Source organism: Pseudopodoces humilis, chromosome 19 (assembly GCF_049639895.1).
Source record: "Pseudopodoces humilis isolate 2021_Gansu_Grassland_sample_001 chromosome 19, ASM4963989v1, whole genome shotgun sequence".
Taxonomy (NCBI): Eukaryota; Metazoa; Chordata; class Aves; order Passeriformes; family Paridae; genus Pseudopodoces; species Pseudopodoces humilis.
Genome location: NC_142218.1, coordinates 12,332,464 through 12,404,006, shown reverse-complemented (window position 1 = coordinate 12,404,006; position 71,543 = coordinate 12,332,464). Strand labels below are relative to the sequence as shown.

The 71,543-nt window shown below is 45.6% G+C and overlaps 1 protein-coding gene across 1 annotated transcript; it reads right to left on the bottom strand.

Moving 5' to 3' along the window:
• Positions 1–29,674: 29,674 nt before the first annotated feature.
• On the bottom strand, positions 29,675–70,379 carry BMP7 (bone morphogenetic protein 7). The gene is made up of 7 exons (XM_005524961.2): positions 69,866–70,379; positions 46,291–46,483; positions 36,358–36,506; positions 34,968–35,165; positions 33,634–33,710; positions 32,951–33,061; positions 29,675–32,450 (listed from the first exon to the last, which is right to left on the bottom strand). The coding sequence occupies exons 1-7, from the start codon at positions 70,377–70,379 to the stop codon at positions 32,301–32,303; spliced, it is 1,392 nt and encodes a 463-aa protein (XP_005525018.1). The 3' UTR covers positions 29,675–32,300.
• Between the last annotated feature and the right edge of the window lie 1,164 nt (positions 70,380–71,543).

Below are 71,543 nucleotides of genomic sequence, written 5' to 3'. Positions count from 1 at the left end.
TGTTGAGCTCCTAGGGAAATGTAATGAACAGGATTTTCAAGAGACTATTTCACAAGCTTGTTCTGAGACTTATGGAACCCTTTTTATTTTCAGAGCTCCTGAAAACAACAAGCTTGCTATTAAAAAAAAATTTCTGGGCACTATTTTTAGTGCTGCAATGTCTAAAATAACAGCACATTGACAGGAACTCCATCAGTTGCAATAGGAAGCCACAGTGCTTGGTGGTTTATGGTCCCACTCCTGTTCCCAGCTGGCTGAGCTCAGAAAGATGAGTCCAGGGCATCCTGGGTGGGCAGGACCAGCAATCCTTCCCCCCTGCTGGAATGCAGCCTCCTCTGTGGTAAAACCTGGTCTCTTTGACAACCATCAGATCTTCAGGTCCAGCTTTCTGGTGTGAAGCCTGTGCTTGAAAAAAAGAGTGTTTTCAGCAGGAACACTTTTCCCATTTTACTCATTTTTTATCCTCTCTTTGACTTTCCAGTGAAATCTCTCTGATTTCTTTCTCCCTGAATTATTTTCCCAGAATTTTGTGGCAGAGAGCAGAGGCTCTCTCCACTAGAGATATAAAGATGTCTGCACAGGGAGTAGGACTGACACACCATTCCCATCCCGTGGCTCCCGAGCTGCCATCCGAGCTGCCTCTGGGCAGCGTATCCATTCTCACTGTAACCCTGGTGTTTCTCCCAAAATGTAACATGAATCCAGGAGCAGCTTTGTTGAACTATGATCTGGGTCAGCAGTGTCTGGTAGGTTGAAAGGTCATGCTGAAACCCCATCTGTTTTAGCTCTCCGTTGGAACCATGAAAGTACTTTAAACTTGAGATGTTCTGTAGCATTCCTAAATTATCAGTAATGTGTAGTGACACCAAGAACTGTGGTCTAGAAATGCCATGTTTCTCTCTTGTTTTTTTGATCTAACTGGGTGAAGCATCAGATTTAGGAAGTAAATTTAAATCAGCTGGCCATAGGTCAGTGGCTGTGTGTGGAAAGGACGGTATAGTAGGTGCCTCTGGCCCATAAAAAGCCTGTCCTACTGAGATCTGGCTCCAGGGCTTATTAAATACCAGCCATTTTTGACTAGTAAAAGACCAAACAAAATGTGCTTTTTCTCCTTTGATGATTAAAATCAGCCTGAAGTGAGTGGCATCATTTATGTAAACACTTGCTTTTATGCAAGTGCTGTCCCAAGAGATTAGAGCGTTGCGTGCTTCCTTGTAAGACTTTTTTTGCTTTCAGGTGAAAGCAAACATAACCTACAGACTGAGGGACAGCTTCACTAGGCCAGGTTGCTGAAAGCCCTGTCCAACCTGACCCTGAAAACTTCCAGGGATGGGACAGCTGAGTTCCCTGGGCAGCTCTTCCTCGGGATGTCTCTGACAGCCGCTGGCCCAGCCTCGGTGCGGGGCAGCTCTCTGTGCCCGTGCTGCCGGCGCCTCCCTGACAGCAAGGGTTCAGAGCCAGCCTGTAAACCAAAGACCACACTGGTTCCTATTATTTATGGCTCACTCAGAGACAGTGACACCCTTGGTGACCTCCTCCTGCCACCTTTAACCTCTCAGCCCTGTCTGCTGCCTCCCCATCCTCACGTAACACAAAGATGAGAACCAAACCCCTCGCGCTGGACCAGGGCGCCGTAATTGAGCGGAGTCACGCTAACGATGCAGAGACGAGTCTGCAACTGATTATGAGGTTTTCTTCTCAATTAATTGTCAGAAGCAAAGGGATGTTTGATGTTTAATGACGTCTTCTTGTTAAATGCATTTCCTTTGCCACCCATCCTCCGACAGAGCTGAAAGAGGCAAAGCTGCAGAGTTTTTGCTGTGTTGATGTAAAATCCATCTCCAACATCCCTCTGTAACACACAGGTCTGTGGGGGACCTTTGCTTGAGGTTTGTTGATAAAATAACCCTGACATCTTACTCAGAGGCACTGAATGAATCCTAAGGCTGAGTTCAGGGTGGGAGATTGAGATGCTGTGTGTGTTCTCTGGGCCGGGAGAGCGAGGATGCGCCTCTTGGGATGGTGAACGTGTCCTCACAGATCTGTCTTTGGACACAGGAAGGCAATTCCTCTGTCTGAAAATCTTCCTTGGAGCTGATGTTTCCTCATGTGGTCTGAGCCCAGGAGCAGCCCTTCAGCTGTCAGGAGTTTAATCAGGGAAAATGAAAACAAAAAAAAGGGAAACAGCAGTGGCAAGGAGATTAGTGAGAATTTTAAAAGGGACAGGAGTCAAGATGTGCCCTGTGTGACCAAATGGCAGGGACATAATTTAAAGAGGACCGAAAGGACAGTCAGTCTGTGAAATCTGCTTTTTGGACTTAATTAATTTTATTTATTAAAACAGAGAAAACATCAGCAGTTTGTGCACTTTTTTCTGTCTTACAAAACGACAAAATTCCTCCAGTGTTTTAAAAATTCAGTGGCTTTACAAAGTGCAGGGGATTGGATGTTCATTTTGGAGACAGGAGGAAGAAGCTCAGCATCCTGGGGTCCCTCAGTGCTCCTGGGGTCATTGCAGGAGCATCTTTCTTTTGTCCAAAACTACACATCTCCAGGCCAGTCCTGTGAGGAGAAACCCTGAACCCAGTCAGGTCAGTAGCAAATCTGTGTTTGTTCCTCCAGGGCTTGTTTTCAGCCTTGGTGTCTTCCAAAAGGCTGCTCAGGGCTTGTTGGGACTCAAAGTTAAGCACAGATTGAAAGATTTAAACCAATTGTAGTTCAGCAAATTATGGGCAGAGTTTAAGATTAAGACTTTGGGTATTAATGACTCCCAGCCCTCTGCTGTGTCCACAGGTGGAAATGAAGTGATTACAAAAGATCTTTGGAAGGTTCATTATTTAGATCCAGTATTTTGAACTTTTAGGAAAATCTAATGTAGATCAGGAAGTAATGAATAATTTTATGAAAAGGTAAAATACAGATTGGGGTCCTATAACATGGAAATTGCCAGAGATAAAAAATAGATAATTCTGCACTAGGCTGTATTTTTAGTTACCAATTACACCAATTATGTAAAACAAATCTCTTAAAATATTCTGATTTGGAAACAACTGGGATGCAGTATTTCACTCAAAAAACCTAATAAAAATATATTTGATGTACTATATCCATCCTTTTCCAGGTTTTTATAGAGAATCTCATGTTATGCTAATGACAGTTTATATTCTGTTTAACCATTTTATTGCAGCTAGAGGGGAGGTTTCTATATGTATGTTAATAGATATATATATATAAAGTGAATAATTTGGCAATTTTTGATGTGCTGAGTGAATGGATGTGCTGAATGGGATGGGGAGCAGGGCTGATCCAGAGGAAAAGCCAGCCCTGCACATGAGATTGCCTCACTGATGTTTTTGGTGCAGTCAATCCTTTTCCTTGGCTGCAGAAATTGGGTCAGTAATGGTTTGTTCAGCCCAGGTGCACAAGGCAGTGATGCCCCATGTTCCATCCAGAGGGCAGAGCCCCTGACTGCTCCGTGATTTTCACAAGTGCACAGATCCCTGACTGATAGAGGTGAAGGTTTAACCATCACACAGCTCAACCTCAGCTTTGGTGCAAGGGTTTGGTTCTCCCTCGTGCCCAGGGAGAAGATCACACTAATGTGGATTTTCATTTTGCCTTTTTTCCCTCTTCTAAATTAACAGAATGTTTAAATGTGCTGTCAGGTTTGATTTCAGTTGCCATGAAAGTTGAAGTCACTTCTTGTCTTATCCAAAAGAGTGCATCCTGTTTTTACCTTATTGCACACTCAGCCTCCTTTGGGTGTGTCAGATCCAGCACCCAAAACCATGAGTGACTTTTGTTAAAACTGGGCAGCATGAACACCCTGTGCCTCATTCAAGCAACCTCCCTCTGCTTTCCTAAAATCTCTCCCTGTCCTTCAAGCGCAGAAATTGCCAGGCAGCAGCAGCAAAAAGCAGGGAAGAATTTCACATGGAAAGAACACGATTGCAAGAGGTGTGCAGAGCAATCCCCCCAGAATGCTGGATGAATTTGCCTGTTCCTCTTTCAGGTTTATCAGACAGACCATCACTTCCTGGATCCCAGGGTTAGAAGGACAAGTTCAACTTGCATCATCCTTCTCAGTTTCCTTAGCTGGCATTTAACTTCCAGTTGGATGCATCATGTAAGTAGACACAAAACTGCACAAGAGACTTCATACAAAGTCCTTCTTTAAATTTCTGTGTGTATTGTAAGATGTATAAGGAATTATTGCTTCAGTTTTATCATCTTTTATTCAGGTTAGAAGCAGCACTTAAAATGTGGAGGGAAAGGAGGGAGGAAGAAGGGATTTTCATATAAAACCAGGGTAAATATATTTATTTCCTCTCTGGAAGCAGGAATTTTGTATTTCTGTTCTTGCTGAGATCTGTTAGTTCTTTGAGACAAGATTTTTCATGAAGAATCTTCTATAAGAATAGAAATGGCCAAAATGTAAGCCCAGCATCAGGAATGGCTGACCCACAGCTGGAGGTGCCAATGTGTTCTTGTCTGCTCCAAAATTCAGGGCAAGAGAGATGTTGGAAAACTGCATTCAGCTCTATCTCTGCTGTTCTCTCTGGGAAAGAAATTAATGAGCAAACAAAATGCTGGACTCAGAAACCACCTCTATCATCAGATTATTTCTGTCTTTTCCAGGAGTCCAAACAGCTCCTGTTGGAACTGTTCCACTAAATCATTTCCTTAAATGGTCACTGAATCAGGGGGAGATGATAAAAGGTGGATTTCAACATCCCCCCCAGCACTCTGAAGCTGGATCTGCCCCTGCCTTGTGCCTGCTCTAATCACTGACCTGCAGGAACAGGGAATCATCTCCCTGGGTGGGGGACACCCATCTTGGCAAGACTTCTTTTGTATGAAATTGCAGAAATGGCATTTTTAGTGAAAAAGGAGAGGTTGCCTGGATCTAGTTCTTAGCACATCAAATCAGGTTTGGTGTCAGGGTGGAAGAAAAGTCCTGACCACACTTGCAATGCAGACAGACTCCCCCACTGGAGCTCTCCCACCACCACCAGATGGTGAGGGTGGGACACGTTTTGCCCACCTTCTCTGCTCTCAGGACATGGTTCTGGGTCAGATTTTCTGTCTTTGCCCTTCATGCTGGTCCAGCTGTGGCTGTGGAAGTTCAGTCTGGCTGTGCTGCCACACTCACACCATCACTTTGACTCCTGAGGCTGTCAGAGAGGCTGACAAGGTTTGTTGGGCTCTGTTATCTCTGTTATCTCTCAGCCTAGGCAGGGAGCACTGCAGGCTACCACTGAGGGGCTTCCAAAACCAAGCCTCAAATCAAACACAGCAAATTAAGCCATGGCATATGCAACACATCATTTCAGTATTTATGTTTGCAGCCTGCAGCTCGGGTATCAGAAAGCCTTGGAGATGAGTGCAATAAATAGCCAGTCCACGGAGGAGTTGGCAAGATTTATTATGTTTATGATTCTGCACAAACAGTGTTGACAGAGTTCTTTTGATACACAGATAGTTTGTGTGCTCAGATGGCTGAGGAGAGAGCTGAACTTGGGAGGATTTGCCTCCAGCTGAGTCTGGATCTTTAGGTGCCTCCAACTCCTTGTGTGTTGTGTTTTAAACTCTGCCATGTGAAGGGGTTTATATAAATCACTTTACAGTGATTTTCTGCTGCCCTTCTGGGATGGCAAACCCAGCCTCACCTGTTTGCCTGGTGTTTTATCACTACAGTTAAGTGACAACCACTGCATTCAGAATCCTGAACGTGCCTGGTGTGCTGCAGTAACTTAAACACGAGGAAAGTTTCCCATGAAATTTCCAACCTGAGGTTTTGGTACAAGAGCCATGGAATCAATAGGAATTTTTTCCTGAATTTCATTGGATCTTGCCTAAATCACACAAAGCAACTTCCCACACTCCAGAATAAATCCAGAGGCATATGGTTACTGTCAGGGGAACAGGTGGATGCTCATACAGTTTGTAAAGGAGCTGAAGACAGCTCGTTGCATTTTGATAAGGTTATTCCAGACAACTGGAATAGTGTAAAAACAGGGAGAGGTGCAGCAGAGGCAGCAGCAGCAGGCAGGGATAAGACTGAGATATGAAGGAGAAGGGAAGCCTGGCACAAAATTATGCAGAGCTTAGGAAATGAGCTAAATATGCACAAGATTTGGAGGGAAAACTGAACATACTTGAGAGTTTTGTGGTCTATTTTGCCAGGGATGGAGGTGTTTGTGGGGCATGGAGAGACCAGGGTGGTCCACAGGTGAGGGCAAGCTGTCATGCAGTAGATCAGAGATCTGCTGGATCTCAAAGTGATCTATCCAAAGACTATCACAAAATATTGCAAAATGTAGCAAAAATTGTATTTTTGCCATTTTCAAAATTAAGGCAATAAAATACAATTTCAAAAATTAAGAATCCTGTGAGTATGGGAGTATTTTGTAACTGGAACTCCTTGTTTGTACATGCTCAGCAATTAAGCTTCTGTGATGCTAAAATAGAAATGTTAATGTTTTGGGAATGCTAAATCAGCACCATAGCACATAAAGGATGTGTTTGGGAAGATATCTGGAGACATAACCAAGCCTTGTTGCTATTGTTTCATTAACTCAGAACTGAGTCCTGTGAAGTATTTACCTGATAAAATTGCCCACCCCAAGGAATTTCTGTGTGAGCAAGGCTGTGTTCCTGCCAGAGAAGGTGCTAGCCAGTCACTCTTGTGAAAATCTCAAAGAGAAAACCCAGAAAAGAACCCTTTCACAGCCATGAGAGACTGCTGGCCTCGGAGATGGCTCAGAGGTCACTGTGAGGATTCTCTTGGATGCTCCAAGAAAAGTTTGAGATGCTTGTCCTTGAAACTGCATTTTCATTTGAAACGTAAACCTTTGAGCCGGGTGTAAAAGCGGATCATCCTCGGGAGTTCTCTCTGGAAGGGAATCCTTGCTGAGATCCGCTGGCAGCGCTGGGATCCCGGCTGGAGCTGGGGAAGGACCTGGGCTCCAAATGAACAGCAATTAACTGTACAGGGCCTGAGCGGGCTGGGCTGTGGGTGTTTGCGTGTCCTGCTCGCTGGGGTTCGCACACGGGGCAGGGATCCGCATTCCCACTCCCGCCTCCCGGCCCCATTCCCGATTCCCGATTCCCCATTCCCGATTGCCGATTCCCGATTCCCGGCTCCATTCCCGGTCCCCAGCCCCATTCCCGATTCCCCATTCCCGATTCCCCATCCCCGATTCCCCATTCCCGATTCCCCATCCCGGATTCCCCATCCCCGACTCCCCATCCCCGATTCCCCATCCCCGGTTCCCCATCCCCGGTTCCCGGCGCGGCTCCAGCGCCGCCTCCCGGCATCCCTCCGCACTCCCGCACGGCAGAGCTCCGCTCTTCGGGACATCTCCCCGTGCAGGGAGGGCAGGTGGCTCTGAGGAGGGGACAGGCGGCTGGGGACAATCCTGTCCGAGTGCCCACGGCACAGCCGTGCCCCCCGAAAGCGCCCCTGGACCCTCCCAGCAGTGCCCCAGAAAGGCAGCTCCGCATCTGGAGCATCTTCACCACACACACGGGGAAATGCCCAGGAAAGTGAGGGGATTTCATTTCATTTCAGTGAGGGGAGAGGGTTGTGGGTTCCCACTGGAAGGTGCGTGAGGACAAAGGCACAGCTCAGGATCGGGGATCCTCTTGCTGGGTGGAGAGAAGAGGGCTGACAGCATATTCTCAGCAGAAAATTCATACATATAAATATTGAGATAAACACGAATATAGATCAATCTAGCTGTCTATCTATAAATAGCTGTATGTGTAAATGGAAACACCATGTCTGGAATGACAAGCAGCCTAAAGGAGAGGACCTTTGGACCACATTGGTGCCCTGAGTGATGTCAGATACTGTGTTGGATGGAAAGGCAAAAATAATCCACCACCCACACAAAATGTGATCCAGTATGTATTTTTAAGTTAAAGCAGGGCCATTTATGGTGAGGCTAGGTAAGCTTTTGGTTCTGGAATTGTTTCTGGCTATCCTCTGCCAATGCAGGAGCATTTCCATGGGATACAACTGGCACATGCAGCTCCCATCCCGTGCAGGAGCACAGTCACAGTTTGCACTCCAGTGCTGTGTGCAGTATAGAAATGTCACAGGAGTTGCAAAGCGGAGTAGGTGGAAAGAGTTCTGATAAGGAAAGAAACAGTCTCGGCTCAAAGCTGCCCGTGGGGCGGTGCTGGTGCTGGTCCCTGCCGGCAGTGCGGGTGTTGCTTTGCCTTGTGCCGAGCCCAAAGCTCCGGGCCGGTGCAGGGGTGTGCAGAGGCCCCGGTCAGTGCTCTGTTCATGGGGTTTTGCCTTCCAGGAGCAGGGCTGACCCTGCACAGCTGGTTCACACCCGGCCGTGGAGCTGAGTGTGCCCCCCAGCCCTCATCTCCTCAGGTGGCCTCAGCCCGCTCCACAGAGAGCGTGGTTTGGGGTGGCTTTGTTTTGTGGGGTGACTTACAGAGCCCTGCTGACTTACAGAGCCCCAGCCTGACGTTCTGAGGAGCTCAGTGAGCACCTGTGGCAGGAACACAGACCTTTTTATTTTTCACATTCAGAGAGCAGCGGCTGTGGGCTGAGGGATGGGATGGGATGGGATGGGATGGGATGGGATGGGATGGGATGGGATGGGATGGGATGGGATGGGATGGGATGGGATGGGATGGGATGGAGCCCAGAGCCAGGCAGTGCCACAGGAGGGGCTGGCATGGCAGGGACCCCTGAGGTGTCTCCATTCGGTGTTTCTGAGCCCCGCACTCTCCATTTTAACACTTGTTCCTGCTCCTCGCTTGAGCTCTTGGCTTTCCAGCTGCTCCTGCAGTGCAGAACAAGGAGCCAAGCAGCCCCAGCCTGTCCCTTTCGGAGCCGTGTCCCTCTGTCCGTGTCACCGGCTCTGAGGAAGGGATTTTCCATCCCGGGGATGCTGCGGTGCTGCCGTTCCGCTGCTCTGCCGCCAGAGAGCGGACGGGCATTTCCATCGCCGGTACCCAGGGACATCCCGAGACATCCCGATAGCTCCGGGATCCCCGAAACCCTTCCCGGGACATCCCGATAGCGCCAGAACCCCCTGAATCCTTCCCAGGGACATCCCGATAGCGCCGGGACCCCTCCAGGACATCTCCGGTTCTGTCGGGATCGCTCCGCTACCGTTCTCTCTAGAGCACATTTAATTCTCTCTTCCTTCTGCTCTTCTTTTTAAGTTATTGCTTTTACCCAATGTAAAATTTTCATCCATTCCAAGGGACTTTACTCCTGTCCATGGGCAACAAATTCTTCTGGCGAAGACTTCAGTTATTAATTCATATATATAATTCTAAGGCTATTTAAGTTTGATTGAATTCTGTATCTTCAGCTCCTGCAGTCTCACTCTGTGAGCAATGTGAAATGATTCCATTCCAGTCACATCTCCAGGTGGTAAGAACAGTTTGGCTCAATCCAATTTAAGTCAATCAGTAAAAACATCCTAACGGGTGAGATGATTTTACCTCAGCAGAAAAACTTCTGGTGTTATCCAGTGAGATGGCCCATGTGAGTGGCAGAAATGTCAGATTCCTCCTTTCACCCACAATGACTCCTCAGTGAAGAGTGGAATTCTGATGCCCCATATTTTCTCTGTCTCTAATTTGGGTCTAGCTCTGGCAATCAGAATAAGCAATTTTGGTTTGGAAAAGTTCAACACAGATAAAGATTTGTACTATGGGGAAGCAATTTAGATCACAACAACAAGAGGTCTGAACATTTATTCCTGCTTGATTTCTGAAATAAAAGGTGATGTCAGGAGGAACTGGAGTGGCAGCTGTGTGAGGTTCTCACTCAGCCCTCACCAGCCACTGCATTGGGAATAACAAATAACCATCCCTGCATTCTCCCCCTAAAGTTTTGGACTGATTGCAGCAGGATTACACATTGTGTCTGGGTTACAAACATCCCCACAGAAAAACAGGATTATGTGGTGCTCTCAGTTTAAACCACAGGGAAGGACTGGCCCATAAGATGAAAGAGACTTTTATTCCTGGAAATCAGGATTTCCTGAGGCCAGGGCTTAGCAGAGCTCTTGCAGTGGCGCTGGTGTAAGCTGTCCCCAGCCTGTCCCCTGGCACAGGGCTGTGCTGGGCCACGAGGACATTCCAGAGCCTGTTCTCAGCCACAAAGGACATCCACGGGTCCTTCCCTCATGTGCAGTGCCAGGGCTTTGCAGCAGACCCCAGCTGGTCCCACCTGCACAGGGATGTGGATGAGGCTGTGTATACTGGCACCTGTATGGAGGAGAGGCTGATCCCTCCAGGGAAACTGAATCCACACTTAAAAATTAATGATTTTTCTCTTCTCAGGTCAAGTGTACTGCCTTGCCCACCTCCACACAGTGAGGAAACATGGTGTGATGGATAAATCACAAAAGCAGCACTGAGCATCTTTTCCTGTTTCCTCCCTGTCCTGTAACATTGACCAAGTGTTTTAATCAATGCACATTCTCAGGGGATATAAATGAGCACAGCTCAGCTGCCTCCTGGGGAAGGAATTTATTTCCTGGGAATCTGGTACTGTGTCTTAGGTCCTTGTCTTTAGCGTGGGGATACAATTACTTTTTGTGGAAGGATATTGAAATGAGCTGGTTTTATTATTAATTTAAGATTATCCAATTATGTGATACTATAAAATTTGCAGATTCTGCCTTAAAGGCTTTAATCTCAGATTTGTGTATTACATTGATACATTTAGATAAACATTGTAAGAAAACACTAATTCACTCTCTCAGAAGCGCTTTTACAATGACTGTAGAGAGCTCTGTGTTGTGCGTTAATATTTTAAATTCTGTGTTAAAGAGTTGATCATAACTAAAGCAGGGAATATATTTTTCACTTGTAGCTTAGGTTCTTTTCGCTGCAAGGTACCAATTAGACTCAGCACACCAAAAATAGCACAGGCAAAAATGTTGGGCTACTTAAAAAATGCCATGAGAGATTAGCAAAGCATACCTAGATGTAAGCCATATGCAGGCAAGAAAGAACCAGGACAAATCTTTAGAGAGTTTTAGCAGGTAAGGAGCCACCCAGCAGCTTGTGTCAGATATCAAAGGGGCACAGACTGTAAACCAGCATCCTGCAGCTGGCAGCGGGTAAAAAGTCTCCCAATAAAAGCTGGATCATCCCTCTTTGGTTTCACAAGCTGTCCTGGGTAGTGATCCCAAAGTTGAGTTGTAAGCATCAGGAGGAGACTGGAGTCATCCTGAAACACACCTGGGAGTGTCCCTGGGATGCAGGAGCTGAGAGTGCTGAGGGATTCCTGCGCTGTGAGGTAAAGCCAGACAGCATCAGGGCACTTCTGCTTTCTTCTCAGCATCCTTAGTATGGGGGATACTCCTAATTCCCCTAATAATACTAATTCCCAAAATAATACCAAAAATTATGCCTATTGCTAACTGATTAACACATGAAGTGAAAAAAAACCTATAAACCCCATTTTTGTTTACGTACCCACACTGTAGTAATTGTAATATTGTAGTATTGTAGTAATACAATAGGAGAGAAAAAGTCTACTTATTGTTTATGTATTTATCTAGCTTTCAACTATTTTAGCTTGTTTTCAGGATCCTTCACATTTTAATTCCTGTGTTGGGAGACAATTCCATGCAGGCAGGAAGAATATGCAGTGTATCTTTTCTGGAGATATCCCTTGTCTGGTGAAACTGGAATGGAGGTCACTGACCTCCCATGGGCAGCATGGTCTCTATTTAGGGAAGGCAAGGGTTTTTGTTACTATGTGAAATTCAGTAGTGCTTACAGAATTATTTTTTAAGGTTAAAATTATTCCTCTGCCTCCCAATACCTGTGGGAACCCATTGGTGCCTGAGGGCAGCATTTCTGTGTTCAGGAAAGGCACAGCAGGGAAAATGTCAGGTGACTTTCCAGGTTCTTGGAATAACTCCCCTGACCCTGGTGGAAAGACCAGGGCCAAAAGGTGGAAGGACCTGATGTACCTCAGTCTACTCTGACAAAGAATTGGATCACAGCCTGTATAAATTAAGGTCAGTACAGCTCGAAATTTGCAAAATTTGAGCAGCTTGGGCAGATGTTGCTCCAGCTCTGAGAAAGGAGCAGATCCCCAAAGCCTGGGGAGTCTGGGACAGCCAGGACCACTCAGCTTCCCAAGGAATATCCAAACCCAGCACCTCCCCAGAGACAAAAAGAGCTCTTTAAATGCAATTAGGACTTGGGTTACAGGCTGGCTTTGCTGTGTAATTATCAGCATTACCTCAGCATTATCAGCACGGGATTTCACTGCTGATCCCCAGGATAATCCTTACCTGTGTGACAGCAAAGGCTCCTCCCTGAGCTCAGCCATCCCCTGCCACCCCTCTGCTGTTTGCTGAATTATCTGCTTTGCTGTGAGAATGGGCAAAACAGGAGCAAAACAGGAGCCTCTTAGCTCAGCCCCAAACCAGGTAGTAGAAGAATAGCAGCAAAAAATAGCCCAAAATATTTGTCTTTCCCACCAATCCCTCTCAGTGATTTCCTTCTTGTTTCTTCCTTTTTTTACCTCCAAGTTTCACACAAAGCTCCATCTTTAGGATTTGCTGTCTACAGGCAGCTCTTTGTATTCAGCTGAATTTAAGATTATGGCTGAGCCATAAAAAGTGAGAAAGGTGACACTGGAGAGTTTCTGCAGCTGTAAATCCTGAAATATTCAAGCCCATGACATTTTTGTAGCTGGCAAACACTGAGTGAGGCATATCTGGTCAACACCGGGGCCCAAAACTGGTTGGATTTCACAGAAGAACCTGCTGTGAGCTTCAGCTTTGGGTGGCATCAGATGCATTTAAGGAGATCTTTCAGGTCAGATGCTGAAATGCTGGTTTTGTTTGCTGCTGTCTGCAGTGATTGCCAAGAGGTTTCACACTGCTCTGCAAACAGCCCTGAGCTGCTGATGGCTCTGGAGTACTCGGATGTGCTTTGACTGAGGTGAAGGGACGTGTGTGAAGAGTTAAATCTGTCTGAAAAGGTTAAATGGGCTGGGGCTGTGCAAACCAGCCTGATTCAAGTTCCAGTTTCTCACTGGATTGGTACTAAATCAATCATTATTTACAGACACATGTATAAATCCCTGGGTTTTGATTAACAGATCTTGAGGTGACGGGGATCTTGGGGATTATTACCCTACCACAGGCCTCCCCCCTGGAATTTTTGTGCTGGAAATCATATTTATGCAAGTGAGTCTCATCTAGGCCATGAATTTTAACTCCAAAGTTCATGTCTTTAGTGTTCAGAGACAGGAAGGCAGCTTGAGATGTGGTTTCTCCCATATCTAATGAGTGTTATTATGGGGAAATCTTCTACTGGATCAGATGCTTCCAATGAGTCTTGAAAAGGCTTTGGATGCATTTAACAGGGTACCAGAGCTCACCACAAACAGGAAGAGGAAAAAATTTATGAAGTCTGAGGCTTTGTCACCATGGTGACATCTATTTGAGTTTGGAAGTTGCATTAGTTTGAGCTCACAGATTTTTCTTTTCCTGTCATTAAAGGCACGCCTCTTATCCTCTCTCAGTTCCCTCCTCCTTCTCTTCTTACACCACAATGACTGCATTTAAAAACTAAATTTCCTTTCAGCGAAAAAAAAATACACAGGATAAATTACCTCCATCCATTATTGCCTCCAGCAATCTGCAGCTGCTGAGGTCCATTTCCAAGTGGACTTCATGTATAAAATGAGAGGGGAAAAAAATAAAAATCTCTTTTCTGTGCCACGCAGTTGAATAGCTATGATCAGATATGTCCAAGTGTGAGAGGCCTTTAAGGATCACAGGGCTGACCACAGTCACTCCCCAGGGTTAGGTGGAGTTCACAGCAGAGATGGATTTGACCCAGGAAAGAACATCAGTGGTCTTCTGGGTCTGCTTGGCAGAGCACACAAGAAAGCTCTTCAAAGTTTTGTGGCACAACACAACCTTGACTTCAGCTCTGGCTTTAATGGCTACTTGGAAGATGACAACGACCACACTCTTTGGGAATCTGTCATGGGGTGAGAAGCCTCAAAACCACAGAGCCAAATCTAAGCAGAGCTGAAGTCTGTGCAGCCCACACAACTGCAGTGGCAGCTGTCAGGAGGGTGCCAGAGCAAGCCCTGCTCCTGGCTGACAACTGCAGGGCAGAGAGGCTGAAGCACAGCTTAAAGAGAAATATTTCTTTGGTGGATACCCAGAATGGGTGACTTGTTTCCTCTCAGGACGAGCATGCTGTGTCTGGGAGATCTGATCTGATCAGCCCTGCAGTCAGTGTGGATGGATGGCGTGGCAGGATCCTGATCCATGGGCAGTGGCCTTAGAGAACTTGGAACTGATGGATCTGGGCGTTTGTTTGACTTGTCAGAGGGAGAAGCTGAGCTCTGGTTGATGGGTAGAGGTGGACTGGGCTTATTCATTTGCTAATGGTTTTCTGGCCACTGGGAATCTTGGTGTTAAACAGCAGGAATTCTGTCCTAGCAGTTGGTTTGTAGCAGTTTTCTCCCCTGCACTGAGCAGCATCACACATCATCCCTCCCCCCTCTGTCTGTGCTCACAGTCTAGTTCACTCTCTGCAACACTTACTTTATTAAATTTGGCTGTGAGAATGTCACCAATTATGAAGGGGAAAGCAAGAGTGAAGGTTAGGGGGGAAAGGTGAAGGTTAAATTCAGACATTCATGGGTTTATGGGGCAGTTTGTCCTCAAATCAAAGCCAGGCATTCATGTTGAGCTACGTAAACAGGAATAAACACTCATGTGAAAGTCACTTAAGAAGCAAAAACCCATAAGAATGTTTGCTGCAAAATACATGCTTTCTTCTCTCTCCCTTCCCCTCCTCTTGGCCCCACTAGGAGGTTGCTCAGAGTGTGTTTCCAGCCTGGACAATGTGATACCTCCAAAGATGAAGACAAAACCATCCCTGCCACAGACACATTTCATGCTCTGAAGGCTGAGCCACTGCTGCCAGCACAGCCTCAAAAAACAGCATAGGATTCCAGAGCCCTGGGGTTAGGACACATCCCAGTCCTTCTTGAGGTGCCCAGTAATGTTTTTCCTCAATACCACACTCTGTAAAGATTTAGCTCAAAGTGCAGTTTTGGGAAGAAATGAGAAAACGGGTGAGAAAAGTTTTTTAAAAAGCAAATTAACCTCAGATCCTCAGGTACCTTTTATTTACCAAACAGAAGAAGTTTCTCTGTGTGATCCATTTCTTAAATTATAGGTTTCCCATTTCCTGGCATCCTAATAAAGTCTAGATGAATGATGAGAGAGTCTGCTGGGAGAATGAGTAAACATCTCCTACTGTCTGGAATGCAAGACGACTACTGTCTTATCCTTTGTTACAGGTTGTTAAGATAAAATTGCCCTATATATCAACAGCACTGTCAATGAAATTAGAAAGGGCATTCTACCTCCACACTGCCCCCGAGGGTTTGAGGAGGGAGGAGAGAAGGCAGTTGTTTCTTTGTTTATTTTGGTTTTTCTTTTTCAGTGAAAGAAAGGAAGAAAAGGGGTTTGTTTGGGGTTGGGGGGAGAAGCTTTGTTTTGTTTCTTTTTAATGCAACTGAAAAAGGAGAAAAGCCAAGGAGGATGTGCGAGGCAGGTTTGGGTATTCCACAAGCTGTGCATGCAGGAGAGGGGAAAAATTATGGTTTGATGAAAAATGCCCCAGGATTTGCTGCAGTGGCAGCAAAGCTTGGGTTCAGGACACCCTGAAGCTGCAGATGTTGGCTCCAAGTAGGGCTGAGTCCCTGAGCCAAGGACACCCCAGGGCTTTTGTTCCCATCAAATGTGTGCCCTGAGCAAGGGCTGCTCTTTATCTGCTGCTGCAAAATCTGTCAGCTGCAGTTTGGGAAGAGCCCTCTTGTACATCCCTATAATCCACTAACCCTTCTTGGGTGAGTCTTTAACCAAATCTTGTTGCTGTGGCAGTTTTCCTGGTTTTTATAGAGATCTTCTTCTCCTGGAAGGTATTTTCTGGACATGTGAGTCTCATGAGTGTGCACTTGATTGCCAGAAAAGTAGAAAACACTGCATATGATTTCCCTGTGCTCAGGGAAATCCAGTGTTGGCCTGTTTTCCTTGCAGTTAGGCTGTACCACCAAATTACCTGGTTTGGACTTGTTACATTAACTGTCTTCAGCTGTCACTGCCCTTGAACCCTGGATCCATGAGAGTGGGATCCAAAACTTGAATCCCATTGCCTCTTTTCCACAAAAAAATGGATTCTCTGTTCCAGACACCTCTCCCAGATGATCCCTAAGCTGCAGGAGGTGCTGGGCTGTGGTGGAGCTCAAGGGTTTCTTGTGGAGGAACAGGGTTCCAGTGCAAGTCAAAGCCCCATCACTTCCATGTCCTCTCTTGTATCCATGTCAGTTTCTGTTACAATCTCATTCCATTGCCTTTTCATTCTCTCTTTCCTGGGCATTTTGGTTTGCTTCTGTTTTTTGTAAATTTTTAAGCAAAGTTGTTTATTCATTTTTGAAACACAAACATTTCACACTTCAAATATTTTCATTTTGAAATCAGGAAAAAGAAAAAAAAAAACTTAACTGAAAACAATACCTGGCATAAAATGCTGAACTTGGGTGAGAAACGCTCTTGGATTCACAGAGCATTCCTGAGTTCCCCCATCCCATCTTGCAGCACATCAGAAATTTTACATGACACTCTCCTGTGTCTCCTGCACACACACATACTCAGGAGAGTTTCCTCTGACAAGCTGGAGGGCTTTGCTACAGATTTTCCATCCCTTACCATGTCAAGAAGAAAATATCTTAATGCTCTATTCACAAAACACTTTTGGCCTGTTTCCATTTGAATGTTATGCTTGTTTGCATAGGCAGTTCAGAGGGGAGTTCATAAAACCTGAATTTTGCCTGAATTTGTGAATGTCTGCCCACTGCACGGTCTTAAAATGAAATTACGTTGGAAAAGGGGCTGTTTGGGGATTCATACATTTTGCACTCATCCTTTAAATAACTCAGATATGTTTTCTGAGGGGAATGTTTTTCCTGTGCGCTGAAGACCACGTTTGTACCACCTACAAATTTCTTCAGCTTCAAAACAGCACTGAGTAAACAGCTGAGGGTTTTGCCAACTCAGTGTTTCCAGCACTTGGATCTGCCCATTGGAGAGATCCCTCAGCAAAGAACAACCTCTTGCTTTAGTTCTTGCTGCTTAGCTCCAGCAGAAAATCCTTCTCCTGCCTCAATTCCTAGCCTAAACCTGTGATAATGGGGACAAAGCCTCTTCTCTGCCCAGCCCTGCCAGGAGCAGCCAGCCCAAAACGGATGTTTGTCTGTATTCATCAAACACACAAAATGTGCAACCTGAACTGTGTACAGAAATGAGTGGAAAAAGTGCAACCTGACCGCAGAAGTATTATTTTATAAATAAGGTCCTTTAGTAGTAGTTAATTGGATACAGATTTTGCTGGATCCATGGAACATTAAAAACTATCATATCCAAATTGACTGACTGAGTTCATGTTACATCTCCAAATTGCCAGTGACCACTCTGCCTCGCAACATCAGGCCTTGGGTTCAGCAATCTCGCTCAAGGGCCTTTTTTAAGTACATTTTTTTTTCCCCTAATAGAGATTGATTTAGTGTATGTTTAATGGCCCCATAAATCACTCAACATGCCCAACTCACATACAAATTCTGCCAAAAAAAAAAAGGTTTTCAAGGCAGCAGATGCCTTGTTGGTGGAACCAATCTGCCTTGCTCTCTGCTGTGCACGAACCCACCATTTCAGGAACCTCCTCATAAAAATGTTCTGCTCTCCCAAACCTTCACATGGGTCATTGTCTCTGGGGCTGCTTTCTTACCACGCCAAGTTAAACTCGGGCGATTCCCCCGCCGTGCCCGTTCTGTTCGAGTGCCTTTTGGATCAGCAATAAATAAATTCATTGTGCATTTCAACAAGGAGAAAGAGCCCGAGCTGGAGCGGGGTTTTGCCTGCCCTTGTGAAGATCTATTGTGTGCAAAGCAGAGCGCTATCGGATGGCGTGGGTCATTTTTCATTACCCCACCGAGGATGCAGCTCAAAGCAGAGGATTATAGAAACTCATTTCCTTTGGTTAGGGGGGGAAAAAGAAAAAAAAAAAAAAGAGTTAACATTCAATAAACTGGAGGGCTATGACGCAACGTGGCCCTCAGAACCTTCCGAGCAGAGCTGTTAATAGCTTCCTTTCCCAGGACGAGGGTTTGCCCCGCTCACTTATCGACTTTGATGCATTAGTAAAAGAAAATATCAACCCCTCATAACTCTCAGAAATGATACAATACATCACTTAAAAGTAAGCTAGGATCAACACGTTGTTAACTGTTTGATCTCTCGAGTCAAAATTAATGATAGGTGTTTTGCACACAAAAAAATGAATGTTAAAAGCCGATTTAAGCTAACTAAAGACATCCCTACAACATCAGGGTTGAATTGGAGGTGATTTCCTGCAATGCAGCTGTTATAAGTTTATCAGTCTGCGGGTGGCAGTAACCAGTAATCATAACCAGATTGCAGAGGGGTGGGATGGAACTTATCTTTAAATAGAAGATCTATCTAACTAACTAACTACAGAAAGCTGGTTGGGAACCGAGTCCACGGCATTATTCACTAGAACACCCAAGGGTCTGGGAGAAGCCAGTTTTCTGTATATTTTAAAGAAATGAAATGACTCTGAAGGTTTAACAGCTAGGCAGGGAGAAACCAAGGTTCATAATGATTAACAGCAGACCTCCTGCGCTCTTGTACTTGCAGCATTTACACAATGATGATAGCTAATAAGAAATGGCATTAAGAAATGACTTCAGCTTTCTCCACTGAGATGTTGCCATAGGCTGTTGATGAACTTTTAGCTCATTCTCTTGTGACACGGAAAGGAAAGATCTGAAATGCAGCGTATACTTCAAGCAGAAAAGCGATTGAAAAAATTCCAAGAAGTCTCTGTGAAGAGCCAAAGAGAAGTGTTGTGCTGCGAGACAATGCCTCTGGACAATTACAGCCTGTTAGGTTTAATGCAGCTCCAATTGCTTCCGTCTGCAGCTAATCTGACCACTGGAAACAGGCACTTTTGCAATGCCCTTTAATTTTTCTGATTTGTGTGTGCACGGTATCTGTTGGTATTAATATGACTCTTTTCCGGATTGAATTAGGGAAAATGAGATGAGCTTTCAAAGGAGACTCAACTTTCTTTGAGAAACTGCAGAGCACAGAATCCATGGGGATGGGTTAGGTCTGTCCCAAGTGTTCTGCAGACACAGAAAGGAGGGACAGAGAAGTCCCATGGGTCCCCAGATGTCTTCAGCAGCACCCTACAATCACTTTAGCCATTCTTGTTCATAATTTTGTCAGATATTTCAGGTATTCCAGCTCCATCTTTAGAGCTGTGCCCACAGCCAGCAGGGATCCCTACAATTCCCAGCTTTCTGAGCCATGCAGATCCACTTTTTCTGTGGATGAATGGATGCCTTAAACAGCCCATGAGTGAACCAAAATCTTCCATCCCTAAAGTCAGACAAACACATTTTTTGTTTTTAAACTGAGCCTAGTTTGCAAGATGTGCTGTGTGAGCCTTTCCCAGACCCAGCTCCCTCCCCTTGCAGGGATTGTCTTGTGCCTACTCTTAAGCCTGGCTTATGGAAACCACAGGTCTAGAGAAGTTCAAATTTGCTTTTTTTATGGGGAACAGGATGAAAAATGGCAAACACAAAATTCTAATAAAAAAGAATGTATTTTTAAAAATTCTCCACACAGCTTTCCTTCAGATTCTGCTGCAAGTTTAAACCTAGAGTAATTCTTCCCCATGTCCGACATCTGTACGTTATTTATACAACACCTTTTTCATAGAGGCTTTTTAATTATTATTCCAGAGGTGTTTCTCAGTGGAGAAAAAGGAAATTATTGATAAAACTGTAAATTTGAAATACATTTCAGTTAAGACCCTTAGTAATTTCGAGTTTTTTGTTTTCCAAGCCTTACTCAACAAACCTTCTTAATTATTTCTCCATGGCGATGGGATCAGCTCACTCTGTTCCTCTCCCCGAGGGGCCTATAAAAGCCTCAGCTGGCAGATCTGCATGTGCAGCAGGCTGAGAGATGTGGCACAACACAAATATCTGCAGAGGATAAATTTTCCATTGAACAAAGTATCAGAGAGGCCCCTGCATTGCCTGCATGAGGACAGGTGGATGGAGGCCCAGCCCTTCCCGATTTTCTGACTTGCTGTGTGATTTCCCAGTTGCTGCTTTGGAATTGACCCATCCCAGGCAGTCTGGGCTGGGCAGGACCCGTGGCCACACTGTGCTTGCCCTCATTGCTCCCTGTGGTCACTCCAGACTCCTCACCACAACCTCTGCCCCCTGCATGCAGCACTTTGTGTCCTTCACTGCCCATCCCATCATAGCCATTCCTTCCAAAATCCTCCAAAACCAAAATTTTACAGACAGGGAAACTGTGGCACTGATGGGTGAGGCTCCCTGCACAGAGTTGTGTAGTGGATGATGTGAAACAGAAATCAAGGCTCCAGGTCCAGCTCTTTCCACATCACCCTGAGTTATGTCTTGTTAAAGGACAGAAATGAAATTATCAATATTCAATACAGGAGCTTTGGCCAGAGTAGGCTCTGAAATTCTCAGATGTGTAAATCACCTAAGTTATAGTAAGGGCTGTGTTAAGATGTTGTGTGGTTTGCTGCAATCCTTTCCACACCCCCTGTTAAAGCTCAGCCCTGTGCAGGTGTGGGAGCACTGCCCGTCCATCTGAACTGGAGGAAGATCTCTCTGCAGAGAATGGGGGAAACACCCAGGGCTGGGGCTCTGTCACTCCAGCCCTGCTGGATTCCTAAATGTGGGACCCAGCTGCAGAGAGAACAAAGACCACATTAAAGTGCTGCAGATCACCCGAGCTGTGGCTCTGAGGAAGCTGCAGAAGTGCTTGGGAGGCTGACACAGGGCTGGGGACAGGCAGCACAGCCAGCAGTCGCTTTTGCAAGGCACATGTGAGGGGGAAAAGGTTTCTGTGCCTCCACCAAACCTCCTTGTGTGAAGCCTTGGGCATCTGAGACCGTGCCTGTACACCCACACACGTGGGCAGGGCTCCCAACCCCTCTGCAGATGTGAGGCCCTCCTAGACCAGCTTGGGACAGGACTGTTTTGGGAGCAATCCTTGCTAAAATGAGACATGAGATGTGAAAAATCTACCTTTGTTACACCAGGCTTTCCAGGGAACCAGTGATTTCACTAGGAGCTCCCCACTGCCCGTGTGGACACGTAAAACAGCCCAAAACACGCTTGGACATCCTGGTTCTCTGGGTCAGCCTGGCTGTGGGAGCCCAGGAGAGGGAGACAGGAGAGGCAGGCTCTTCCCAGTCCCCACAGTGATGTAGGGCAGAAAGTCCCCTGGCAGAGGGACCAGGTATGGGGGTGGCTTCTTGTGGCCAGCAGAGGACTCTGAAAGGCTGTGTGAGAACACAATCCACGAGGTGACTGTGTGATTAGGGGTGATTGCCTAATTAATGAGGTCTTTGGGGATGGAGTCTGGGAGAAGGGCACAGAGAGGCTTCTCCATACTTAAGCCATATCACATGGAGGAGAGACAACGGTGCCTCCTAATTGAAAAAACTGATGGGTAAATTATCACCAAATGAGGTGAAAATCAGAAGTTCCCAGAAAGGACTGAGCTGCAGGATTTTGAAGCAGTCACTGAGAAGTTGGGCTTGGTTCTGGGGCTTGGTTAGAGAGGCCAGAGTTTGTTCTAAGGAGGGGAAAGGTCTTATGGGTTCTGGTATTTTGGTGACTTCACAAAGGTGTGAGTTCTCTTTTCCCTGGAAGGACAAAATGCTGGTGCTACCTTGATGTCACAGCCTATTTCTGTTGAGAAGAGTGTGTGGAAGAAAAGAGAAAGGTGACCTCTGATACTGGAGAGGTAAGATTTATCTTTTGTAGTCCTAAATTAAATGATGCAGTAGTTTGAAGCGTCTGAGAAACAGGTGTTTGGATTGATGACTGAACAGCTTGAAATTGTGTGTGAATCCTGATGGAGGAGGTTCTGTGTAATGTTTTTAGAGTAATGTTATTTTAATTATTACTCCAATGATTTAATTGCTCTGGTTTTGCCTTCTTTTTGGTCCTGACCAGGCTGGGGCTGGTTGTGACAGAAGCAGTTTAGGCAGTGGCCTCAGTTTGCCAATTGTAGCTGGCAAAATCTGTCTGCTGGCTTTGTGTGTTGTGCCTTGTTCTGCTGCTACCTGCTCTGCTCCACTGACTGACAGGGGTGAGCAGAGCAGAGCTGGGCATGCTTCCTGCAAGTCCTTCACACTCTGCAGACAAAATAATCTTAAAATAGTGAATTTTGTTGCTGTAGCTTGGTCTGTAGGGAAGAGTGGATGTTGCTCTATCCGTGTAGGGGGGACCAAAAGCGTTGCTTGGAACCAGGGGTGCAGAAACAAAGGATGAAGAGATGCTCTGCCTTTGAAAGCTGGTTTGCTCTTGTCCTCAGGAGAGCAGAGCTCAGCCTGCAGCTCTGGCTGGAGGGATCCTGCTGCTCTCAGCCAGCCCTGGGTGGGGTGAGCTCCATCCCAGAGCAGGCTGATTCCAGCTTTCCGAGGAACGCTGCTGGCTTATTGGAATGAGCTGTCCTTTGATCTGGCAGAAGGAGCCCACAACAGCTGCTCTGCAGTAGATAAGGACAGGCACTCTCCAGGCTGGTGGGGTTTGGGGATTAGTCCCCAGGATGTTGTGCAACAGGCGAGGTTCCCCACCTGCACTGGGTCAGTGAGTAGGGAAGGGACCTGTCTGCTGTGCCCCAGGGCTCAGGTGTGCTGTGAATGGACAAGATGCTGCTTTGTCCTTCTCTGCTGCCCACCCACAACTCCTTCCTTGTGCAGAGGCTGGGGAGAAAAGCTGTTCTTGCCAGTGAAATGTGTGAGCTGAATCTTGAAGTTGCTGTAAAGACTTTTTTTTGTTTGTTTTTTGGTTTTTCCCCCTCTTGAGTGGAGATTGCTCGTTTATGAACCTCTCTCTCACAGGTTTTTAGTAAGAAGTTCCTAACATGTATTATTCCAAATAGATTCACTAGAATGCTTCTTTGTGCATTACCTGACTTGAATACTGATTTGCTCTTGCCAGAGAGGGTGATGTGGCTGGTGCAGCCCCTTGTGTGTCACGCCTTCCCTGGCACTTGGGGATGTTGTGACAGTTCAGTCCCTGCCAGCAATGCCAGCGCTGGGTGAGCAGCAGCCCTTGGATCTGGGGGCTGCCAGAAGTGTGGGTGAGACTGGAAATAACCTTTGCCTGTATTCAAAGGCAGTCAGGAGTGGTGGTGGACATGACTTCACCGTGCCCACTTCTCAGCATGAGTAACCAGTTCCACGCACTTCCGTGCCAGCCATTAATTTCCAGATGCAATGACTAGCACGGTATTTTCCATTTCCAGATTGTGTTTGTACTGGCATGATTTAAAATACTTTCTAATTGCAGTGGTCCCTATAGTCGAGCTGCTAGAGTGATGCAGGGTGCTTAGAACTTCTTTAACCAGCAATTTTGGTAATGACAGTAATTCACATAATCTATCTTTGTGGCCTTGTGGCTTTCAGAAGTATAGGCCTTTCTTTTAATTCTTCAGAGATGTAGCCCTGTCTCTAAATATAGCTCAGTAGATATCTGGTATCTAGATGTGTTAAGAAAAACTCCACTGAGGAATTCCAGTCCCATCACCACAAACTTTCTGCTGCTGCTGCTGTTAATGCAACTGGGTAAACCACGGAAGAAAATGAAGTGGGGAGGGCGATATGGCAGTTTCCTCTCAAAGATGAGGAGGCCTCAACAAATACAACTTCAGGCAGCAGTGGAGCTTCATTTTGGCTGACAACTCACAGCACAATAAGCAGTTTTGGCAGCCAAATGTGACAACATCCTACTGAACAGGGAAAATCCTTTAGCTTGGGGAAGGTGGCTGAATCCCAAAGCTGCTCTCATTTACGGGTTTGGAGTAACAGAGACGCTTCTAAATTACTTGAGGGAGAAACTGCTCAGACAGATCAGAGGCAGACATCTCCCTCCTGTGCAATTAGATGTGCTGCCTCCTTTGAGAAGGGGCCAAAGCAAATGGGAAGCAGCAATTAAGGTAGACACCAGCAACGAGGACCTAAAGTACAGGGCTCAGCGTTTATCAGCTGTCGCTGCACAGAAAAGGTTTAATTAATTAATTAATTTGAATGAGGAGGGAAGAGCTGTAACTCAGTATTTTTGTGAATTGATTAACTGTTTTGTTTTTTTCTCCCAGAAGATCCTCATATGTGCTGGGTGGGAGGGACAGATGTTGATTAAATGTAAACTTCTCTGCAAATGTGTGTGTGACCTCTGGTATGTTGCTCATTTGCACTCCCTTCAGAGGCAGGGAATAGAGCTGGGGAGGGTTTTCCATGCCTCTGTCCAATTAACCCGTGTATTTTCAGCCAGAGACTGAAAAACTGGGGAACCCTGAGCCTAGAACAAGCCCCCGAGGTCACTATTCTCATACTGGCAATAGATCACCCCAAATCATTTGTTTTTTAAGCTGTAGGAGCAGTAAATGCAGTGTCTGATATGCCAGGGACTGACCTAGATGGTGACAATCCTTGTGATCTGTCCCACTTGCTGAGAATATTTCAAGAGGAGGCAGGTGAATCACAGACTCTGCACCCCTGGTCTTCTACCTCTGTTGATAAAGGGGGCTTGAGGAGACACCAGGGTATGTCTGACACATGGTCTGGAAATGAAGCAAAAGCCACTCCAGTATCCTGCAGTGCCAGCAGAGATGTTTTCATTTTCTGAGAGGTGCTGCAGCAGAAAACCGGATCTGCTTCCTCAAAGACTGTCACTCCCATCTGGAGAACATAATATTTGACCCATGGGCTTTATTTGCTGTCAATCTCCCACAACTCCCAGGAAGGAGACTCCATCTCTTTTTAACTTGAAGCTGTTACCTCTTGCCCAAAAAACAGGTTTGTCAAGGCTTGTTCTTGAGCCGGATGAGAAACATGAAATAAATGGAGGCAAAATACTAGCATCTTCCTTTTTAATTGTCATCAATAAAAATTCTTTGAAGAGGGAATGCTTAGCCAGTGTTAATTAATAGGGCTGTCATTGTGACTCCCCACTGCCACTGCACAGTGCAGTGACTCACTGGAGACACACAGCTCTCTTTGGCTGTGATTTTGCTTTATTGAGCATCTTGTTCTCAGCTGCTACCAGAAGCAGGAAATCTCTCAGAGCTGTGGAGAGCTGATCCAGTTTGTGCCTTGAACCGGTTGTGCTTTTCCACCTACTCCCATGAAGGAGTGCCTCCAGCAGCTCTCGGAGGGGGCTGCTGCCATTCCTGGCCAAGGAAGAAATTTCAGGGCTTTGGGACCCCCTGTCTCTATCAAGTGTGGTCTAAGCACGTCCCCACTAATGTAGACTACGAGGAGCTTTGTTTTTTTCCTGCAAACCAAAAATACCAACAGTTTTTTTAAATATCTGGAAATAAAGAGTTACATGATCCACTGAAATTCATAACAAAGGACAAATTGAATCCTTCATGCTGTGTAACAGCCATAAATAAAGGGTTTATGGATGAGAAGTTGTAGGCAAAGCTCCAGCAAAATCAGATTTATTCCCTCCCCACCCCCTGCACTATAAGTCTCTGGAAATGGGGGTTCCAAAGGCTCTTCTGACACAACTTTAAGTGCAGCTTCTTAAACCAGACTCTCTGCCAGTATTTACAGTTCACATTCTGTGCATGGTATGTGTGTATATAACTGCACCAGCTTTTACAGTTGATTTCTCAGTAGTCATGTGAAACCAAAACAACTGATGGCCTGAGCTTGGAATCACTTGTGCATTTTTCTGATCTAGAATAAAAAGAGGCTGCCTTGGTGTTAGGAAAAAAAGATTTCCTGATTAAAGTTGCTCCAAGCTGATGGTGGCCCAGTCTCTGTGAGTGTCGTGTTCCTTCTCCCCAAAACCACTGGCTGGGTTTCCAGGGGAGCCCTGCAAGATGGATTTCAGAACTTGGTTGTACAATTGCAAAGGCAGTAGCTGCATTCTTTCTTCTCACAAAGGCATGGCCCTGCCTCTCCTTGCTGTCTGCTCTAAAACTTAGCCCTGAGGTGTCATGAAATACAACTTTGGAGTAATTAACCAACTCCTAAAACTGCAGTTCAGCCAGGTCATTGCCTGTTAAGGAAGAACAACTCATTTCAGTGGATTTAAGAGCTGGTTTCTCACTTCAGGAGCTGAAAATAGGTCAGGAGTGGCAGTAGATCACTGTGAGAAATGTATAAACAAATCGGAAGGAAAACTCCTCACGTGTTGGTTTTGGATCAGCTGATATTGGTTTGTTCTCCTTTCTTGTGTGCTTAGAATGTAGCCTAAGATAGAAGCTTAAAAAAAAAAAAGGGATTTATTCTCATTAAGCAATTGCTCAAATCTCTGTTTTTAAAGAGTCTGAGTGGTGCTGTAGAGGCACTGCTCTGCTCTTGTCTAGAGCTTGTTTTGAGCACTGTGCAAAATGGCTTAAATTGTTGGGACCTGAGAAACGATACCTTTGAGCTCTGACCCTTCATAACTGAATCCAGACACTCAATGTCTCTACTTCCACATATTTTATATGAAGCACCTGACACAGTAGCAACAAATAACACAGGAATAAATCCAGCAGCCTGCAACAGTTCTCCTTCATTAGCCAAGCCAAAGGTCACCTCGCTGGTGTCACCATCAGTGTCTGGCCACTGCTGGGGCTGTTGTTCACTCTGGACCTTAGTGGAGAGGTCATGCAATGGAAGGGAAGGTGGGGAGCCAGGTCAAAAACACTTCTGTAGCCCTTTTTGCACTCCACAACCACAGCGACATCCCAAACCTTTGGTGCTGTTCTGGAAATTTAACACAACCCCAAACATCCTGGGCTGGAGCCCCAGGTGCTGACACACTAAAGCACAACAGATCCACTGAGTTCCTGGCATCCCCTCCTTTCTTCTTAAGAGCTTCTTAAAATAAGCCCATTAGCCCCAAGTTATCAGCAGCACAGAGATCTCTCTCAGGAGTCACTCCATCTCCCGGGCTCTGAGCGTGGTTTCAATTACAGAGGTTGCAGTGGATACAGCCACTCACCCCTTCCCAGTCCCAGCACAAATGCTCCATTCCCCAAATTACTGCTGACTGGCCTGGGATTGGGTTTATTGCAGACAAGCAAGCCAATTCTTTGAGGCTGGGGTTAATTCAAGCACCCCATGCAGAGCTTTAGCCTGAGAATGGTTAAATGTTTAACCATGCCTCCAAAAACTGGTCAGGTGCTAAGTTGTTTTTCTAAGGGTTTGTGGGGTTGAGGCTGAGCTCCCTTTTTTCCCCCCAACCTTCCCCAGTGCCTTTCACTGGGGGAAAAAGGTGTGAAACTGATGAATCTGTCTCTGGCTTGTCCTGTTTTCCTTTCAAATACAAAGCCAAACTTAAGATGTTTTAAGATTGTGCTGTCTTCATTTATGGAGTTAATTCATACATGAGGATTCTGTTGGAGAAAACAGCAGATTTATCCTGAAGTGGTAAACCTCACAATACCAAGACACAACTTTCCAAATATTAAAATTAAAAAGTCTGTTACTATTGCCTGGTAAACTGACCCTTGGAAAACCAGCTAGGAAACAAATCAATTAAACCTGTTATCCTAAACTTCTGGTGTTTTTCAGCTGCTGTTTTGGGAACACAAATTCCACAGCATTAGGCAGAAAAAGGGAATAGATATTTTTATTTAAAACAGAGTAACTCAAAGTGGCCATAATAACCCATTTGTGTTGCTTTTGTACTCAGTAATGAATGACTGTAGTATAAAGTGCTCCTAATTTTTGCCTCGAGGTCTTGTCAATCATTACCTGATAAATAAAAACTTCAAACTGGCTCCTTTTAGCTTAATTGGGCAGAATTTCTCTCTGAAGGAAGGTTGAATACAGAGAATAATGTGTTTGTGGCAGCAGTGAAAGTCAGCAGGCAGGGTATTTGGATGGAAGCATACAGAGGATGTGAATTCTGAACTCAAAAGATGAGTCTCTGGGGATTTTTATCCAGAAGTATCTGTTCCCATTGCAGGCAGAGCTGAGGGACTGAATCCAGCAGCAGGGGGAATCCTGCAGCCCCTGGCCATGCCCTTGAGCTCTGCTGTCCCTCTCTGGTTTGGGGCTTTACAGCTGATGCTTCCAGAACAATCAGGAATCTTAAAATTGCACTAAGGCTTATTTAAACCATTATTTTTTTATTATACGAACACTGGCAGCAACAGAGGCAGTTTCCTACATAGGAACAAAAGGATCTTATTGTCAGTACTGGAACAGATCTGAAACAGCTCAATTAAGCAAACATAACATCCTCAAAGTTTGGCCTGAAAGGAAGTTAAAATAACTGTTCTATAAAATGCTTTAAATGTGCTTTAAAATGTCATTACTCAGATAAATCTAGCTGTTTGGAGGCTCGTTCACCAGGGTTTTATGGCCCTGCCAGTTTATGGCAGTGTATGTATTCATGTCAAGAATTCCTCTTCCAGAACAGTAGATGAGGAGACAAAGCCACAGGAGTGCTGCAGATCAAGGGGAGGCTGCAACCAGCTTGGGAATGGAGTTTTGGCTCCTAGGCTGGGAAAACTGCTCCAAAGCACATCCAGCAAGTTGTGTGTATTTATGGCAGAGCTGGAAACCAGCAGATATTTCATGATAGAAGGCTGGACGTGTTGAAGGCAGTGGTAAAGGTGCTGTTGGCTGCAGGACTGGCCCTGCAAAGCCAAAATATTTATTCTTTCTCCCCTTGCTGGTACCACCCCTGCCTTACACCTAAATGAAGAGAATTTGGACCATAATGAGAAACACCAGAAGATCCTCCTTCTAAAATTAGTCCAGGCCTACAGGAGCTGAGTAGGTCTCATTTTACATCAATAAAGGTCTTTCCACCGATGCTTTCCTTTGACTGTCAGAGCAGTGCACAAAGCAAATTTACTTATGAATTTGTGATTGCTCATGGAAGATGGCAGATTAAGTCCCAAATGCTGATGATTTAATCCCCTGGCCCAGCAAATATATCTACGTAAACTGGCACAATTCTGCCCACAGTTCGGTGTAAACAAGAACCCCAAAATTTCTGCTGTGCCCCAAAGATATAATGCTCAGTAAATAGAGGGATTTAGACATTATTTTTTTCATTGCCTCCATAGCAATGCAGTGTGGTATCCACAGTAGGAAACCTCATGCCAGCAGCATCTCTCAAATATGCTAAAACAATCTAAATTAGAAAATGTCAGCTTCTTGGCTGATGTTTCTTTGGAGTTTCTTTCTTCCTTTCTTGTGCCTCTATAATTTTATTGGGATGACTAAATCTCTGAACTATGTTAGCAGTAAACAGAACTAATTTACCCCCTGCTTCTTTGAAACAGCTGCTGACAGCTGCACTATAATTCAATCATGGATCTTTGCAGCACAGACTGCAAAACACATCCATATTTTTGCTATTCTTCCCTCCCTGTTGGATTTGGACCGAAGGAGCTGCACCAAATAATGACATGTGACAGTTTTGCCCGTACATAGAGACTGAGCTGCATGAAAACAGAGGCTCAAGATGAAACATTGTCCAGCCAAAAAGGTTCTTTGAATAAAAGGAGAATAACCACACAGATACACAATGTCGTCGGGGTATCTTTTGTAAAGTTGCAATGATTTATTTTACTAGTTTGTACAAAAAGGCTTCTGACAACTGCTCTATGAAAAGAACCAGAAATGTGTATGCATTTTTGCCAACTGTTAATAAATATCTTCTTAAATAAGGAAACAAATGTGTTTAGGAACCCAGAATCATTTTTCCTGCATGTGATTGAAAAGGAATTCAGAGATGGAAATAAATAATTCTTCTTCCGCTTGTGACAACTATTTACAGAAAAATGTACAAACAGTGAAGCTGATGTTGAGCCTAGCAACAGAAATCCTGTTATTATGCTTAAAAACAACAACAAAAAACCGAAACAGAAACAATCCCCACATAATATTTAATATATGAATCCTATACAGCAAGATACCGTGGTCCAAGTTAAAAATGGAACACACCAACACAGTGACCACCAACACTGAAACACCCGCAAGACAAAACTAATCCTTGACTACTAAATAGTGGAAGTTCAGGCATGATTAGCTTTTAACTTTCTAGGCAGCGCCTTCACTTCCTTTAGGAGGTTTACAGAAGGTGTATGTATGTGTACAATGTCAAAAGATGCTTCCTCTGTGTGTGATTTCAGTTCCTCACTCTAAACCAGGGCTGTGCTGGGGGCAGCTTCGGCTGTTTTAAGGTGGATGGTGCTGTCTGCAGGCTCCAGGGCTTTTGGCACCAGCTGTTGTCCTGCTGTGTGTCCAAAGTGTCCCCGTGGGGAGGTTTGCTGGGTCCTGCCTGTGGAGGGTGCCTGCTGCAGCCAGGCTGCCCCTGCAGATGTTGGGTGGCTGGGGGGGATGCCAGGCACATCTGGCAACGTGGCAGCTGCTCACCAAAGGCCCCATAAACCTACCAATGTCGTGGATGGCCTTCCCCTTTCCCATCAGCCTAATCCTGCTACTGGGAAAACTGCTGGGAAAACACCAATTGACTTAAATGAGATGAGAATTAGGCCATCAGAAACAAGTTTCCAATTTATTTCATAGACAGTAGGGTTTTTTTCTTCCTTTGCTTATTCTTTTTAAAGTGAGGCATCTGGTCTGGATTTGATCTGTGACTTAAAGGGAGAAGAGCAGTGAGTGAAGTCCAGAATTTCATTTATCTTCTTTCTCTAACTCTCCTCTAAGGCAAGACATGGAGCCAAGTCCCCACTGTGGCTGCATGGCCCCATGTGTTCACTGAGCAGAGACCCATCTCCAGGGATTTATGGTGTCCTGGACCCATCTGTTGGAGGTTTAGCCTTTTTGAAGTTTGGAGATTTAGAGCTGGGTGTGCTGGACGCTGTGTTTTATTGGGCATTATTTTCTTTTTATCTCCCTGGTGAAATTGATGCCAATCCTGTTTCTGTGCGTGCCAAAGCGGGGAATTGGGTTGTGATTGGTTACTGCAACTGTGTATTCTTCTTTGCAACAACTTTAATTGAGTCTTAATTGTTAAAGTGTGATGTTTGTGTAACCTGTGACTTTAAAAGAAGGAAAAAGAAAAGCCTTGAGGGGACATTTTCTTGCTTCTGGTTCCAGCTTCTTGGTGGCCCTTGAAGGGGATTGTTCTGGGGTTTGCTGAGGCGAAGCCAAGAGAGCAGGGGGTTTATCAGAAGCACTGGCCCCAGCAAGGAATGTTTCCTAGCACATTCCCAGTCTGTGTGGTGCTGGGTGCACATCCCAACTCACAGCACCTTCCTCACTCGAGTCTCCGTGTTCTTGGAAAAGTGCTGGGACTTGTTCCCTCGGGGAAGTCAATGGACATTTTCCACACAGCAGCAGGATCTTCAGTTACACCTCTGGAACTGCTTAGGAAGCCCCAGATAAACTTCAGCTTTAATCCCTGTTTCTCAGCATTTTGCTGCTTTTCTGTTTCAAGTTCATAGCAAATTGAAATACCTTCTGGCTGCAAGAGGAAATTTCCTTCCTTGTTGATAGAAAAAAAGTGCACCCATAAATTCTCGCTCTTTGAAGCACTTTTCTTCAGTTCTTTCGCTTGCCAGTTGATTTGTTTTATCTTTGCCTAATCTGTCCTTTGAATTTGTGTCAATCCACATCCAGCTTTTGCTACTGTAGTTTAAAACTGGACATTGCATGTAATTTATCCTTGGTTTTGCTTATGAGATTGAAGCAGAGGGGTGGAAGCAATAATTCTCTAACAAAATACCTGTTCACTCCAGGTATATTTTGTTCACTTATTTTATTGCAAACCGTGTTACAGGAACTACACACACTTATTAGTCACAGCACAAGTCTCACCTTGGATAGATTATTACTGTTTTACTCACAATCAACACTGGTGAGTTTGCAATCTCCAGAAAGACTCATTTGCAAAAGTATGTACTGTAGGAGCCAATTTTGTAAGCAGATTTGGTTTTAAAGAGTTTCTCTGGCTTGTTTCAGTTTACAAGCTCATTGTCTGTAATAAACTCAAACAAAATGTGTTCAAATGCCTCTTAAGATCCAGAAACTCTTCCATTGTCTGAACTTTCAGAGGTCTGGTCCTAAAATGGTTTGGGACTTTTTAAACCCATGGCTGGAGCACCAACCTTTCCCCCTCCCCCACAGAAGCCACACAAACCCACTCTTTACAAATAACTTCTTTTTCTTTCTTCTTTCTCTTTCCTACAAATCTAGTGGCAGCCACATGCTCGTACCACCATGTTCCTGTATTTTTTTAGGATAACATTGGAGCTGTCATCAAAGTAGAGCACTGAGATGGCATTGAGTTGTGTAGGAGCACAGCAGGGTTTCGGCACAGTCTCTGGATTTATAAAGTGAACCTGGGGAATGAAAACAGAGGAATGTTAAGGTTTACCTTTCCCCTCTCCTCTCCCATATTCTTCTTTCATGGACAACCTTCTGCCTGTCCCGTACCCTCACCCAGACAGAGCTGAGCTGCGTAACTTTGGGATTCACTGACCCCAAATCCACTTTTGGTGGCAGCACAGAATGGATCCTCACAGTTTTTCTAAGAGATGCTGATAGTGGGTCTCATGTCTTGCTCCTTCCTTCCCATGCAGTGGGACTAAACCCCCACTGCAGTGTCTATCCCAGGGTCCTTTCAAACCAGAGAGATCCTGCCAATGCCTGCAGCAAAGACAGGGTCATTTCTGGCCAGGCCCTAATTCAGGCCACTCAGGCAGACACGTGGAGCCAGATGCTGCAGGCACCTTGAGAGCCAAGGCAGATCTTCCTTCCCCTGTTAGCTTGGAGACCCTTTTGTGTATAAATTTATTTCTGAGTAGATGTAAGCCTGTGTTAGGAGATAGGGTGCACCTACCAGTGTCTGTACAATGGCATGATTTGTAGCATTCATGTAGGAATTCAAGGGGAAAGCACATTCTCCTTCACAGTAATAGGCAGCGTAGCCCTCCGGAGCGATGATCCAGTCCTTGGTTAAATTGAATCCATTAGATTGTGGAGAAAGAAATGCAGTGAAACAAAGAGCCACCCAGCACATAAATCTAAACATCCATACAGCCATGCACAGTTACAGTGGCCTGCAAAACAAAAATCTGGCCCCCTGGCCTTGCTAAAGCTCTGTTACAGGCCTCTAAAGTGCCTGCTCTTCCTGGAGGGACACATCCCACATTGCCAATGTGCCCACAGAGCAGCTGAACACCTGGGTTCAGTTGTTTATGCATTCAGCAGTGCCCTCCTGTCTGTCCACGAGGATCACTTCACCCAGCAACACGATGCAGACACAAGCTTTCAGAAAGCAAAATGTCTTTAACCAGGTCTAAAAGAATGGGCAGATGAAAATGGAGAGCTGTGTGTGCCCTCAGCACTGCCAGAGCACCCCACAGCTCCTCAGAAGGGCCTGAGTGTGTTGAGCTTCCAGCCAGTCTCACACTAAACATTTGTACACCCAGCTTGGCAGAAGCACTTAAACATGCCAAAGGCAGCATACAATATTTTTCCCCTTCAGGAAAAATACCCTGAATAGCCTGTGCCAGCCCTTACCTGCCACCCCAGGTCCCTGAAGCTGACGTAGAGCTCGTGTTTCTTGCAGGCCTGTCGCTGGTCACTGCTGCTGTTCTCTGTGAGGGGACAATGGTGGCCATGAGCTTGGGCTGCCCCAGCTCCCACAGCCCTCAGCAGGGAGCGAGGCATTGCTGCTCGGCTGCTGCACTCATGGCTTTTTGGTTTTTTTAGCTGTTTTAATCATATAATAATGGCTGGGTTCAACATATATGAGATGTACTTCTGGCTTTTTTGTGCAAAGCCAAGAAAGGCCTGGGGAAGTAGGGTTTTTTTGTCTTTATTTTTTTTATCCCTGGACTTCCTCTGACCTCATAATAGCACCACACAGATCACTGATTATTGCCTGTACATAAAAGGACGATAGGTGCAGTTTTAAAGTTTTGCCCATTCTGGATGTGAAGCCTGAGCAGAGACCCAAGTAGAAAGAGTGGCTCAGGGAGAATTTCTTCACTGAAAGGGTGGTCAGGCATTGGAAGGAGCTGCCAGGAAGGCAGTGGGGTCTCCATCTCTGGAGGTGTTCAAGGGACTGGACCTGGAACTCAGTGCTCTGGGCTGGTTGACAAGGTTGGAATTGGTCAAAGGTTGGACTTGATGATCTTGGAGGTCTTTTCCAATGTTAATGATTCTATAAAAATATAGATTTTTTTTTTCCTGGTCTTTCTGCTCCTCACAAGCTCTCCTTCCACTCAGTAAGGCACTCCCAGAAGCAGCTGGAATTTGCTGCTGCCTCAGCAGAGCCAGCCCTGAGCTGTGGCTCCTGCTGGGACCGTCATCAAGGGCCTGTTACTCTGAGGTATCACATAATTAAGCCACATTTCTATTTCAAGTGCCTGATGGAGTTCTCTTCCAAATTAGGAAGCGCTGCTCCCCCCAGAATAGCCGTGGTTATCCTGAGAATGAATGGATTTTCCTCTTCCACGCAAGAATTTGGGGACTACTATGCTTTTTAGGGGCTAAACTTAAAATCACAAGGCCTGAAAATGAACAGCATCTGGATTCAGATCCACTGATCACTTGCTCATTGCTTTAATGTAATTATCTTCAACTTCAAAATGAGAATTTATTTCGTATGGGAGAAGGAGTTTTTTCTGGTTAGGCGCTTGGAGTATTTTTTAAATTTGGATTAAGAAATCCCTCAATTCAACATCGCTTGAAAGAAACATTCTTTCTCCTGACATTTTTGGAATAACCCTAACCCCACACGGTTTTCAAACCAGTGGTGGGCCAAAGGGACAGCAAAGAGATAACGTGTGAGAAACGGTTCCCAGGTCACCCCACGGGCAGAAACGGGGACCCAGGCAGCTGTGCCGTACCTGCAACGTTGGACACCCGGAAAGCCTCCTGGTTCTTTGGTGCTTTGGATCGGTTCTGGCTCCTCTGCTTCCCCCCCGTGGAGCGGATGCTGCGCAGGTGGACCTCGGTGGCTTTGAAGAAGGCGACGGTGAAGGGCTGCTTGTTCTGCGGGCCGTGCCTCCCGATGAGCCCCGCCAGCTTGGGGTTGATGCTTTGTCCTGCAGACACAACAGCCTGGTGAGAGCTCCTGCAGCAGCTGTGCCAGCAGCCAGGGTAGCACAGGGCAGAGCTGCTGCTCATCAGGGTCACTCCTGGGCCTGCCATCAACCCTCCAAAGACCTGGATTTGTTGGCCAAAGCTGCTTTGTCAGAACAAGAGCAGCTCAGCACAGCACACTTCGTTTTATATCTGTGTGTAAAAGTTACATTAAATAGTCCTACATATAATTATTTTACCCCAAATCCGCTTAGCATTAACTTTTCCTGCATTCTTTAGAGGGGTTTCTTCAAGTTCACCAACCTATAATTTGAAGTGATTCTATAAAAGGAACCATAAAACTCAGCCCATAGGAGCACTAAATTCCCACTGGAAGGTTATTAGCTTAAAGTAAAAATGCCTTGTATGAAATGCTGACAGAGTTCCAGATACACCTTAGCTGAGAGAAACGAATGTTTGGAGACATTTTGCTTATTGCTGCATCTTGCCATCACTATATCTGATAACTTTGTACAAAACTTTGATTATCATCCATGTGTCCTTCATCTTGGGCTTTAGAATAATTAGATTTTTTGGTAAAAGATAATTAGTAGGTTTCTCTGTAGAATTAAATCAATATTTTACAAAAAAAGGCAAGGAGAAGGTGGCAGTGGGAAATTTAATTTTTCCCCCTGTTGCTGTCGAGGGATGTCTGGGTGCTGCTGTGAAGTGCAGAGGTGATATCCAGGATTATTCTGTCCCAAGCTACTGAGTGCTGCTGCTAAACCCAAATTATGTTAATGGTTTTGTGATCCTTTTGCTAAGGACAGAGCTGGGCCTTGTCAGCCACAAATCAAACGTGCCAAAGGACAGCTGACACTTTCCTGGACAAGCCCTGCAAGGCAGCCTGGCCAGGGAGAGTGGGAAAAGGGCTCTCAGCTCATTTGTTTTATAAGATTTTCTTTTCTTAAGTAGACTATTTGTTTCATGATTACAGCTCATGTAACAGCAGACACAAAGAAAAATTGGGGGTTGCTTTATTTTCATTTTTTACTTGACTTAAAGCCTCGAGGATTGCCCAAGCACAGTTGCATCAAAGCCCTGCAGGGCTTACAGCACACGGTTGCAGAATGCAAAGATGAATGTTTGGTGCTTCCCCTGTCTGGGAATGACGTGCCTGGCACGGGGAGCCCCTGGCTGGTGGGTGCCACTCACCATCGGTGCCTTCCACGGAGAGCTGCAGGCCAAGGTTGTGCTGGGGATTCACCACCCAGTGGTTACTGGTCGCGGTGATGTCGAACACCAGCCACCCTTCCTCTGCAGCCCAGATCGTCCTGGAGTCCAGCAGGAACAAGTCTGAGTCCCTGGAAGCAAGAAGCAGAATTCCCAGTTAGCCAGGATTGCCACTGGAGTCTCCAGAAGTTTCCTCTAGGCAGTGTGTGGGGTTGGGGTTTCAGACAGTGGGGCTGGGCTGGTGGGTGCTCCCCTCTAATCACCCTCAGATGAAGCTTCTCTTCTCTTCCAAAAAGAGAGGATGGGTTGAAGCAGAGCTGAGGTGGTCTGGAGTTACTTTGCTGCTACAGCTAAACTTGAGCTCCTGATGAAACTTCAAAAAATGCTTGCCAGGCACAGATCTGCAGAATTGCTGTTTGCATATGCAAACCCGCTAATTGGGCAGACAATGCTGCTCATTAGCCTTTCCACACATAATTTCCTGACTTTCCTGCATAGCTGTAGCCTGGTGCAAGCCAGCTGGAACACTGGTGTGCATACATTAACATGTGTAGTGGGTTCATTTTAAATTTGCTCATCTGAGGTTACAGACAACTGATTGAGGCAATAACCCTCTGCACAGTCACAGGTCTGCACCACTGGGGTCACAATCTTTTATCTTTTTTGGTTTTTTTTTTTAAAGGCCACTGCTGGGTTACTCTAGCTGAAGAAATAATAGCAGAAAATGAAAAATATCCTAAATAGGGAGAGTCTGTTCTTTTGAAAAAGGTGAAATTATTTCAGATTTACCAGATGTTGCCTGGCAAATTTCTGAAAAATTAAAATTTGAGAAAACACAGGTTCTGTAAAGGAAGGAGTCTTATCAGAAAAAAAAAAAAAAGGAGATAGAAGTCAGATTAAAAATGGATGTTGTTGCAGTTCTTTTATAAAAAATCACTTTAAAAGAGGAACAAAGACACATGGTGGTGGAAGTGTCTAGACAAGTCCTGTAAGAGCTGTTTTGTACCAACAGTGAACAAACATGATAACTCGTTCAAGTGTAATTATATCCTTTTGAATGAAGAACTATCCTTGAAAAACCCTTTAATCACATCCTCAAAGCTTTAAAAGGCCTTATGAATTTTATCACTATGGATTTGTCAGTGCTAATACACATATTTAGATGTGTTCACACAGTGTCTCTTTGCACGAATCAAGTGATCAGAAATAAATCTGGGGAGAGCTGCTGGCATAAGGGCTTTTGACTCACAGCTTTTAGTGATCCTTTTCCCTTTGGCATACCAAGAAATTAGAAGCTTTTTTCCCACACAGAACAGGAATGGAGGGGGTTTTGCAATGCTTTTACTATTTAGTTTTCCTCTCAACCTCAGTGGGCCAGAGTGTGTGCAAGCTGATGATTTCCTCCGTGAGCTAAGGGATGTCACCACCCACCTCTGCTGGCTTACATGAAATTCAGTTTCTGAAATGAGTTGCTGCAGAGCACGTGAGCACACGGCCCAGAGTGTGCAAGAAGAGGATTCTGTGTTTCCTCCCTAAAGCAGGATGGATTTGGATGGAATATGCTGCCAAATATGCAGCCGGTGCTGCTGAGGGTGCAACCAGTGCTTGCAAAGTTCTGGGGTGTGGAAACTGGACTTGCTGCAACAGCTCCTTGCTAAGGCAGAGGGGATCCTATGGGAATATTCCAGTGGGTGCTGGGGAGCCAGAGTGGGTGGCTCAGGAAGGATCCATGGTGCAGCAATGCAGAGGCTCGGTGCAGGTGCTGGGAGCTCCCAGGAAAGCTGAAGTTAACCAGGATGGGTAACCCCTCCCTCTCACATTAGCTACAGCAATGCAAGATGCTCGGGCTCTAACCAGGGGACAAATTCCTGGGGTTTCATCCCCACCCAGGAGCAGTGGCCCTGTCCCCACAGCCCAGGACACCTCCCACCCTTCCCTGTTTACAACACACCGAACCAAACACATCTCAGAGGAGCCAGGGGTGAGGGAGTCGCATGGATTGGCCCTTTCCAGTGGCTGAGGCCAAGTTTCCAGGAGGAAAGGGTTTTTATATTCACACAGTACATTATTTAGGCATGGCCTCTGACTGGAACTCATGATTCACACAAGGTTTAGTTAGCAGGGACCTGGCTTGCTTGGTTTTCTCCCCTTGTAGTTTGCAGGTTGATGATAGTAGTAATCATGTTAATTTTTTTGTTTTTAGCTACTGCCCAACTGCAGTATTATTACTCAGAAAAAACAGCCTTTAAGCTTCCCATGCTGACATGATGCAATCGGGGTAAGAGACAACACGAGGCATCAAGTACCAGGGTGAGTCAGTCTGGGAAATTGTTTAATGCGTTTGTTTTCCTGTAGTTACAGCAATGTGCAAACAATAGGCCTGCAGGGGAAGCCCGAAGTGAGAGATCAAAGGGACCCACTGAAGGGAAATGTCCTTCCCACACACACTTGGAACATTTGGACCCCAAAAAGCCCTTTGGAGTCAGATGCCCTTTGGAGGAGTTCAAGCGCTCCTGGATTAGCGCTTTCCGCCCTGGCCCACCAGCAGTGGCCAGGGGTGGGATGCAAAACCTCACTGGTGTTGCAAACACAGGCTCCTGAGATTGTGGCTCCTGTTTTGATGAAAAGAAACCTCTCATTCTTTATAAAAAGAACAACCTCCTTTAAGTGGAATGTCCTGCTCTCCAAAGACAGGCAAACAGCATTAAATCACCAGCTAATAGCCAGCCCTTGAGATATCCTTGTTGGACAAGACACAGTAAACACAGCAAGGAAATGTTGTTCTGCTAAGACTTAAACAACATTTATTCTGGGGGCTCCCATCCAATGACTTATCACAGAAGATAGTGCTGGTTAAGTCTAACTAATGTGGCTGCTTTGGGTTTTAGCTGTGAGATAAAAATCAGAGCCCAAAGAGAAAAGGTTTCTAGGGCACATCTCACTCTGTACCTCACCTTCCAACTGTGAACTCACTGAGCATGTTCCTGGAGCGATGTGAGTGATGGCTCTGCAGCAAGGAGGCAAAAAAACCCCTTTGGTTCCTTGGCCCTGCATTCAGTTCCTTCATTTTAGAACTTTGGTGCATGCAAGAAATCGTACCGTGCCTTTTTCCAGAGCAAGAGATAGGAAAAGCACATGATCCTTCTTTTACAAAAAAATTAAGCTGGGACATGGAAATGTTAATGTCTAGATTAGAGTTACATAAATTACAAAGTCTGGATCCAGACCACAAGAATGTTCTGTTGAGACCACATCAAAATGGCTGAGTGTTCAAAGAACTGACATCAGCGGGAGTGTCAGAGCTTTTAACAGTGATAAAATTTGGGGCTTTCTACTCGGTTTTCTCAAGCATCAGGCTGTCAGTGGAGCCTGAGATGAAGGCAGGAGGTTGGTATTTGCCTGCTGATGTCTTTGGTAGTGTCCAGCACTGGATGCCAGACAGGAGAGTCACCTCCTGTTAGAAAGCACTCCCAAAAATTTGTCTGCAGGTCATAGAAGTGCTGTGTGGTCTGTGAAACTTCCTTAGTGGAGTTGTTTTCTGGGCTCAGGGGTGAGTAACGAGTGAGGGTGGCTGGGCAGGATGCATGTGAGATCGTGTCTGGGAAGCAGCTGGAGCTTTGGAGGTGGAAGGGCTGATGCTGGTAAGGAAAGGGATCACAAATATTTAGTGAAAGAGGAAAGGGCTGGAAGAAGTGAGGATTGTGGGGATGAGCAGAGAAGAGAACACAAGTACAGAAAAGGCAGGAAAGGAAAGGATAAAGGAAATTGTTGCAACATGGCAATTCTAAATTAAGAGAAAGGATTGACAGCTCTGAAGCTTCATGAAAATAGTATGTATGTCTTCTTTGCTTTTTGCTGGGGTGCTTTTTCAGTCTCTGGGATGTAGTTTGGTTTGAAGCCATAAACACTAGAAATATATACAAAAAATGAGAGGTGCTGCATCTGCCCCATCACCTGCCTGAGTGAACTGGGGCAAGAGGAGAACATGGATGAAAAGATGAGAGATAGAAATTCTGCATTAGCAAGAGAACAGGAGATAAAACTCTGCATTTATAGACTATAATGCTGTAAGGTCTACACTATTTTGGGACAGTCCTCTTGCCAAACAGTCCCTGCTTTTCCATCTGTTTTCTTCACTCACTGAACCCATCCCGCTCGTCAGCCCTGTTATTTCAAGCTGCTGGTTGACAAGTGGTAGTAAACACTAATGAGCACTTCCAAGTGGGATAAAAATAAATGGGAGAATGGACAGGCAGCAGCAGTGAAGGTGACTCTTGGCAATTTCCATTGCACTGTAAGACAAGGTGATTTCTGTCACCAGCCAGCGCTCTGTGCTGGGAGCAGCCTCAGAGCCCTGGCTCACCCAGCTCTGTCCTGACAGCAGCAGGTCCTGCTGTCCCCTGCCTGCATCAGGGACAGGCAATCCCTCAGCCCAAATCCCTCAGGGCTGCCCTGATCCCTCCCTGCTACCTGCAGGAATTACAAATTACAGTGTTTTAGCAGCAACCGTACAGCAGCACCTTGCAACAGCTTTTGAATGGCTTTACAAACGTGGGTGAGGCCTCCTGCTTCTGTTTTAAAGTAGGAAACACTTGAGGCATGGATATGGTGAATTCTTATTGATTCAGCATGTAAACCACAGTGTTTAAGCCAGGAGCACAATCCTCTCCTCTTGACTCACATTCTAACCCTAGAGGGGCTGCTTGGGTCACAGGCATGGTGCAAGTTTTCCAGCAGACAGCCCAAGGACAGAGCTGGCAGGGGGGGAAGGGGGTTATTCACAGCCAGGTTTGAGCAGGTGGAGGGAGGAGAAGGCAAAAAGAGCATCCTGGGAGGGTGAGAGGAGATGTGGGGTTAGAAGACATCTGTTTGGATTAAAAACCTGCTGTATCCAGATTCCAGTTTGCTTGGTGTCATTGCTTAAAGTCAGCTGCAGCTGTCCAAAGACAAGCTTAGGAAAATATTTTTCAGACTTTCCTACTTTGAGAGGGCCCCAGGATCTCCGTGGGCCTCTCCCTGGCACGTTTGCAACACCCTCTGTACACAGACCTGATGCAGCCCTCCTCCCACACCTTCCCTTCCCTGGGCCTGGGATCCCCTGCTTATCCCCCCCTCTCCCCACCACTGATAAAAGCTCTCCCACTGATAAAAGCCCTCCCACTGATAAAAGCTCTCCCCACTGATAAAAACTCTCCCCACTGATAAAAACTCTCCCCACTGATAAAAGCTCCCCCCATGCCTCGGGCAGGAGCCACCAGCCAAACACAGCCCAGGGGCTCTGCCAGGTGAAGGGATGTCCACAGCAGGAATTCTGTTTGCTAGAGGTGTTTTCCAAGGATTGGCCTGAAAGCTGGCTGTGCTGGTAGTGAAACAGATCTGTGTAAATTCTGTTGAACCTAGGGGAAAATTAAATTCACTTTAAAATTGCAGCAGATTCTTAATTCTGCTTTGTGTGCTTCTAGTAGCTGTGTTGCCTTTCTTACAGAGTGTTGGAGAAGAGTAAAATAGAGATTTCAAAGGCTGATTAAATGGCAATGGGAGTTTGTTTGATGCAACATGTTGCCTAAACATGAAGCCTCTTGTAAAACCAGTGCTGAGAGGAATGAGGTTATACACACATCTCTGCCACTTTCCATGCAGCTGTTTCTGCTCGGCACTGAAGGGCTGGTCATTAGTGCATCACTCACCCAGCAAGGACCCACTGGGCTTTGCAAAATGCCTCCTGCAGCCCTTCAAGTAAAGAGCCATGCCTTGTTAAGTTCAGGATTTGTCAGAGGTTTTTGCAGGCTGCAGTGGCTTTTAGGAATGGTCTGAAGGAGAAAAGCAGATAAAGCTCTGTTCTTGGAGAGCTGCAGGATCTCTGTGCTCCAGCTGCCTTGCTGCTTGCTGAGAGATAAATGTAAGTTATCAACTGAATTGCAGAAAAGTCACCAAAAAATTATAATCAAAGCTATTGTCAGCATTTGTAGATACTGTCACTGTGCTGGGGCACATCATTAAATCAAACTGTGCTGTGCTGTGCCATCCCCAGAACGATCACGCTGCTGCCAAAAAAAGCTCCAAAAAGAAGGCACATCTGCTTAATGGGCTGGGTGGGCCCAAGCCTTTCTTAGGTACTAGAATTACATGTTTCAACCCACAACATGGAACCAGACTCCAAAGAATGGCAGAAAGGGGTCTGGAGAGGGGCTCAGGTTTGATCTGGTGCAGCAGTGGTGTAGTTTGAAGCTCAAGCTAAAGCGTTCCAGCTGCAAGTCAAACCCAGGAATGCATCCTGCAAGATCTGATTTTTCTGCAGGGCTGGTAACATGAGCATTCAAATCACTGCCTTTGAAGCCCTTGAAATCCATAATGGCCACAAAGTGAACATGTAACAACTACATTTCAATTACCAAAGGCTGGTCAAGTACCTGGTTCTATTCTCTCCAGTAACAAAACTCTCATCGACTTCAAAGGGATTTGGATTCACTCTGCAGTGCAAGTGCTGGGTCCAACGAAATAGGAGATGTAACTCTGGGATGAGATATTTCAGCCTCAAAAGGTGCAGACAGAAAAGCAGCATTGAGCTCTGAGCTTTAGGGTAGCTCCACAGTCTGAATTTTTTCTGCAGCTTCAGGTTAATCAGCTGAGGGGGATGCCCTGAGTGAGCACTGGGATCTCTCCCTTTTCCAGGAGGGAGGAGACTTGAGCAGCACCCGGCTCCACCTTCAGCTCCCACTGGGAAGGGTTTGTCACCACCACCATGGACTGGATGTCCTGCTGCTGTCACCCTTCTCAGGTCAGTCACTGGCTTTGTAAAACCTTCCCAGGCTTTTGGGGGAGTGAGCCACAAAGTCCAAACAGAAGTTGGACATGAGTCACTGGACTTTGAGCTATGCACTCGAAAGGTTTGAGACATGTTATACCAGTTAAAACATCATCAGTGTGTGTGATATTTGGGACATTTTTGTTCATGAATGTACTTGTTTCCCTAAAGTGAATAACTGATGCTGTGTGCCTAAGGAATGCTGTGCATGCCTTTTTATCACAGAGATGTTGCCAGTTTGAAGAGCTTGCCTTGCAATGAAAGATTTGGAAAAGTCAGAAAGAATATTTGAATCATTTGGCCTGATTTCCTACAAACACCTGTAATAATATCTTCAGTCCAACTGAGATATAATTTCTAGTAGTCCCAAGTCAAGTGGCATCTCCTCTGCTGCAAAGGACAGGGCTGGGCTCTCATTTTTGCTGTCAGGTTGAGTAGGTGGATGGGGGAGAGTTTCCACCCTGCAAATGTTTGTGCTGCTGAGGGGCAGAATTTCAGGAATAATCTGCTGGGGGTGCAGCTGTTGCTCTGGAAACACCTAAGCCTGTATTTTTCACTGACAATGAAGTGCACACAAGAGATGTTGCTGGTTAGATGCCTCCAACCTGTCTGAACTCGTGAAGTCATTAAACGCTGAGCTGCTCATACCTCTGCTTTATGTGAACCGAGGGCACCATCACACCCTCCAAACTGGAGGCTCCTCTGTGGTTTAACTGAAAATCCTTCAGCACATCTCACAGAGGAAAATCCCTCCAGCCACCCTCAGCTTGAGCTCTGCAGCTCTGTGCTGTCTCAGAGCTGTCCTGCTCTCTGCCCTGTGCGAGATGATGCTGAGCTGCCCCTGGCAGGAGCTGCTGTGCCTGGAGAATCCCCTCGCCTTTCAGCTCTCCAAAGGCAATCCCAGCAGTGCTTCTGTGTCAGCAAAAGGAAACCCAAAGGCAGCAGAGGTTTCCCTGCCTGCTTAGGGGGGAGGGTTTGGCTTTGTTTTGCTCCTGTTGCTAACAACGTCAGATGGGGATGACTTTCCAGCGGCTCAGGATGAGACAAACAGCCAAGGAAGCATCAAAGTGAATGGGTGGGTTTTGATCAACACTGGAGAGGGTTTGTTTTCTTTCTCCACTTGCCCAATGACACACTGACTTGGATGACTGGGCTGTGACAGAGCCGGGTGGAAAATGTCAGTGGAAAAATGCAGGAAAAGAGCAAATATTTTTACAAATGTTAGTGACAATATTTTTACCTTTCGTCAAACCAAACCAACAGGAATATTTTTTCAGGACAAACTGTTCAAAACTCGCCATAGCCTGTGCCAAAATGTATGCTAAAGGGGAATATGGATGAACACTCATTAAAAATAGTGTTCCTGTGGTGAATATGATGTAGTAAAATTGCATCTAATCTTGTGGCTGGAACATCTGTATAATTAGCAAGATTCCTCACCTCTTCCAGAGAGTGGCTGATGTATATGCCTGCCCTTTGCATACATTTTTTTTCCTTTAGGAATAGGAATTAGTGGAGGAGGCAGTTTGCAGAAGCATTTGCTGCTCCATCCTCTTCAAACAAAGCCATAACAAACTTTTGGATGCACCATGGTAAAATTAAGATATCAGATTTCGTTCTGACTCTGTCAGTAGGATTCCTAGGGTGCACCTCACTCACCAGGACGTGAGGGAGAACTTCCCTGGCATCTGATGAGGAAGGTCATTTACTCCAGAGCAGGTTCCTGGCAATTCCCCAGTGCCCTGGCACACAGGTTGGCTCCTGTGCCTTCTCCTCTGCCAACACATCTACAGTTTCTGCTCTTCCCAAAACTGGAAAGTCATCCCTGCAGGCTTGTACCTAAATAATCTAGTCAAGAAATACAGCAAAGGGAAGCTGCTGCCTCTGGAGTGGCCCAGGAGGGAATGAACTGAAATGTTCTGATGGGTTCTGTGCACAGTTCTGGTTTGTTGCCTTCTCCTTTCAGGAAGACTTGGTTGAAATGCACAGTTTGAATTACCACTGTTTGATAAAAATATATTCATTTTAGCACAGTTCCCAAACACAGCAAATAATTGCATCATTAGAAATGCCAGGAGAACTGTGAATTTTAAGCTATAAAATTAGAATTTCAGATGTGGAAGAAAACACACCAGTGGTTAAAATATTTTTACAATCCAGCAAAGCCAGTTGAAATTTTCACCATTAAAAAAAGGTTGACAAGGTTTCCTGACATACTTCAAGTTTTTCTGCATCTTTATTAGCTCTTATAAAACTATAAAGCCAGAGTCCTGATTATACTTCTTTTTCTTACCCTTTTGGACTTTTCACTTTTTAAATCCCTAGTGTTTCTCTTTCCATAAATCTGAATTAGGACTGTAGAATTATTGGCCCATATTTAGTAGTCCTAAAGAATAACTTCTGACTAGAATGTGATTGTAAATACTTTTCACGTAAATAAATGCAATCTCACTTTTGGTAGGATTTGTATGCAAAAGAAATATGTGCAAATGAAACTGAGTGCCTCTGATAAGTGGTTTGGGATTGCTGATTAATTGGAACTAAAACCAGATGAGAAAATTGAACATATGTTCTTATTCAAGTTCCCTGGATGATTTGTCAGGGAGCTTGGCATACATTAATAATTGCTTGGAGGGGATTTAATAGCTCATCTTGTAGTTTTGCACATGCAAAACAATCAGTCAATATAAAAAGCATGGTGTCATCTGTCTTTGTTAATTAGGGAGCTTGAATGCCTTCAATAATAAGGGTTAGTAATTAAGCTACAATTCCAAAGGAAGAATTTGGGTTTGCCACCTCAGGATCCATCCAGGCAGGAGGAAGGAGTGGGGAGATACTTCCAGAAATCATTAAATATTCCTGGTTTATGATAGTTTTTCTGCACTAGGACACGGCCAGGCTGCTGTGAGCTCCCAGAGGCAGAGCAGAAGCGCTGGGGATGCTCCCAGGACATCCATCCCCAGTCACACCCACGGGAGCTGAGCTGAGCAGCACGGGCTGGGGTTCCCTGCACAGCCCCGCTGTCAGAGCCAGCTCAGCACCCCTGGATCCCTGCCTGTAACTCCCTGCAGGAGCCAGCCGTGCCAGTGCTTCCAGCGGGGTCTCCTCACCTTCCCGGGTGCTCCTGCAGCACCTGGTAGACGCTGATCTGGAAGGTTTCGTTGTCGAAGCGCTCGCGGATGTAATCCTTGTAAATCCTGAACTCGGCCGCCGTCACCGCCTCTCCCTCCGGGATTCGGGACAGATCAAACCTGAACTCTCGGTAGTGGCAGCGCTGATGGTGAAACTCTCTGTCATGCTCCACTGAAACAGAAAACAGCCCATTAGCCACCTGCTTTGTTCCCCTTCCCCTCGCCATCAAACACGCTCGCGAGTTGCCACAACAGAAAAGGGCAGGAATATCTGATTGCACATAGGAAACACCGGCCTCTATCGGGGCTATTATAGGCAGATTTGTGTTTATCAGGCTGCCTTTGGAACAGTTTTACTGTTGGCTGGTACAGGGGGCCATTGTGTTTTAATGATTTTTGGCAGCTTTGTGCTTGACAAGTGACTCTGGACATTTGCCACCGATAAGGACCGAGCTGCTGTGGGAAGGAGCTGAGACAGATGGGGCTTTTCAGGAGTGCTGGTTCTTGGCCTGGCTCTGCTTCTGACAATCACACACACACACACACATACCCACACACTATAGACACAAATTCCAGCCCTTGAGGCTTTTCATGCCAGGGATCCACGTTTGGTGCCAGCTGAACTCATCACAAGCTCACGGCTCCGCTCTGCAGGGTGAAAGCTTTCATTTTAAAGGATCTTTAGTGACAAGGGCTGGAGCAACTGTTCAAAGTGAGGGACTTTCTTCCACCTCCCAGCCCTGACTGTGAAATAACAAGTGTCACATCCTCCCAGGCCAGTGTTGGGGTGTGTGTTATCCCACAGGGCGACAGGGACAGCCAGTGTTGGGGTGTGTGTTATCCCACAGGGCGACAGGGACAGCCAGTGTTGGGGTGTGTGTTATCCCACAGGGTGACAGGGACAGCCAGTGTTGGGGTGTGTGTTATCCCACAGGGTGACAGGGACAGCTGGTGGTCCCGTGTAACCCTGTTTGTGGGTACGGAAGCAGGGGGTCAGTGCTGGGAGGAAACAAAGGCTTCAAGCCAGTCCTCCAGCAAGGGGGAGGAGAGGTGTCAGTGCCCCAGCCCAACACATGGGGCAAGGCACCCTTCTTGGAACAAATTCCAAATTAAACAGACAAGTCAGACAAAGGAAAAGGGGGAAATGGAGGTATGAGGGGATGAACTGACTCGCCCAAGGTCACAACGCATGACATTTTAAGAGCTGAGGTTTGAACCAGCCACTTCCTATATGTCCCAGTCCTGTCGTCTGTCCACTTGACCTCTCTGCAGCTTGACTGCACAATTCAAGTAGTTAGCTCTGAGATTTCCTTGGCAAAGAATGTACATCTTTCTACAGGCCTGATTTTCTTCTGGCAGCAGCAAATCCATTGTGTAAATCCATTGACTTAAAGGGAATTACTCCTGAAAAAGAGGAGTTTCGAGCCTGGGTCTGGAAAGTGCTGTTGATATTTGCAGCTCTGCAAATAGGGTACAAAGGCAGCTCAGCCATGGCCAGGGTGTCCCCGTGGCAGGGACAGAGCGTGGGGAGGCTCTGGGAACAGGGCTGTGTCCAAGCATGGAGCAGCTTCAGCGCTGCTTTGCTGGCCGAGGCTCAGCCGCTGGCCATGGACTCTTCCTCCTCGCTCACATCCCTTCTGTGAGGAGTCCAGTTTGCCACTGTGTGATTGCTGCTCGGGGAAAAGCTGCAGAGCTCTTACTCATAGCTGGGATTCATCTTAGAGGAGTTTTTGAGGTACGAAACCTCTAAACTTTCCAGGACAAAGGTGATTAAGTTTAGCAAATGGCTTTGTATGTTGAGCAGTCTCTGTAGCTCCTCTACTAAAACATCTCAGGGACAACTTTTAGTGTCTCACACCCTGATGTGGAGGAATATTGAGAATATTCACCAGTGTTTGTAAAAGACTTGGCAGGCTACAACTGCCCTGGACGTGCTAGCAACACTATTAAACATGCCACAATCCCTTTCCTTCAAAGTACTCCTAATAGAATAAGATATAAAGAGCGTAATTTCGTAATTTAAAGGAATTCATCTGCACCTAAATTAAAAGGGAACAAAAAAGTACCTTAATATGGTATTTATATATCACTCCTTTAACCACAAATGTAGAAGTATGGGTATAATGCAGTGTGGCTTTAGTTGCAGCTGTTAGCAGTAGGATGTACAAATATGATTTGCTTCCAAAGACATGGGAAGGCTGAACTTCCAGAGGAAGGTGGGTGCAGTTTTTCTGTGCATGTGTGATGACAGCTACATCAGCCAACACTGGCCTTTAGCTGCACTTTATACACAAGGTCTGACAACAAGCACATGAAGATGAAACTTTTTGGGGTGCTGCTAAAGTTCACAGCAATTCCCACTGCTGAGCCCTAGAAAAAATGTGTCGTGTTAGTATGAAAAATTAACGGCCAGGGTCATAAAATAAAGAGCCCCAAAGTTTGAACTTTCCCATGCTTTGCAGATGTTTGGATATAGGGTTTTGGCCTGAGCCATCTTTAGTGTTAAAGCAAACATTCCTGTGGCTATAGTCATTAAGATCATGAAAATATGTGGATATGTAACTGAAGAAAGAATCCCAAGAAACCCTTCAACTCAGTGTTTATTGTTTTTCCCCTTTTTCTTTGCACTCTGGACCTATCTGCTGACCCAGAAGTAACAAATCCTTTCAGAACTAATTTATGAGAAACACTGACCCTGAATCAACATCTGTTAGATGACTGCAGTAAATCTTATTACATAATTAAACACCAAAATCTATGTTAAAATAACGTTAAGGGTCTGACTCGAACTCATAAAAGCAAGACTCTTCATTAGGAAGGCTGAAATCCTATCCCTAAGTCATGCTGCTGTGCTGGTGTTTGGGAACATATGGTACAGTATATCTGATCAAGCACTTTTTGTAGCCCCCTGTAATACCTTAAGCACAACAGCACGGGGTAAGCAGGGGAGCATTCAAGGAGCCTGAGTTTCCTGGGTTTGATGGGTGTTAGACCTTTGACAATGCTGCAACTGGGTCATTTCCAGTTAATTACCTGAGGAGCTGGAAGGGGGAGAGCTCAAAAAAAAAAAAAAAAAAGAAAAAAAAAAAGGCGGGGGGAATATTTTAAGTGTTCACTGAAATGGGCAAGAGAATTCCTGCAGCTCTTTGAGTGTGACTGTAGTTTCTCCATTAGATTTATAAAATTCATGGTCCCTATTGACACAATGACCACAAGAACCTTTTGGTCATCCTTGGAGGACTTAATCTCAGCTGTTTGTTAGCCACTAATGTTAAATTAATGTTAAATGCTCCCTTAAAAGACGTCAAGCATTTTGAATATTTTCTGGATATGCTTCATAGCCCTTCTGCCCACAGAACTTCAACTCATCTTTGTCCCAGGCTCGTAGTTCTCACAGATCTACTACCCAAAGGCTTTGGTGAATGGTTTTAGCCCAGATGCTAATTTCAAACATTGAAAATTCCAGCTCACAATTCAAATGTCTTGGCAAGGCAGCTGCTTGGAGAGGAAACCAAAGCTCTGGATGTGCAATCAAAGGTTGTAAAATAGGAAAAGGAAGAACACCATTGAAAAATAATTCTGCTATGAAACAGACTGTGTGCCTTGACTGTGGGAAACCAGGGCATTTCCTCTCCTTGAAAAACAATCCAAAGTCACTCACAGGTGATGCATGTGCAAACAGGAGCCTCTCCTCATCCTTAGAGGCATTATTGCATTTTGGAAGCGCAACCACTGCAGACAAATTCTGGCCTAATTTAACAAAGGGCTCAGAATTTGTAAACGTGTAAAATAACCCCTGGCATGGTGAGTGTGGCAGTTAATTAAAGTTATGGTGGATGGGGATCATCAGACACTCCCTCTGGCACAGTCCTTGGGAAAGGTGGAGATGATGGGAGTAGAGAGCTGTGGGATGGAGGAGGAGAGCATCAGATGCATGAGAAAATAAGCAAGACACCAAAAGTCGTGGGGGGACAATTAAGGTGATGCAGCCAAAACAAGGAATATCTCAGGCCGGTGGTTATCAGTAACTCGGCCACACCTGTCACAAATATGCAAGTCAGATCAACACCTCTGAAAGGCTGGCCTTGCCTATCTGAGCAGGATCTGAGTGCTGCTCTATCTGATACACAGAGGGCTCCCAGCCCTCTGAAGTCCTTTGTCTCTCCAAACCTCTGTTGTGGCCCGATGGTGATGCAAGAGGGGGCAGGACACAGTTGTGCAACTGACAGGGATGGTTGAAAGAAAACAGGATGGATGCATGTGCTCAGGTGTGAAGTAGCCAGATATCAGATCCAAAAATATGGGAAAGCTGGAGATAAAATGTCAACAAATACTGGGTGCTTGTTCTGACGTGTGCTGAAGATACAGAACTTAAAAACATTAGCATACAGGGATGAAAAGGTGTAGCTGTTGATATTTACGACTTGGAGCAATACAGTTAAAGCCAGTACCAAAAAAATAGTGTTGGACAGAAGACCTTGTGGTCCTGATGTAGCACCACAGGTGCCCAAGCTTCCAAAGCAAATGACACATCAGCATAAAGCTGGGAACTTAAACTGATCCCACGCTTGGTCATTTTCACAGCAAAGAATGCTGAGATTAGAAATAAGCACCCCAACTGTTTGCAGCTCCTTTGTAAATCTCTGCTGGCAGGTGCAAAACCAACCTGAGCTATTTTCTAATTCTAATTCTGCAAACACTGGCTGGACCCTGGGGTTGTGTCAGGGGTTGACGGTAGGCAAGGCCTGACACATGACACAGGGATCCTGGTGAGGATTGCAGGGCTGTTATTTCCCCCAGCACGTCCCAGCTCAGCCCTGGGACCCAGCACAGCAGCACAGTGTCAGTCACCAGCCCCATGTGCTGAGCAGAGCACTAGGGAATCACAGCTAGAGTTGTTTTGGTTTTTTTCCCCAAGAATAACTGTGTTAAAAAATAATTGTTACTGAAGCATTAAAAAGATTATCTAAACGCCAGGGAAGTCAACAGAAATATTTTCACTTATTTCAATGGATTTCATGGGAGGCCAATCTCACTGCTCAGGTATTTTTGCTTTCTTGTTTTCTGAAGATGCAGAAAACTGCTTTTCAGAACAAAACTCAACAGCAGATGAATAGAGTCCATTCTCAGGTTGCCAAACTGGGAAACCTTTGGTAATTCCACACCTCTTCCTCCCTGGCACATTTGGGTGATGCACTTAGAGCAGACTTTGAATATATAAACAAGTAAAAACTTAAAATTTTCTTGTTAACACTTTCACCTGATAATATGTTAATTGTTTTTATAAGGCACTTTGAGAGCAGTTGTCTCATTTATTGTAGTGCTTACAACAATTAGAGCTACTTGTTTCTCATTTACAATGGAAAAAGGCACCAGAAGGAATGTGCAGTAGGATGTCTGTGACTTCTCCACTCCCAAAAAAGGCCAGAAGGGATTTGTAAGGGACTTTAATCTCGAATAGATTAAAGGTCCTGAATTCCTGAGTCTGAAAGATAAGTCAAAGAAAATAGATTCCAAAAGACAACACCCCCTTCCCTCAGCCTCTCAGCCAGGCTTCTGCTGAGCCATCAGCAGTTGCCTGAGAAACCCCTCAGAGATTCAGATGCCAAAAAACCTTCTGCCACACTCTGGCATTAAGATCTAACAGGTTTTCGGAGTCTAGCTGTGAGGTGAGTTTAGAGGGGAGGGAAGTCTTTATCTGCTTTCTCTGCAACAGCTGCAGAGCTACAGAAAACGAGCACTGCTCCTTCAGAGGTGGCTGAGGGCTGCCTGGATTGTCCTGAGATCCAGAGGATCAATCTCAGCCTCAGCATTCCCACGAAAGATCAAACTAAACTCTGACTGACACATTTGCATCCAGCAGTGCAAAATCTAATTTGAATTTTCCAAGAAACTTCACCTTTATTTCCCTCCATCATCACCCCCTGAGATGGAAGCCAAAGCTTCAGAAAACCTGTTGCATCATTTCAGGAGATTCCCAGAATCTGGCTGCCCTGGGACCAGCTCCACCTGGGCCCCACCAGCCCTTCCAGCCCGTGTCTCCAAGGGAAGCTCCACTCCTGTCTCCTGCCTCGCCCTCCTGTCTCCCTTGGGAAGTGTATTCAACTGGAAAAAGATGTTCCCTTCCCCAGCTGAGCTTTTGGGTGGATGCTGTCCCATGCCAGCTCCCCAGAGCAGCGTGGCAGGAGGAGCAGGGACCTCCAGCACGGCGGGAGGGAGGCCAGGGCCACCCCTCGGGCTCGGGGCTTGTGCTGCTTGTGAAATGCAGCTGTAAATTTTCGGGATGCCAAATTCGAGACCTCTTGATGGGCTTCTAATTAACAGGCATTAAATGTTCCCTCTATAAATTGCACTTCTTTGTCTCTAAAATTGGTGGATAAAACCATGGCACTTATGAAATATAGGCCTTTTCTCCTTATGTTGCTGAGGTTCAAGAAGGAGGAAACCAATTAGGGGAGGGATCCAGCGGTCTCTGCAGCTGAGAGAGCCTACTGGGCTCAGCAGGACACCTGATTGAGCAAGAAATGCGAGGTCAGTCCTTATATTTTTCAGAGGAAAAGGGGGACTATAATAAAGATCATTGCAATAATGTCATGCCAGGCCACAGTCTGCGAAGGCACATGTTTCCCTCCTCATTGTGCCTGACAGCAAGAGTTACAGGGGCAGTGGCAGGAAATTTATAATGGCAAGAATTTGGGAATGCAAAGTTCTGTGATTGGTTTCCATTTGTTTCATTCCCCCGGCTTCATGATTTACATGCTGACATTAGGCAGCTAAAGCAGCAGTTACAGAAATATTTGAAGAAATAGTTGAAGAATATATACTGGGAGTTCTATAAATGGAATAGAGCAAATGTCCTGGGGGGTGTGATGGGATATATTTTTAAATTTTTTTAAAAGAGTAATAAAAACAGTATTTGGAGGGCCTTTCACATGGAAGAGTTGCAGCTCTCCAAGTCCTCTAGAAGCTAGTGCAAGTTTTTGGAAAACCTAAGGAAAAACCAAATACAGCCTAGATTTTGATCTGTCAGATAAGCTTACTAGAAAAATAGCCTGTGCTTTTTCCATAACTCAATAATGCATCCCATCCCCAGGGATTGCTGCCATCCTGCCACTTCCAAAAACGCAACCTGTCCTTGAGCCACAGGCTCAGCACCCCCAGATATTTGGGGGCTCTGGGCCCATCTGCCCTGTCCTGCTGCCTCGTCCCCGTGTGCCCTTTGCTAAAGGGGCCGCTCTGAGCCCAGGCACAGCTCAGCAGAGGGGAACCTGCACCCAGCTGCTCCCTGCTCATGGACCCATCTCACAGCCAGGCAGAGGGAGGAGAAGGTGATAAACAGTTCCTTGCTTGGTAAATTCAGTGTGTGCCAGGGCAAAGTCCTGCCCCATCCATGGGTGGAGAGCAGGACTAACGCACTAATTTCAATGAAGATGAAAACCAGGCTCCATAAATCCCCATCCCCAAACCCAGAGGTTGGAAATTCGTCAGTGCTCATTCTGCAAAGTGATCTGGGGTAAGCATTTTTGCTTCGAAAGGGGAAAAAAATCCCTCTGGAGTTAATATTCTCCTTTTAGCCATCACTTCATTTTTTCAGCTTTCAGCATGGAGCTGGTATTGCCAGCAAGACCACCTAGCCACAAACCCAGCAGGGAGCTTCCAAAATTCTTCTAAACACTGACTCCTTGTTATAAATTGAGAAGTGGTAATAGCAACAGTGCATATCACATCTGTGCCAGGCTTCAGGCCTGGGAAGCAGCAGCCTCCCTTCTGCAGAACACAACCTGGAAAGATCCTTTCAGTCCACACATGTATCAGCATTAGCCATTTCTTTGTCAACAAATCCCTTAATACGTAGCCTTTCTATCATGTACAGATGTCCAAAAAATAATGGAATACTGTACTACAAGATTAAACACTTTAATGTCAGCATATGTGTTGCATGACTCTGAACAATGGCATCATTGTGCGTGTGCAAACAGCCGGGCGAGGGAAGATGGGTTTAATTATCTCCCAAACAGCAGCAAGTTCTTCCTGACCAAGTCAAACTTCAGCTAGCAAGAGCTGCTCAGGACAGAAATTGGGTGTTTCTCCCTTCCTGGTGTTCCTAAATCGGTGCTCTAAATCATTGTACCCACATCAGGCAGTGCTTTGGAGCACGGGGCAGGAGCCACCTGCATCCCCTGGAGCCACCATGGAAGGTGGAGTGGGGACCAGAGGACGCTGTGAGTCACCACATCCTCTCACCCCATGTGTCACCCAGGAGCCTGTTAAGTTAAAAATTCCTGAGTATGGTCGATGGTAAAAGGGGAAGCAGTCACTGGGAAGGAAAGGACAGAGAGAACCGTGCATGCTGCTGTCTGAATTCAGAAACGTTCCCTGCTGGGATTTCTCTGCAGACACTTTAAGGCAATGCTGGATGGTAAAACCATTTCTTTTTTAAAGAACATCCATGGAGTATCTGGGCAGGTTATGTACAGGTAATCCATTTTCTTTCCCGAGTGTACCCTGATGGGTACCCGCTCAGGCTGTGGTTTCTCTGCTGAAAGCAGAGCCAGACGAGATGAAAGGTATTGTGAAAAATTTACACGTGGGACTGCTCTGCGAACACAAAATTCTCCTAATAGTAAACAGACCGATGGTGGTGTGACTCCTGGTGCTGTTTGCTGTGTCTGCATGTGTATCTGGGGAAAGCAAAGTTAAATAAGCAGGGAAGAGTTGTGTTTCTGCAGAATACCTTATTCACAGCCCCATCACGTGAAACACAACAGCACATGGAGCTGCAATCCATCTGCAGCTGCTCTAACACACTGAGGATTGCTGTGGGATTTGAGTGGTGTGAGGGAATGGAGAATTCAGGGCGGGTGACAGGGAAAAGAAAAAAAATGGGAGTTCATGAAGTTGTTCCTTTTGACAGGCTCCCTCTATTTCTACCTTCATCCTCCTGGAATCCACTATAAGGAAATCTCCTGCAGGGCCCTCTCCAGGCTCTCAGATCTTGTTTCTCTTCCTCCTTTCACAGCAAAGGGGGAACCCAGGACAGTGCTGACCTGGGGATTTGCCCCACCAGCTCTCCCATTCCCAAAACCTTGTGGGTGGCTGTTTTCCAGAGAGGCAGGCTGGGGACTGTGGTGATGCTGCAAATTGTGGCTCCTGCTGTGTCCTCCCCACTGGCCAGTGTGGCCACCACAGATGTCCCAAGCTCTCGTGCTGGCACTGGGAGCAGGATAAGCGAGGCTGGTGTTCACCCTGACAGACCAGGGCTGTTGTGTCTGTGTACTGAGAGATGGGAAGCACCTGGAGAGCAGCTCCAAGCCAGGGGCTCCTGCAGGGACCGGGGCTGCACAGGCTGAGGTGAGAGCACAGCACCCAAAGGCAGCCCCAGCTCTGCCCCACACCCTGCTCTAGAAAAGTCCCTGCAGCCAAACTGAGCAGTGAGCAAAATGACAGGCAGAAGCTTGTTATTGCTCCTGCTTTCTTCTCTCTGTCTGCACAGCGTGGAATAAAACAGCCTGAGAGCAAAGGCATGCAGCTGTCTAACACAGCCCCTAAATCCTCTGGGAGCAGCTGTGGGAGGTATGTGAAGATGCAGGAGCACACTTCTCCCCCTTTGAGCAGAGATGACAGCTACATCACTGGCTCTTTGTGACTCAGGGGACAGCAATGCTGCTTCCCTGATGCTGTGGGATCAGGGAGCTGTGTCTGGCCAGGCCAGCTTCCCAGGAAAGCTGTGCCAGCATTAGGTGTGAATTACAAGTCACAGGTCTTGCCAGTGCACCCAAGGGTCACCGAGATAGTGGCAGTCTGGAGGAACCATGATGAGGATCAGGCTGAGGTGGCAGCCACAGCACAGAAAAGGGGAGGTTTGGAGGAGGAGAAAGCAGGAGGGTGATGGGTGTCTCGAGAGGGAAGAGGTTGCAGAGCACAAAGAGGGAGAAAGGTTAAGTGGCAATAAGGTTTATTGAGAAAAATAATCCCCCAGTCCAGACACTCGACAAATGGGGCCCAAGGTGCTTCCTGCAACCTGCTCTGAGACTGAGCAGCTCTCAAAATATCACTGATGCAAAAACCAGCAGCCTGCCCTGAGTGCTTGTACACACAGCCCTGAGCAAATGGAAACATCCCCAGGCCCAAGGAAGGAGAGACAAGTGGCTGAGCAGATCTGCTCAGAAATGAAGTGTATTCAGCCAGGGGAGATAAGAGGCAGTGTGAGACACTGCTACAGGCAAACCTAAAATGGGGGAAAAAGCCCACTAGAGGAGGACTTGGAGGAATATGGGAGCCTGCTCTGGGGCACAGACACCTCAATGTGCAACTGGCATGTGCAGAGGACATGCAAATTCAAATCAAATCATATTATACTAACTCTTCAGTGCAATGATTCCATCATGCAGAGATGTAACAGGATCAAATTTTTCCCTTGAATTCCAGTACCTACACTGGGGCAAAGTAATAGGTCTTCAAATGTATTTGATAAATCAGATACTACTCATAATAAACAGCCTGAGTCAGGAATTTTGGGAAGGGCACTGCCTGAGCATCTCTGATGTGTTTATACAAAACAGACAGAAATGGCTAAAGGTACCTCTGGTGTCTGGAGACCGAGTTCCAAATCCTCCTTCCAGGGCCAAAAGAAAAGTTGTGCTCATAATCTGATGCTTTTAAGCTTATATGCTAATTATCTTCTACTACATGATTTTTTTCAAGCTGCTCTCTGTTTTTTGTTACTGTTGCAATATCATTCTATAGCATAAAGTTACTTAAGACAGCAAAAGATTCGACACTTGGATAAATGATAGAGAAAGAAGGACTGGATTCTGGCCTGGTACAGCTGGTTTAAGGTATTTTAGAAGTAAATGAAATCAAATGAGAATTTATAATCCTTCCTGAGGTCTGGATTCCATCAGACTAAACTCATTAGGCATTAAGGTGCAGGTGCAGCTAAATAAAGGATTGTTCTGCTTTTCTTAATGCCATAGATTCACATCTTGAGTTCAAAATAAAAGTCTTTTAAAAGCACATGTATATGTTGTGCATCTACTGGCAACACTTGAAAGAGAAAGCTCAGCTGATGGAATCTTCAAATGCCTCATTTTTGCCAAAGGAATGTGCCCATTTCTGCACCGGCTGTGCTGAGGGACACGAGTGGAGAAGTGACTGGACATTGGCCTCTTAAGGCTTATTCATTTCATTTGCATTAGACTTCCTTTCATCTGCTGAACAGCTGCCCAAATAAATAGCATAAATCTGATTTAATCCTCCTTTAATATCGTATTGCCACAACAATTCCAGCATGCCCCCAGATGCTGCAGGAGTGAGGGCCTACACCTGCACGGGCTCCCCGGGAGGAGCACGGCAGGAGTCCAGGGAATCCAGCCTTTCTTGTGGTTTACTGGGATAGAGGGAAAATAATTAAAAACCAGTTTCCCAGGTTTGGAGCCATACGACTTGCTGGATTTCTCAGCTGAAATCCCAGGTTCTGGAGTTGAGAGAGCAGTTTGTGGGATATTACAAAATAAGCAGCCGATATCAGGCATGAGGCCACCAGATAAGGATCTCAGCCTTTGATTGTGATCAGCAAAATCTCAGCTTGGAATGCACACACCGAGCTGTGCCCCACGACCAGCTGGGCCTTTGGAGCTTGTCTGTGCACTAACAAACATCTGCAGCCCCAGGCCAGGCGAGAGCTGGGAGATTAGGGGACAACAAACCATTGAGGGGAAAGGTCCTGCTGCCCCAGAGGATAAATCCCTGCCAGAGCAGTGCTCTCCTTGCACCCAGCCTGTGTCAGCCACTGCCTCTTTCTCAGGTGTTCTGTACGTGGGAGGTCCAGTGGTATTAACACAGTTTATAGTTATTAGACAGAAATTAAGTATTTGGAGGGATGTTTTGGAAAATAATCACTAGAAATTTCAGTTACTGCTTACAAAGACACTGTGGAGTGCCCTTCCTCATGCAAGTGTGACTTCGTGACCTAGTTCACATTTTTCTTTGAGATCATCATGTTTCCTCTGTGCTGCCAAGAGAGGCGAGCTCAGGTGGGGCACTGGGTTTGGGACAAGGGACCTGGAGAGGAGGTCACTGCCTGGAATGACCCTCCCTGCCAGCACCACTCATCCTCTCACTGTCCTTTAGCCTGTGGTGGGACTCACAGCTTATGCATAGGAGCTTGTTGCTTTCTAGGAATATTTGCTGTGCAACACATTTATTTTATTGAGAAATAGGCAGGCGGCTGTTTGCTCTTTATTAACTCTATACAGCCCTGAGAGCTATGAATATTAAAGACCTGTGAGTTGCTGACATCCACATATACCCCTGTTTGCAGATGTAAAATGCTAGTGTCTCAGAGTGATGGCAAGTTTAAACTGTTATGTCAGGAATGTCCTCAGGAAGATAAACATGATATATCCACGTACAAGAGCATGAGCACGTGTCTGTCCCCTTTAAACGTAGGTGGCCCATGCCCCAGGCATAACGGCACTGAAGGTGAGGCAAAGATTTATTTGCAGTTTAATTCCCACCCACGATCCCTATTATACAAGAGGAATTTTCTTTTGGTACAAGATAAGCCCATCAGTGACATCAGCAGCACCTAGCCCTGCATACCACAGCCCTGCTGGATTCCTGACGCCAGCCTCTCGCTAGGGCTGGGCCATCCAGGCCTCCTGAGTCAGCCCCTAACAACAGCATTTTCTGTTTTGTTTTGGTTTTCGTGTGTCTTCAAACGCAATTCTGCAATTGCAGCTCTGGGGTAAAAGATCAGCTGTTGAAATCCACCCTGGTGTCCCCACATGGGGCTGGTATGAATGGAGGGAGCGCAGCTCACGTCCTGCTGCCTGCAACTGGGACAAATAGCTCAGAAATGAGTGTGTGGGGTTTGTGAAAGCATCTCTGGAGGAGCAGGAGCACACAGCACTCTTCTCCAGCTCAGCCCAGCAGGCTCTGCTCACTTGTTGGGCTGCAGGGAGGAAAGATTCTTGGTGTATCAGCCACACTGGCTTAGATTCACCCCCCTCCTCTGCAGGATTTCCAGTGAAGCAGCTCTCACCCCACAGCTGTGGAGTAATGAGCAAAATGACAGTTCCTGTTTGCTGAAGAAATATTTGGGGTTTGCTTGAATGCGTTTCTGCGTCGTTCTGGATTCTTTGGTGTATTTCTGTATTCCCTGTGTCAGGCTTTAATGTAGCGGAACGCTCAGAGATTTCCGTGGGTATGGACTCTAATATTCTGGTAATTTGATTACAGTGCATGCCATGGATTGCAGGAACTATTGTATTCAGAGGTCAAAGCTGTGTCCACACCAATGAGAGAAGTTTTATACCACATGTCCGATTTGCTTCTCCTTTTCACCTGTCTCAGGAGACAAATGATTCATCACAGTGCTGAAATATCTTCACCTCCTGATTTGGGCCAAGATTAAGAGTGGTTACCCAAAAGTTTCTTTTTGAGCTGAGGAGAAAGATCTGTGATGAATGATTCTTTTTCAGTTCTTCACTCCTGCAGCTTATTACAAGTATATCTGTGTAATTAGGGGGCCCTGTAGTAATGTTGTTAAAATACAAGTGGGCACATTTATTGTTTCCTCCAGAAGGAAACAACCAGTCTCTAGCAGTTCTGGTTTTTCCCTGCCTCAACTGAACATTTACTGTTTTGTGTAGCTAGCAGATTGAGGCTAAAGCTACTTCTTTTTTTCCCCCCTTTTATTTCTTTTTGTTAAAAAGAAAAGAAAAAAAAAAAATCCCTTCCATTCTGTTAACAAATGCAGGATTTTTTAAGGATATGGTCAGAAAGGGGAACCTAAACTCAGCATGATGTTTATAGTGCCACACAAGCTTCAGGAAAAGTGATGTGCAGTACTCTTTATTAACATCTAAAAAGTCCCGGTGGGATTATAATGACTGCAGAGTAATAAACAAATAAAAGTAGCAAGATTAAATTGTTCAGAATTCTTTTAGTGATGGAAGAAGCAATTAGCTTTAACCTTGAGAACCAAGGGAAGAGCAGCTTATGGCAGAGCAAATACAATTAGGAATGGATTCCTCTTAGTGATGACTGGTTATCATTTGTGGCATTACAGATAATTGTCTTATGTAAATAAATTGCTAAAACATGGATACAAAGGAACAATACTCAAATGTAAGCACCAGAATTTCTAAATTACAGTAATTTTTAATCTTCCATCTAAATGACAGACCTGAATTTGCTTTTCCTTGTGGTGCCAAAGGACTCACTTCAGGCAGTGGGTGTTCCAGGGAAATACCACCAGCTCGATCTCACCCAGGGAGAAACTCTTCTCGCCATTAGAATGAACACTCCCAACTACTGATACTGTATTATTTTATGAGCATTATTTTAGTTCTTCTCCCAGAGCTCTTCTGGTCTCTTTTGAAAAGTTTTACAGCCACTGAGCTGTGGGAAGAACCATCAGTAGAGCCGAGGGAGCCCCGCCAGGGCCGAGGCGAGGCTCTGCCAAGGGCAGGATTTGGCGCAGGGGCTGCAGTGCCAGAGCTCAGGCTGATTTACAGCCCCCAGGCTGGGCACAGGACACTGTGCCAGCTCCTGGGATGGTGTCAGGGGTGGTGACTTCACCGCCGGGGTGGCCTGGGGCCAGGCTGGGGATGTTGGGGTGACATCAGCGGGGCTGTGCGGAGGTGTGATTCAGCCCAGCATCGCTCAGCGCTGCGCCACAACCCCAGGAAACTCTGTGCTCATTGGAAAGGCACTTGTGTGCACCAGGGAAAAGCTTCCAGGGTGATGCTCTGCGCGATTATCCCGCTCCCCTGCCGCACAGGGAGCTCTTGCTCGCTTTAATTATTGCTTAGGGGGAAGCTGCTTTCCCTCTCCCCTCCTTTTCCGTGTTTTTTTTAAAGAAGGTGGCTTTTAAGAGCTTGCCATGAAGATCTAAGTTAAGGGATTTTCTCTGCTACAAAGCCTGCATAGTTTCCCAGGCCAGGTGGACCCGATAGCACTGACTGCATGCTGAAAAATCTCATCCCCACCCTTCAGGCACTTTAATTGTAAGCCTTTCCAGATACACTGGATAAACACTGTCAAAATGAACCTGAAAGGGTTGTTGTTGTTGGTTTAGCCCTGAAATAATTATGAGTTTGTCTGTCTAATTACAACATAATCTTGTTTAAACTTGGATGGCTATTTGCAGTATCTCTTAAATGAGGTGGAAGCAGAAACACTGGGGGGGAAAAAAGAAAGAAAATGCACAGTTTAAGAGAAGGAAAAAAGAGGTTTTGCTCCTTAATTCAACCAGCCAACAAAATGCTCTAACTTGGAAGCTACTGTGGTAGGATAAAGATGATAAAGAATAGTGTGGAACCTCCAAGATGCAACAGAAACTTAACCCTCCACCGATAATATTTTTCAAACAGTTTAGAAATAGTTTAAGGTAATTTACGGGGAGACTTGAGTGACAAAGCACATTACTTGAAGTGCCTTTCCTTCACTAGGCACTTTCTAAATTCTTTCTCTTTCATTTCTTTACTCTCAGGAGACTTTTAAATCCAGTGAACCAAATCAACACTTTGTTTGTTGGTATAGCACAGGGCTGGCACGGATGGCAGACACTGCACCTGTTCCAATAAACTGGGGAAATGGAGAGATAAACCATAGCACTCATTAAGGGGAATCTACTGAAACATGAACAATTTGTATTTTGAATATCTTCCAGGAGTAAAAGGAGAAATACATAAACAGACTTTGTTTTTACCATTAGCAGTTTAAAATAAACTTTGTTTAAAGGGAACTTCACACTTGGTTTACGTACAAAGGCAGACATACCACTAAAGAAACAATGATAATGCTTGATTTTCTTTAAGAAAGGCAAATGATTTTATCTAGCTTCTTCTATTCTTCTAAAGAAAAATTACCTGTTGGCAGTTTAACCAAAATCAGTTAATTCCCCTGTTCCTGAGTTGTGGCAGCTTTTCTTGCTTTAGCATTTTCTCATGTTGAGCAATATCACATTCTTACAGTCTGGTTCAGAATGATCAGAGGAACAACATAAACTAAAGTCCATCTGCTCATCTATTAATAAATAACTAAAATTATTGGGGGTTGAGGAGGAATTGTCTGGATCGTTAGCAACAAAGTTCCCTACAAAACGGATTTTTTCTAGGCACAAGGAATATACTATGTAATATCTGACAGATCATTTAAAAATCCTAACTAAGAAGAAGCATTAAGTAAGAGTTCCTCAAAGGATAAATTTCTTTAAATGTTTGCCTTGATCATCAGAGCCTGTGCTGTTCAACATGCCATACATCTCCCTCAATTTCTCTCTCTCACACACACAGCATTAAATACAAAATGTCATGAAAATTCCTAAGTATCATTTAATGTTGGCAGCCCTGCACTGTAAAGCCATTTATATAAAACTGTGGTTGGCAGCTCTCACTCTTCCATGGGAACAAATTAACATTGGCATTCCAAACACAGGAAAGTAAGGAAATTAGAAACACAGTTTATATTTGGCCAGTGCTTTGAAATACTGTACCATGCTACTGATGTCAATTAATGAAAAGCAGAATTTTGCGGAGAGGGTCTGGTTTTGAAGCACATTAACACACGTTAAACATGTTTGCACAGGAACTGGATTGTAAGCATCTTGGTTCCAAAACAATAAAGCAATTACACTAAAACTGGTAGTCTCAAAGTTGCCATTAATTCAGTCCACTCAGTCTGGATCTCTGAAGGATTTTCACTGGCTCTGAGATGCAGATGACACAAATGTTTAAAAGACTGGGTAAAGCACAGTGTGGTGGGGATTACACCCATGATGGCTTCTCTGTTACCTGCTGGAAATCAGCTATATTTATGTATAAATAATGGGATTGTAGAACATACACCCAAATAAAGGGGGGGCTCAGCAAACTTTGTGGTCCTCGTCAATAGAACAAGCATTCCCAAAAGGGCTTTTTGAATTAGAATGGGTACAATCTTTGCTACCTGCAACCTTTTTTTGTAGCAAAAATTTTTACTGACAAAATCTTCTACACCAAAAAAATCTAGATGGCAGTTTATCTCCTGGCACAGTTCCACTAACTTCAGTGGAATCACTCCAGCACGGAATTTGGCCCCACAGCCTCTACAAGGCGCTGTTTATTTGTACTATGATTCAGATATTTTGATACCAGGAATCTTTCAGCACTGAAGTTTCTCCATATGAAATATGTCTTGTATTAAGAAATATCAGTTTCACATTTTTGTCAAACATTATTTGCTAAATTCTGTTTGTTGCAAGGATGGGAATTCAGCTGTAGTTCAACAACAAGGATAGGGCTAATAATGATAAGCAGTGACTAATAGGAGCTGGTGCATGTTTTGATTGTTTGCAGCAAAGGAAACTTCCCTCAGAAACAATTTCAAGATTAGGAGAGAAAACTCTGTGAAGCTCTAGCAGAAACTACTGCCTGCTCATTATTTCAACACAGGGGCACTTCTTTGGCCCAATTCTGCTCTCAGTGGTGCTCGTGTAAATCAAGAGGGACTTTATGGGAATTACTTTGGAAGTGGAGTTGTATAAATGAGACCACGGGGCCAGCTTCAGTAGAAATTTGACAATTTACACCAATGAAGACCTAGCCAAGAATTTTCTCTTGGGTTTCCATTTTTCCAAACTTAAGCATGTGCAGAACTTTATCCATGTGATTAGTCCTTGTGTGTAGTCTCGTTTATTTCAAACAGTTGTGAGGGAAAATCTTTATCCTGAAAATAATTTAAACAGATCTCTCATTTCTTTAGAAGTTTCTTCCATTTAGAGAAGAAATATACATATATAAAAGAGCATATTTTATTTATATATAGTAATGGTATGTATTTTTGATGTATATATGTGGTTAATTCATAGAAGTACTTTGATGTAGGCCCTAGAGAGGAGGACTGGAAAAGTTTTAAAATATCATGGTCTCTTAATGCTGTATATCAACAGGTAGTCTCTTTATCTGGCATGCTATCAAAATTTGCTTACTTGTGTTCTTGCTCAGATGGTTTCATCCATCATTGCGACTTCTCACTGGTATTCATCCAGTTAGGACAATTTAGAGGCATAAAACTAAATGTGTTATCATTTTTACCACGAATTAACAGCTTCCATATAAATATTAGCATTTCCTCACTCGCTTCAAGGACAGCAGCCCTAATGGCACTAACCGTATATTTGATTTAAACTAATTAAAAACAGGGGCTGTTGCAATTTAATATATTGATTTTACCAGTGGGACTTAAATCTTTTATAATAAGTGTACACAGCTGCAGCACTCACCCACCGCCACTCTCAAACCTAATCCCTGCATTCCTCCTGACAATAACATGACAGGATCCACACATCCCAGTATTAGCCTTAACCCCGCTGACACTGCCAGAATGTATTAAACTAAAACATCACAGTGTCCTATTTAAAAGGAGCCTGTCAACGGCTCTGACTGGGCTCTAATAGTTATAATCTTTTTTTTAATTAATGTTTCCAACCACTTGTGTAACCTTCTCTCACACATCTCTCCCAGCCGACCCGAAAATGTGTTTCAGGCTTATTTCCAGGGAATGTAGCGCCTGGTTTTGTGCTGCCTGTCCAGAGACCATTAAAGTTCCTTTTCAGGGGGAGTGCTGGGACACACACACACACACACACACACACAGAGACACAGAGACACACAGAGACACAGGCATGGCACAACTGGGGGCACTGGGAGCAGGTCCTGCACGCTCCACTGGTGCCCAGCTCCTGTTGTCACAAGACCTGGCCATCAAGGCTTGTCTCCTTCACAGCCCTTCAAGAGCTGCTGTGTTTTGGCTTCTAAACTGCAGCTCAGGAGGGGGATTCACCCCCCCAGGCCAGCCTGTGTGGGAACAGAGGAAAGAGCCTACTCTGGGATAAATCTGCTGTGTGTGAGCCGATGGGGACAATTTCCAGGTGCTTTTTCCTTGTGTGAGGACATCTGTCCTTGGCTGCTCCTTCCTCTGCTACCAGCACACCCACATGGCAGAGGTAAATACCTCCTGTCCTGCTCTGCTGTTTTACACCTGGATATTAGAAAATTAATGAAATTCTCTCTGGGATGGGTCTGTGCATTCAAAGAATACTTACTGATCACTTGCTGCATTGCAGTGTCCTTCATAACTTTACTTGGCTGTGAGCTTTCTGCCTTAGCCAGCGTTACACCACAAGTGCTGCACATATCCACACTGCACAAAACAATTATGGGATGTACCTGTTCAGGCTTGAGAGCTTTTAACATCGTTAGGTGGAAGAGAAGAAAAAAGGAAGCCGAGGGTTTGGCCTAATGTATGGACAAACCATGTGATCGGGACCAGGCATCCAGGGCTAACTTTTAATCTGCTTTGTTTCAAGTGGGAAATATGTGAAGATCAAATAAGTTCAAATCCAGGTCAAATATCCTCGGAAAATCTTTGATTTATATAAGCAGGAAAATGAGGTTTAAAAGAAGTGATTATGAAAGGGTTACTAAAAACACAGCTGTACGCGTACTCTTATATCTGAGGCTCTCCAAAGAAAAACTGTGTGACATCTATATTAACCTTTGGCTGTACACCAATGAAGGCCTGTAGTGAGCTGGAATGCAAGGCAGCCCCTTCCAAATTTTAACACAAGCCAGGTTACAGCTGCAAATGCCTGCAGCCCGTGCTCACTTTATAAAGTATTCCCCGAAGGAAATTTTTTAACTGTTATAGAATCTTTTTCTAATACCCTACAGTGTTAAAGCTTGTTATTAAAGGGCAAAGAGATGGTTCTCTATGCCAAACACTTGTCAACAAAAAGGATAGCCAGATGGTATGAAATAAAAGGAAACTTGGGGGCTCTTCAGCTTCTTGATTTATATTAACAAAAGCCACTTTCAAGTGCTCCTTCCAAGAATGACTAATTCCCCCCCCTCTTCTTTTTTGCCAGGATTAAACAATGTTGTTCATTTTATAATCAACCACGAGACAAATTAACAAATTGCGTATCACTTGTGCCGACTCTTTTAAAAATATTCTAAGCAAGCCTGTTTACCAAGGCAAGTTTACCGGCATAAGGACAACACAATTATTTTTAGAAGAGAAGGTCTCAGTCATCTAGAGGATGTTTACTCCTTAGCTGCTGTTTATAAACTTGAAATTAAACTTGTGCAGAAAATGCTTTGCATTTTTTTCAGTTCCTAAAATGGATCCATTTGTTAAGTGTATGGGACAGGATCTGAAATTAAATTCCAAATGCTAAAATTACAGTAATAAATTTTACAAAATTAGCCAATAATTAACTGGCTAACTTAGTCAGACCACTGTGGCTAAATTCTCTTTTAATTTACATATAACTTCATTCTTGACACAACTCCATTTCCCCATTCATCTTAGCACAGGTGAAAGCTACGACAAAATGTAGCCTGTAAATTAACTGGTTATAAATCTAAATCTAATTAGTTGTCAGGATTTTACAGTAAGTAAAACTTTGCTTGGTACAAAGCTCTCTAATATCAGAGCACCTGTATTCTGGTTCCTCCCTACCAATACCCAGCATAAATTCTCTGGATTAAATATACACTGTATCTCCATAGAAATCAATGTGTGGGGGTTTTTTTGTTGGGGTTTTTAACTATGTAGCCCAGTAAATCTTGCAATGTAGCTTTTTAAAAAATATAATTCCCTCTAAAGTTGTTCAACTAGATGGATGCAGAATATGAATAAGGCAAAAAAAGTGTTTTCGTAGATCAGCATTTGGAAGCCTGTAATTATTGTTTTTTATTGACTGAAATTTCAAAGTATTATTTCTTTACTAGCTTTTACTTCCTCCATGCTAAAATGAAACTTTATTATGCTGTGACACTTCCTCATTGTGATGGCTCTGCTATAGTAATAAAAGCCTACCTGTGAAATGCAATGCTCACAGAGTATCTCTTACAAAAGTAGGACACAGTTTACTACAGTCTGCATTTGGGAATTCAGCTGTGCTTTAAAAGGGATCATTGTAGAAAGTCTCCAAAAAAAATCAGTTCTACAATAGATCTTCTAATTTTCCCTGAATGTCATAGAAAACTGTATGTCTCAAAGCAGGTGTTGTGTTTGATTATATACGGAGTGAGTGGCTGCTCTAATTCATTAAAACCTCCATAAACAGGCCTGCCTTTGTCCTATAAAGATGAAAGAGGAATGACTATAATGGGATGAAAGGTGTGCACAGCGATGAAGAAAGCTATTATAGATCTATGTCCTTTTTAAACTCGTCCTGGCATGCACTGTTGACAAGGGAACAAAACAGCACAGATAAACCTCCAAAATGCGCCTTGCTCAGAGTAATTCCACCTGTCCTTAAAACTATTGGGTTTTGCTTGTGCTCTTACTACTCCCTGACTATGCTGACAGCAATTAAATAAAATTATCATTTAGGATTTTGCATAAAGAACACTCTTGGATTTCTAAGCTGGCAACAAACCCTGGCAGGATGAAATGAATTAATATATCCACTGCAGTCATCAAACCGCATCAGGATGTCGATTATCGGGGGTTATGGCTTTTACAGGTGAAACCTGCTCCATACAAAGTTCTCATGTAGACACAGACATATTCAAAAATGTAACTTTTATTTCACATTTACGGATCGATTCCGCTCCCTTGTATTCGAAATAGTCGATGGCCTGACCATTAATTCTTTCTTATAACTCTTGCATGAGCTGACAGGGAGACTCTTCCTTATACTGTAGGACAGGAGCGCTGCAGTTTCACTGATGATTCAGTAAATTACTACACCTGAGGAGCAGAGCTGAACTCCCTCCCATTATGTACTTACATGTTTCATAAGGTTCTGTCTACTGAAATGGAAAGCGAAGCGCAAATTTCGCTATTGTTACTTCACCAGATTTTGTCTTCTCTTCAGAACTCTCCTTGCTCTCAGTGCAGGACCCAAGAATTACGGAGAACAGCGTTAGCGAGGTCACCCTTATCTTTAAAGTCAAATATTTGACTGCCATTGGTACTTTTGACTGCTCAAATATTTGATTTTAAATGTATCATTGCTCATGGGCTCAAGTATCCAGCAGTGACTAGACAAACACTGTAATTCCAAATGGAAAGCACCAGCCCTCATAGAGCACAGCCCCCGGGCCAGATGTAATTCCGAGCTTCCCACTGTGAAGCTTATGGCAGTTAATAAGGAGGCGCAGCTCATGCAAACTAGAGCTCTCCCACAGCGTCCCGTGGCTCCTTATCATGCAAGAATTGTGCTGGGATGGCTACCGTGTCTAATAATTATTAACGTGTGTCACAGAGCCTTTCCAGCTGCTGATCTTTTCGAGTTAGTTAAAGTGCTGGGATTAGAGAGGTGGTGCTTTAGGTGGTGATTCAATCTTTGCTGCCTCTGAAGCTCCATACAGTGGAAGTGTCCAGAACAGTGAGATCCATAAAGGTGTTAATGGATTTATTGGAGACGGGGGTTTGTAATTCCTGGCAGGTTATGTGCCAGAGGTGTGCTCCTCTCGCACTTTGCGTTTCCCTTTGTTTGGGACAAGGTCTGAGCCGCTCTTGTTTTGGAAATACAATTCAGTTCTGCCTTGAACTTGCAGGCACCCAATCTGTACGTGTGTGGTTTAAGAGCCGCACATGACGAGGTCTAAAAACGGATAGAGCGAGCCAGGTCTGTAATTACATATTTAAAATAGAATGCGCACCCTGACAATGTTTTACTCAAATCCAGCCAAGTCAGTCCACACGGGTGTGCAATCTACAGCGAGCAAATAGAAATGAGATTGGGCAGTGGCATCCAATTAGAGAGGCCTAGTGAGGCGCATACAAAGCGTGCCAGCTCTCGTATCGTTTGCATAAACCCATCCACATGTGCTTTCGAAAAGAAGCGAGTTAACGGCATAAACCGGGGTCAACAGGAAAAGCTGCAGGAGTAAATAAAGATTTACTGTGGAATCCCTCCCAAGCCATTAGGAAAACATGTGCGAGCAGCTCAGCCCCTTCGGCCGAGGGAGCGCGGTGCAGGGATGCCACAGGAACCATCCCAACCATCCGCCTCCGCATCCTCGCATCCCGCATCCCGCACACCGCATCCTGCATCCCGCACACCGCATCCCGCACACCGCATCCTGCATCCCGCACACCGCATCCCGGCACCGGGAGCCGTGCCCTGCTCCTGCCCGGCTTTTCTTCCTCGGCGGTGTGGGATGTGCGGCAGACACTAATCGTCCTGTTTAACTCCTACCTGCAAATCCCATTTCTGACGTGCAGCAGCTACCAAAGGGAGAAGACGACAGAGACCTCGGTGCGTGCGGAGCGTGGGGAGAGCTCGTGGCTGTCCAAACGCTGCCATGGGAAGTCAGAATCCCCTCCGCGTCGATGCCACTCAATTACCGCCTGGCAAAGCAGCCCTCCCGAGGGTCGCTACCTGCCCTTCCTTGCCCAGGTGGGCTGTCACCCACCTGACCCGCTGGGAAACAGCTCCCAGCCGGTGCCACCTGCGCCACCAGCCCCCGTCCTCCGTCGGTGGGCACTTCCAGCCTCACCCCGGTACGGTTCCCTGCCCGGTTGCCCCGCCGAGACCGGCACTCACCCAAGTTGACGAAGCTCATGACCATGTCAGCCTCGGTGAGGAAGTTGCTGTCCTGCAGGCTGGCCAGAGGCGGCCCCTGGGTGCTGAAGATGGGCTTGTAGGGGTAAGAGAAGCCCTCGCCGTCCTCGGCGGCGGCCCCCGCCGCCCCCTCCTCCACGGACATGGCATTGTAGAGGTCCAGCATGAACATGGGGGCCGAGTTGTGCTTGCCGTGGAGGTGCGGCCGCGGGCGGTGCGGCAGGCCGAGGATGGAGAGGATCTCCCGCTGCATCTCGCGGCGCTCGGGGCCGCGCAGCCGCCGGTGGATGAAGCTGGAGTGCACCTCGTTGTCCACCGTGAAGTCGGCGAGCACGCAGCGCAGCCAGAGGGCGGGCGCGGCGGCGCCCAGCACCAGCAGCCAGGAGGCGGGCTGCCCTCGCCCCGCCACCGGCATCGCGGCGCGGCGGCGGCGGCTGCGGGGCGGCGCGGGGGGCGCGGGGCTGCCCCGCCGCGGGACGCGCCCCGCCACCGGCATGCGCGGGGGGCGCGGACGGACGGAGCGGCCCCCGCTCAGCCCCCGCGGAGGCGCCGCAGCCCGCTCAGGGCCCGAGGCGGGGGCCGGGGCTGAGCAGCGGCACCGGCCCATGGACGGGGCGGCGGCGGCGGCCCGAGGCGCTTCCCCCGGCAGCGGGAGCGGAGCGCTGTGCCCGCGTCCCGCACGCCGCGGAGGAGCCGTGTGAGCGGCGCGGCTCGGCGGGGAGCGGCGGGAGGGTGTCTCTGGTGGGAGGAGCAGGCAGCAAAACCCAAGCGCTCTCTCTCGCTCGCCCGCTCCAAAGCGCTCGGGAGAGAAAATCCCTGGAACTGCCTCGAGGAGGGACGTCTGCTCAGGTTGCTTTTCAGGATGTTTGTGGAGGCTGCGGGCTCGGCGAGAGGCTGAGCCGGTCCCGAGCGCCTAAATTACCGCGAACGTCATTAAGGAGAAGACACCCCAGGAGGGAGGGCGGTTTATGAATAAGGAAGGGGCCCAAACTCCCACAGACTTTATAGATGCGAGTACATCGGCTGTCTGCACAAGCACGCGTACACAATTTTTTTTTTCCTGCCTACTCTTTTTTTTTTTTTTTAAGAAGTACACATTAGAAGAGACTGTCCGTGACAAAACCGACTCCATTAAATAATTTAAAACGTGATGATTATATTTTCACGTACATAGACACATACGTATATCTCTGTGCACAGAACCCCGGGTCACTTTTTCCAGCTGTCAGGGGGGAGAGCTCATGGAGAAGAGTTAAAAATCCGGAGAGGGAGGTATTCTCTAAGAATGGTAAAACCAGGAATATTTACTTGAAATGAAACCATGAACCTGTGCACACGGGTGCCCTTCCATTACCCTGCACCTTTGCTTTCACATTTCCTTCTGCTCCTGGTACATGCCATTTCTGGGATACTGCCTTGAAATGGACTGTCAGCTTCTTATAGCAGGGACTTTTTTAACTCAGTGGGAGCCACATCTACAGTAATGGAGCCCCAGCCCCAATTAGCCCAGGCAGATGTCTGCTACAACATCTAACAATAAATAATAAACAGTCATTAATAATGATAATAATATCAGATGACAAATGTAAACTAATGCTTCCCAAATCTTACTTGGAAAGAAGGGGAAGCCAGGATGATCTGTTTGGGTCACTGAATCCAG

Excerpts from the sequence above, each read along its gene's own strand:
- BMP7 (XM_005524961.2), bottom strand. The coding sequence starts at position 70,379 with ATGCCGGTGGCGGGGCGCGTCCCGCGGCGGGGCAGCCCCGCGCCCCCC. Across the intron at positions 33,062-33,633 it reads TCAGGGACCTGGGGTGGCAG|GACTGGATCATCGCTCCGGA; the intron begins GTAAGGGCTGGC and ends AATTTAACCAAG. Across the intron at positions 32,451-32,950 it reads ATGCCATTGTACAGACACTG|GTTCACTTTATAAATCCAGA; the intron begins GTAGGTGCACCC and ends TTCATTCCCCAG.